This window comes from Coffea arabica, chromosome 7e, assembly GCF_036785885.1.
Source record: "Coffea arabica cultivar ET-39 chromosome 7e, Coffea Arabica ET-39 HiFi, whole genome shotgun sequence".
NCBI lineage: Eukaryota > Viridiplantae > Streptophyta > Magnoliopsida > Gentianales > Rubiaceae > Coffea > Coffea arabica.
In genome coordinates, this window is record NC_092323.1 from 45,295,955 (window position 1) to 45,368,043 (window position 72,089).

The window sequence follows — 72,089 nt, forward strand, 5'->3', positions numbered from 1 at the left end:
GCACAACATATTTGGGCAGTTTACTATATGATTCTGAATGTGTGCCTTCAATCTCTTCTCTTGCCTTTTGTTTGGCTCTATACATTTGTTGTTTGCTAGGATGCACACCATATTTTAGCATCTCAACTTCTATGCCCTTTCTTGACAAGTTAGGATAGGTTCTTATCACAGCTATCAGTTTTTTGGCCATCCAGTCAGAGGTGGCCTCACGATTTTTATTATCCATCACACATGTGTGTTCAGGTATGTATGTCTTAATCATAAATGTTATTGAATCAGCTATAGGGGATGCATGAATCCTTCATGTACATCCAGAAACATCACAGATTGCAGTACACCTGGTTTTCTCATTCTTCAGCCTTTTGATGGGAAATCCTTTTTGGATCACATAATCCTTCAGTGCTGCTCTAAAGGCATCAACATTAGTGAATAGCTGTCCCTCCTTGAATTCTATGTCCTCTCTTGGATTGTAAGTCCACATCTTGTTTCTTAACACTTCTCTTAAAGGGTACATTTCTTGCTCAGATTCAGAATCTGGTACAATTAGCTCACTAGTTTCATTATCATCCAAGTTTTGAAAATTTTCATCACTGCTAGAATTCTCAGACAGAACCATTAGCTCATCACCTATATCATCTTCATTGTCATCATCAAATCCTTGCTTCCATGATTCATCAGAGCTCGATTCACCCCCATACCCCTCATCCTGAGAATCAATAACATGAACATTCTGCTCATCAGCAGCCAAGGCAGAATGTTTGTTCTGAATTTCAATGTGCTTACTCTCACCATCAATCTTTCTGTTCAACAACATGGCAGGTTGTTCAGCTGGGATAATGTCTATGTTGAACACCTCTATATTTATGACTGGTTGACCTTCATACACACTGAACATATCATGGACAGCTTCATCATCATTCATATCAATGTAAGCTTCTGTTCCAGGTATTGCACATCTCATATGTACAAGAAGATTAATATTTCCAGGCAGTTCATGTAATGCCTTCTCAGCAACATCATTCAGCAGATTAATGAAAGAGTATTTTCAGGATTTATATTGGAAATTCGAACTTTTGTCCCTCCACAATGGAGTACAATGTCATTCACCAGTCACCATCCTACAACATCAGATATCACCATTTATGAACTTCAATGTATACAAACATATGATACTATGACAGAGTAACTCCCTAGACCTCATGCAAACCACTTTGTATGATTCATATAAACAACACCATCACATATGCGTGAATACACATTCTAGTTTATAACTATTATAACCAGAAATAATGAAAACATTGTCAGGTGATCATATTAATAACAAAAGCAGAAACGCAGAGCTAATATAGGAAAATAAGAAGACATGCTCAGTTTCCACACAGTCAGTAACCTTCATCAGTCATAAGCTACGTAGTATCTAACCTTGCTTTGCTTCAGATGCTCTCAGAATATCAACAATTCACCCTTTGCAGCAATACTTCAGCTCAATTTCCAGAACTCAATTTCTTCAACTCTCCCATTTCTCCTTGGAGCTCTCAAATGCTCTTCTCACGATCAGTATGGCTCAAGAAGGTCTATTCCTCACCAAAATTAACGTTCAGTTAGCTACCATTGTCACATCAACAACCAAATGGGCGCCCATTTTTGGCGCCTTTTCTCTTAGCCGAAATTAGCAATTCATTTTATTATCAAATTCCAGTTAAGTTACTTAATTCTTTCTATTACTCATTTCACTAATTAATTGATGTTATTATCAGAATATATTATTTCAATAGCAGGGATATTTGTGTCAATTCAACGTCTTTCAAGTCATTTTGGGACCCAACAATTTGACAGGGGAGGTATAAGGGATTTTCGAAACTTCAGGGGAGGTCCCTGAGACTGTTAGAAACCTTAGGGGAGGTTTCTGAAATTATTCCTATATTATATAATTATAATCATTCCTATTACTTATACGTATACTAATATATACAAAACATCATAATAAATATATACTATACTTCGTACCATATAATATATTAGCATAATTATATAATGCATTATATGAATATATATAATAATTAATTAATTAAATTGACAAAATCATTCTAAATTTTCTTTGGATAATTTCATAAATCAAATCATGGTCACATTCTGTATAGTATCACTTTCTCTTAAAAGACCAGTTCTTTATGACTTTTCTCCATTATAAGAACAGAGTACCCTTTTTCCATAAATAAATTTTTTTGCAATATCTAATCTAGCACCATTTCGTATGTAGTTAGTAAACTTCTCACTTCAGTACAGTATCCGTCACGTAGATCACTGCTGAGGAGTTCTCTCTTTACCTTCTAACTATCATCCTTTATTGTTACATTTCATACACTTTTCTCTACAACGGCGTTTTGTTAAGTTTGCATATGTATGTAGTTTTGTACTGAAGGTACTTTTACGTGTATATGTACATTGCTAAATATAGAGCGTAATGAGCCTTGCAGACTACCGCCCAAATTGGATCCGACGACCCTGAAAAACCAATCGTATTTCAGTTTGCTAATCCTTTGTTAACGTACCGGATTTTTAGAAAATCCTCGTTCTAACTTCATGAATGATTCGATCAAATACAGAACATATAAGGGCCAAGATAAGCTATTTAGCTTTCCATACCAGTAATATTAAGAGAGTAAGAAGTAGCGGTCAATTCAGTTGCCAAACATAATTAATTTGTACACGATGGTGACAAATTTGTGCAGTCAAAGGAGTTCTCAACATTCAATCTTATACACTAACGATAAGGTAGGGCAGCACAAATTGCTCCAATTTCTTCATCGCAAGCGCAGCCTTCACATGTACTCTCCTCCACGTCATCGGCATCCATAGGCCATGAAGATGTTTTCCTCTCATGTGTCACAGCACAACAAATGGGCGTTGGGTTTAGAAACACAGGATTCTTGACCCATATCATTCTCAGCAGCGCTCGCAACTTGTCACGGCAAAGTTTCACTCTGCCTTTCAGAATTTTGGATTTCTTCATCCCACTCAGCAGTCTCATACCTTTGCGTTTTAACTCGTCCCCACCAACAAAGATGTAAATTATTCCCAACGCATATGCAGCATCAGCATGGCCTGAATTAGCAGCTTCTTCGACGCATTCCAATGCTGAGTCCTCATGCTTGTCCGTAAAATAATCAACCTAAGCAGTGCAAGGTTGATATTACAGTCTTGCGTAAAACTGAGTAACGAAAAAGTTAAAAAGTCCAGGCGGAACAGTGGCGGCGGGAAAAGAATTATTTACTAGAGCCCAAAGCTGCATTAACCTGTTGTAGGCCTATGTTTTGGGGGTGAAGTGTGCTGACCAAAATCACAATGAAGTTCAAATGAAAGAGATGATGTGAGCTTAGTCTATAAATTTTGTAACTCAAGTATGCTTATGGAATATTAGTTCATTACTATTCCATTTAAAACATTACCGAATTTTTCCATTACTATTGCGTCTTACGTTCCATAGCAACCCAACTTGTCGTAACGTTAACCAGGAGTTATATTGTACATGACTAAATTGTTCATTACCAACTTCAAATGAAAAGGCAGAATATTCAAGCAACGGGAGATCGGCTCGATGCTTACCACTCCTTTTCGATACAAGGCTTCTGGATTTTTGCTTCTCTCTACACTTCTTCAAGAACCTCGACACTTTGTCATTTTTTTGCCACGGAACGATTTCAAACTTGTCCAGTGACACCCGCTGGTAAATGTTGTCTGCCTCCGAAACTTCGTAAAACAACTTACAGCTGCAAAATAAGAGAAATGATCCATTAAACTGAAACGAAAAGCACAGAATGGAACAAGAATACGCCTCTTCCTCTTTGTATCATCAATAGCAGAACGAACCACAGTTTTGCCCGGAAAAGATCAGTGGATGAAGAAGATGCGACATGTGCAAGCATCTCGGATAGCACCTCGGTCGGAAGGGAGAGGATGGAGGTTCTTGAACTCCCTTTTTATTCGTTGGTCATGACCGGTTAACTCCTTTTACTGGGCACAATTGAGTGAATCCCTGAAAGCCCCAAGAATGGAGTAAACTTCAAACAACAACTACTTCCTAATAAAATCCAATAAAGATTGATCAGGTGTAATATCTCGAATTTCTGGGAGACCGACTAACCGTAGCGATAAACGAACAGAAATGGGAAAGTGGCGACTTCTCCTACAAACGACGCAACATTTTGTCGTCAAAAAACTGTCATCCGAAACAATTTTACAAACCGACCAACGTATCTGTGAATACGGTTAATTTATCCGAGCCGTAACAATACACCGATAGCAAGGGAACATGAACAGTCATGAATTACACGTATATCATAAATTAACGGACGTTCATCGCAGAGCACAGGAGGTGAGCTATATGATAAACAGGGAGGGTTAGTTCATACCTGTAATGGGTCATCAACCAGCTTCTAGAAGTTGGTAGCATAGATTTGGCAGACAGGTCCGGCGGGGTAAATGGCAACCAAAAGGTCGCGTCCGATGCATATACTCCCGCCAGACTGACTCCTCGTATGCTGCCACGGACGTCCTAACTGGAACCCATTAATTAATAAGAGGCATAAAGAACTGGTGTTTATTCGCCAAGTGGGGTAAATGGCATAAAGAGCTGGTGTTTAGCCTCTATAAGGCTTTTCTCTATTATAAGAACTGAGTATTATTTTTTGTTATAAAACTAATAAAATGAAATACTATAATTGAATTGAAAACATACTAGGTTTCCTTTTGGCCGCTATTAAACTCTTTTTCCCTATAAAGAGCTGGTATGTTTCCAAAAAAAATCTGATACAAAACATACTACAAAACATGCCAGTTTTCCATTAAGAGCTGGTATAATATGCGTTGTTTGTTCTATTTTTCCTAAACCGTCATATATTTAATTTATGTTAAATAAAAATCATACTAGTTCTGTCTTGGCCGGTACAATACACACTACAAAATCTGTCAATTTTTCATAAAGAGCTGGTATGTTATGCGCTATTTCGTTTTCTTTTTTAAAGTTTCACATATTAAATTTATGTTAAATACATAAATTTAACTTTCAAAAATTGGCGACAAATTACTTCTTCTATTGCCGCCTAGGAGTAATAATTTTCTAATCACCTTCATTAGATATTAAATTTCTGTTATTCTAGTTAAATGTAATTACCAACCAGCAGATACATTTGTCAATTAGTTAACGTAAGTAAAATTTAAAAGGTGATATACTAATATTTTTACGAAAGGAAAACTAATAGGTTTTGCATTTAATATAAATTAAATACGTGAAAGTAAAAAAAAAGGGTAACTGCCCATAATATATCCGTTTTGTATAGGTTTCCTCTTTTACGACTTTCTTCCATTTAATTAGTTTAATTAGTTACTTATTTTATATTAGATACGTAACCTACTAGTTGACTTAAAATTTGTGAAAATCAGCATTTTTCCTGGCACATCTGGTGCTTACAATTTTTTGTATTGTACTTATAACCCCTCAACTTTAGTAATCATTCTAATAATTTATTCTTCTTTCAATCTTTTACCAATACAAGCACCAAAGGGGCATCCATGGAATAAAAATACCTTCTCAGGGGACGTTTGTGAGATTATTCATATTTATTGTATTCGTTCCGAAACATCAACTACACATGATGGGAGACTCCAAGTACTTAACCAAGCAATAACCTCATTCCAAACCCAAATAAGCAAACAAATGTGTTGACTACTGTTGGGGAAAACCTATTCCCTCCAACCCCCAAATTCTTGTTAAAGGCGTTGTCCGTCGACACCGTGGGAGCGCCGTGTCCTTGTGTTTGGCAGAGATAAAGTTAGGCGGTGTAGCGGAGGAGATTAACCTTTGCGAATGGCTTCTTCGTCTTCAGCCGGGTCGGTCAATAGCACGGTCTGGCCTATATTATATTGCAATTGTGGTCGAAACTGTGCAGTTCGTGTTGTCTGGAAGTCTGAAGCAAACAGGGGACGCCACTACTATCGCTGCGCTAATGCCTTGGTAAGTTCTTCGGTAGAACTGTTCCAAACAAAAAATTCGGATTGCTAACGTACTTGTATTGTAGAGGCCCTATCGAACGTTCATTGGCTGGTGTGATGAGTTTGCACGAGCAACGGGGTTTGAAGTTCCCGATCTCGCCCTATCAAGTACTGCCTCCGTCACCAATACACCCGCGACGGAGGTGTCTGCCATCATAGCTGAACTGAGAAGCATGCAAACGAACGTGACGATCCTTAACATTGCTGTGGTAGCTGTGGTGGCGGTAGTCCTTGTTCTGGTTCTGAAACCGTGAATTAATGTGTTGGCGTTGATTGCATTCCCTCCAAACCCCCCCCCCCCCCCGCGTACAGTACTGGACTATGGTGTCCGTAAGGATAGAATGGCCATTTAGCCTCATTTACAGCCGCTTGTTTTTTTGGTTGCTACTGTTGTGGCATTGTCTTTTGTCCATTCCTTGTCATCAGGTGGTTGCCGCATGTGCCACTGAGTTGGCCCAACCGGCGGACTGTTACTGTTTAAATGGTGATTTTGCGTTATATAACATACTAGGTTTCCATAATTGATTTTTGTTTACATTGTGCATTATGTGATTTTTTGAAATGCATGTTCCCTTTGTCCTCCGAAATGTGTGTGCGGATGAGGTACTAGGGATCGTTGATTGATCGATGAACGTCATTAGTCACTGGGATGGCAATCGCTGCGTTGTTAAATATGAACTTCAGCTTAGCCAGGCAACTGAACAAGCTGAAGCTCACATACAACCAATTGGGATGTGGCACAGCATTGTTAGGTTTATCACAGCGAAATTTGTGGAGTTGAACGACGAAACAAGTTCTTACTTATATATTTGGATTTAAGTACCTCCGCTTACATATCCGACAAATGGTGCACTCCTAATTTTCAGGCCTTGCATATTATCATCCCCTAACCCCTACCCTTCATACGCTAACAATCAAAACCATGCATGGTACGCCCAACAACAGCAAGGGGCATGAACAAAAAACCACCCACCATCCAAATATGATGTTGAACAAAAAAAATTAAAAGCACACCGCTGTACTTGCGAACGTTCACTCGAAACGCTCCACAATAAGACCAAACATAGGGTTTAAGGAGGCAACCGCGGTAGCTATCCTGAGAAAGCTGCGATATTTTTTGCGCCGCACAGTGAGGAGAAGGCTGTCAATAGCATCTCTGTCTTCAAACGTGATCTCTACAGCTGATGGATTCCAGCAAATGGTTGCAGTGTGAAGGTTGTCCGCAATGGCAACGTTGCGCGTCATACTGGCGGGATACCCCTGTTCAGCCAGAAACCTTGTTACAGATCAGTCTGTAAAGTTGGCGCCGAAGAGGATCCACACGTCGGTATGGAGTAGTGGTTTTAGACCGAGGAAATGTGCAACAAATTCCTCCTTGCCCACAAACCAGGCATTGTAGGTCATGATGTAAAACGCCTTCAGGTTCTGCATAAGGGGGAGTGGACGACGGCGCCACTTGACCAGCGACCGGAATACTTTCTCGTTCGCAATGGGGTTGCGAATGGGGATGCAAGACACCAGCATCGACTGCGGAAACTCCGCTCCGGAAAACCTATCTAACTGAACCAGCGCTTCCTCAACTATCCACTTCACTCCAATGTGGTGAATTGGTAAGACCTCATCTTGAAAGTAGCCGACTATGCCTCTGTTGTTGAGGACATGTATTTCAGGAAGTCGTCCAAGTGCCATGAGTCAGTCTGGAAAAGGGTTTTGTTACGAGGAGGCTGGTCGGTTCAGGGGGTGGACATGCAGAACCAAGCGAAACTTTTGTCTAGTTACGTGTTACAGGTGGTAAAGAAAGATGCGAAACTTATAGATGGTGGTTGTATGAAGCTGAAGCGGCATGCAATAGCGAAGGCTGTTGTGCGAAACCAATGCGGGGGTGAATGGGCATGCAAGGAAGAAGTTTAGTTGTGTGAAACTCTTATAGGAGGAGAGATATGGATGACGGACCTGAGTTTAAATGGAGGAGCTTGCAGTGCATCGACTGAGTTGTTAAGAGCAGTTTGACCTCTTTCAGGCTTCCTTTTGCAGACCACGGTTAACGAACCTAAGTTAGGTTAGTGCGATAATAAGTCACAGTTGGCACTGCATCTAAATTTTTATTTGGGAAAATTAGAAGAACCAAATCGTATGCATATTTCTGAATTCCACTACTCCGCTGTAGAAGACCAGTTGTGGACGGGTTCGGCAGGAATATGAGAACAGAGTACCCATTTCCGTAGACAGACATGTTTTTCCGAATACAATAATAACAATGATTTTTCCAATAAAATACCAGCCTTTTATGTGTTTCCGCCATTACAACAACAGGGTACTCATTTTCCCTTCTACAAATCCATTTAGTTGTGGGTCGAATAACAATGCAACCGTTTTCGAAGAAAATACCAGCTGTTTACGGCATTCGTCCATTACAACAAAAGAGTACCCATTGTTCCATACACAACTTAATTTAAGGGATAAAATACAGATAAAAATATTTCTGAATAAAACACCAGCTATTTTCTGCCTATCCTCCGTTATAAGATGACGGTACTCATTTTCCCATTAACGGCTTCAGTTCCTCCTTTGGCTGAAACAATAATAAATCCATTTTGGTAGACAAGAACAACTCTTTATGCCTTTCCTACCCCTATTTGCTTGGAACAAGTTTGTAGCTTGCTTATTACAATAAACGAATTGAAGACGGCTAAACAAAACGGACTTTATGGCTGTCATGTTGCACAATTAATACCACAGTGCACATTTAAGCAGAGTACCACTAACCAAATTATGTATTTGAGTTATAAAGTAACCCTTGTCCATTTCAACATACGCTTTTCTTGGGTTTGCTCCATTGTAATCGGAGTACCCATTTTTAGGTATCAAAGCGAATTTGCTTGAATTCGGAGTATCGTCCCCTGAAAATAATTTGAGAAGGTTAAAACACCAGCTCTTTAAGTCTTTCCTCCTTCATGACCTTTGACTACCAGTTTTCCCAAAACACGTTATGAAGTTGGGATGACAAAAAATGCCAGGCAGTTCTCGCATAAAACATCGGCCATACTTGGCTTTCCTCCATTCAAGTAAACAAATACGTTTCCTAATCTAGGTTGAATGGGGCATGCAGGAGAGATTTTTTATCATCAGTAAGAATACATTTGTATCACTTACTGTATCTTAATCTATGTTGGATGGGAGCCTACGGAAACGGTTGTATGAGTTAGTGGGTTAATAAGACTCAACTAGGTTCAACACTGGTGTAAGGCACACCAGTTATATTTTTTAAGGCGGCAGAAAATTTGCCTCCGGTCATCACACGAGTCACATGGGTTACAGGGAGCTTATGTTAGAGAGCAAATTTAGCTCGGTTGGGATGTAATTCCCCAAGATGACAAGACTGGCGCCAGTCTTGCTTATAGGAGAATAATCACAAAGGTGTACGGTTGGACAGATAATGAACGGTCATACGTCAATGGTGGCCCACCTTTCACTGTGAATTCCATTGTGAGATTAGAAGGCAACGTTTTTTAATTACTACTGCAGCGTGCCCCTTCACATTTGCTTAGGGGCGCCAACACTGGCGGTCCAATTGCGTATGGCGAAAGGACGAAAGCATGTTCCCGCCTTGAAATTTAGTCCAATCTTTACAGGCCATATGCACTGTGCAGCCGCAGATATTAGTCATGACACATTAGTAAATTCACAGTTTTCTTTACATTTGATAAACTTAAGTGTTAGTAATTCACAATTCGCGACTTGTGAACATTAGCGAAAGAATTAAAGAGTTGGGTTCAGCAAATGGGTTGTTCATTTTATTTGTTTGCAAGGGTAGAATAAGCGATGTTGTTCATTTTATTTGGTCATGGTCCCCTACGAGTTGATTGCGTAAATTGAAATTTACAAATTCGGCTGCTGAATCATCCAAAAAAAAGTTTCATTATGCTCCTTAATTATCCAACAATTATTCCATAATTTTTTCCCAAACTTATACGTAGTTCGACACAATAGTATTTTGACACGTCCTAGGCCCGAGATTGTATTGAAAATGAAAATAATATTTTTACATCTTTTTATATTGTGGTACAGAATAATAAATAAAATATATATACAAATGTATATATGTATATATATACAGAAAATTTGAAATAAGTGATGCATGACATGCTAAAAAAATTGTAATGTATAATGATTTACATAACAGAAGGATTGTTAAATACAGTGAATGAGAGGGTTAGGTTGGTTGGGAAGATTAGAAATAGTTTTTAAAAAATGTATCGATATCCGACAAATTATATTAAGAAATACCCATCTACCAGTACTTGCACTCTTATAAAAATTTATAACTAATTTGATGATTGCATTTCTTGACAAACAAGTGTAAGTGGTATGTCGTGGCCATAAAATTATTGACTGTGAATATTTACGGTAGCAGTTCCGATAAATCTGAACACAAATTTAAAAAAAAAAAAGTTGTTTACTGATATGTTCGGGTGAGTTTTCAAAAATGTTAAAACGCATCTTCATTTCTTTCTTTTTTTATCTGTCCCCTATCCATCAGACGCCTCCTAGTACTTTCATATCTTATATCATGGAAAGAATATAAAAAAAGGTACGATTAGAGAACATTATAGACCAGTACAGAGAGATTATACACTCCACATTCAAAAAAGTAACATTATACTTTAAGAGAAAGATATAGAACATGTTAACCCTAAAATACAACTTAATTTTTATATATCTGACCCAAATTTGATATTACATTGTAATAAGAGTGGAAAACCCAAGTGGTACAAGCTTAATTTTGGTAGCAGTGATTATTTTATGTATTGTTATATCTGTCTTCATGTGTAAAAATGTGGATTGCTACATTATATACATAACAATAAAGCCATGTATATATATATATTGTAGTACTTGAGGATATTATACCGTGTTATTAGTTTTTCATTTTCATTCTGACATACTAATAATTCATGACATTGTAATAATTTTTTAATTTTTTTATGCTACATAAAGTTAAATGTACGAGGTCGCAGCGACATGAATTTCCTTTTACGTATAAGCGGAGGAGGGAGGGAACAAAATGCTGAGAAGCTGAAGAGTGATAGGAAAGATTGCCAAAAGAGTATGGGTTACAGGGATGGATGGAAACGGGAATAGAAAATAAAGGGGATTGAAGGGATACGATATAGATGATTGTGATTGTGAATATTTGTAAGAAGTCTAAAAACACATATTGCAGAGATTTTTTTAAAAATACGACGTTAAAATTTGTAAAAAATGGTAAAGTAAATGCATTCAACAATTTTAGGGGCACAAGATAGGAGAATGATTTTTTTTTTAAAAGGGAACAGAATGAATTGGTTGAGAACTTGAGATCCTTGTTTTTTATTATAGGTTTTTTATATATGGACCTTAACATAATATGTTCTATCCAATATTGATGCATTGAATTATTTAAGAAACGTTTTTCATCTTACCACCCATGCTAACTGTCTCTTTAAATGCATTAAAAATTCTGTTACCTTGTACATGATTCTAGGTTACTTTTTTTTCGAAATATTAAGCATCTCTCTTCAAAAAGTGTTAGTATAGATATGTTTATTATTTTGTATCACAATATCTACCTATTATATAAGAAGAAAGTGGAGTTACTATAGCAACTCCAATGATTGCCAAGTGGATCTCTCTCATTTTGACACGTGGCCCATTCATTTTCTTTTGTTCATTTTGCTTTGTTTTTTCTTTTGTTCACTTTATTTCCTTTCTCTTTTTTGATTGAAGATAAAGATAATTAAACAAATCCTCATGTGCACTACATCTTTCTTATATAGTTTCTACTTTGTACTCCGTTTTTTCCCCTATCATCCTAATCATTTATTCTATTTTTTTCTCTATTGGATTAGTTGATGCATTTTCTTTCATTTTTCCCCATAATTAACTAAACGAATGATTTCATTATCGGAGATCAAGAATGGGTTTGATATTTCCTTTCTTCCATAGTCCAATAATTATGATTCATAGTCTTCTACGTTTAATGTCTCTTTTTAGTATATACTATTTGATATTTTTTTGTCATTTTTTGCGTTTTGATCAGCAACCTTTGGTTATTGCTTTTCTCACCTATTTCTTCTTCATCTGACTTTCTTTTCTGCCCAAAAGAGGTATGTGATGCTGTGAATATTTTTCCCCAAATCTAAAGAAACATTTTTTTAGTTTTTTTTTATAATTTATTTATTCTGAAACTACTTTTTGATATTTTTATTTTTGGAAAAAAATAAACTAAGGTTTACAACAAGACGAGTGGTGATTACGTGAAAAATTTTTAGGCTAACAATGAAAGAATTGTAACTACTTTTCCCTCATAAAACAAATAACACCATTATGCAGATTCATTATATTTTTCATTTTTTATTTATTAAAATTGTTATTTGATAATAGGGTGACAGTACTACAATAGAGGACAAAAAAATATAATAAATGAAAATCCAAGGTAAACGATGATCAGGAAGAAAAAAATGATGCTTATTAAATTAAAAATTAATCAGAATCTCTTAAATGATGGATAGGTAATTATATTGTAATTTATATAAAGTTTATTAATTGTGAAAAATGCTTAGAAACTGGATAAGGTGGATGACGTGTAAAATAATTGTTGGGGCTAGCAATTTAGAATGTGAAGATAATATTTTATATCTCTTCATTCAACATTTTGAATGACTAACTTGTATCTATGATAGGTAGTTTATTTTCATGGTTTTAATTTTAGCAATGATAGCTTGGAAATAAAAGAAGTGCAAAATTAAATTTCATAATCTTTTACTTAAACTAGTTCTATATGACTTACTCTTATCCTTCTTTATTGCCCAAAATGATAGATAATGTAATTAGAATTTGAGATGATTGTTAGGCATAGAAATGGACGCGTCATTACTATTTGGCTAAAGAAGTTAATAATATTTTGTTGATTTGACTAGTTAAAACAATTGCAGTTTTCAAAGGAATGCATTTGGTGGTGGAAGTTAGTATTGAGGCTTTTAGCTTACAGTTTCACTCTACAAAATATTATTAGAAAATTCTATTTTCATTAAGAAGACATATTTGCAATCAAACAAATTGTTGAATTTGAATTTGCATATGTAGATTTACTTATATGACAATTCATATTTTTATTTAAACTTCCTATACATATTCTATAACTATTTGGTTAGATAATGTTTTCATCTATTTGTAATGCTATTAGACATGATTTAAATGGATGGATTAACTCGCTATTTCTCTCAAAAAAGAAAGAAAAATATGCAAGTTTGTATTTTTTTTTTATTGATGTTGAAGATAGTCACAGGTTTTTGTGGCTTTCTATATTTTTTCTAATTATTAAAATGTTAGAAACATTATGACTACTGTTTATTTAATTACAACTAAAACTATGCTGCTATTAAATTGATAATGCACTCATAATGGATTTGCTTTATTTTCTTTTTTGGTACCATTACGTACACATAATATTGGTTAAAAATTCTTTTTCCAAATCACAATAAATTGGGGTTAACTTTATATATGAAATTTCTTTTCACAGCAAATTTTAATTGTTTTTATACTTAATATTTTTCTTATATTTCTATTCATTATGTACTAAAACATTTGTTGCTATGTATTTAACTAATGTTCTAGAGGGCCCTGGCTGTGCGTTGCACAGCCGAGTACCTTTAGTATGAATATATATGGAATGTTATTTTGATTTGAAATATTAACCCCTGTCAACATAGTAGTGTCATTGGAGTTGTGACAACCCGTATTCGTTTATCGTCTAGACCATCCATTACAGGTGCTTTTCAATTTTAGCTGTTAATGTCCCGAAATTGCGGTTTGTGTTTTAAATTCAAATTTTTTCATCTTTTCTAATCCAATTTCCCCCTTGCTATAATCAAACGTTCGGAGACATTTCATTGCTTATGACGCGCAGGTTGGCCACAATACTGTTTCCTTAGTCGTCCAAGTAAAACTGAAAAGGGTATGTATGTAAAGGCCAATGAAAACATGCATAGCACACGCGCCGACCGTCACTGTAACACATATTTCCCAATTTGCAACCCTACTGAGAAGGTACAAGGGCATTGCACGTCCAACCTGGCCACAACCGTCCAAAATGTCTAACTATTCAAATTTCTTGCGAAGAAAGACGCCTACGCACCTACAAGGCCGCAACACTTAACGGCAAAGCTGTTCATAATCGCGGGTGGGGCGACAGGAATTTTGTGATAGGCTGCGCCATCACAATATTCGTCCAAAATCCAACTCCAACAGCCGTGCGATGGGCAGGCTCCATCGCTACCGGGCACCGCGTGATGAAAAACACTCGCAAGAACTGCTGGTTGATCGGAAAACCCACATATCACACATTTTCCTTGCACAGGAGGTAAATGTTGCAGAATCAATGTCGACAATTACTTGTGCCTATTTTGCCCTAAGTCCTCATTTGGTTTATACATATATATAACTGGCTGAATTGGTTCTACATTAATGCACAGGAAGTCTATTCAATTTATCCTAGAGGGTCGTCAGTCGAAATTATGGAGTGGTGGAAGAGGCTGCCTCGTAAGGTGGCCGCGAAAGTTGTTAGTGCTGGGTTTGGGGATTTTCTAAACCACTTGCCCGTGGCCGATAGAGATAGGAAGTTGCCTGTCGCACTTGCGGAGCGATGGTGGGACTCAACAAACTCCTTCCACTTGCTTTTCGGAGAGATGACACTGACACCCTTGGACTTCACCTGTATAACCGGTGTTGCAGTGGGCGGCTTGCCCATTCCATGGGATTACAATGTTAGGAAAAATGCCAATTACATCAAGGAGCAATTGGGTTGGGTGCCAGCTTTTGCTTCGGCCGGTGCTATCAGAATTACCGATATATTGTCATTCTACAAAGACAAGGCGATTGACGAGAATGACGACGTCCAGCTAGCACATCTGACTAGAGTTTTCTTTCTATACATGCTTGACTGCACTTTACTTAGCAACACGGCCGAAACAATTCACTTGTGCTGTCTGCCTGCGCTGGAGGACGTAGATCGTATAGGGGATTATAACTGGGGAGGGGTGGGGATGGCAACCTTGTACAGATTTATGTCCGCCGTCTCCCGACGCCTGACGAAAAGCCTTGGCGGCTACAGCTTCGTTTGGGAGGTAAGTCCAGAATTCCCTTCACTCTGTGTCAATTCGACGTTTCCATGTTCCGTTTCATAAACTTTTCTGGCAGTTAGTGTTCATCTCGAACGCCGAACATAATTTGTACAACCACGTGTAGGTGTGGGCATATGAAATTCTTCAGTTAAGTCCGTATAAACTGAAACAGGATGAGAGGGACGTATTGCCCAGAATGTGGCAATGGCGCTCATGTAATAGAGCCAGCCGACAATCACCGTCTACGGTCGAACATTTTCGCCGCGCAATTGACACCATTAACCCGAAAAACGTTAGTTCCCGTACTTAGGACATCCAATAGTTTCTACCACCTAAGTCTTAACAGTTGTTATGAATTTGTTCCGCCTGTTGAACAAACCAATGTTACATCGCTTGTTAATTGTGTGTCATAGGTCAATTGGCTGCCCTTCCCTGCAAGGGCATTGCCGAGTCGGTATCTCAAATCCAAGGAACTAACTGCAACGAGATTGCTTTTGGATGGCCCCATGGGAAGATTTTACTACCTGGGCGAGAGGGTTATTAGGCAGGTGTATGCAGGTGTATGTGCAAAGCAACCTCCCCATCGCCCATCAGATATGTACAGTACTGATACAATTTCAGGAAACAGGCTACATGATGTGCTTCATGGACTGCCCATTGCAAGCCTATACCCAGATCTCCCTCCATATGCTACGTATGACGAGTTTGTGCGCAGCAGACTAATGAAACCAATGACTTCCTCCACGTTGCCACCCAGTGTGAAGAACTGCGTAATTCATATATGTGACCAGTTGCCACTAAGTGAGGCTACAACACCGTCACTGAAACATCCAATTAATTACCCTCCCTGGTCAGTGTTGTGCATACAAACTGATGGATCACTGGAGCAAGAGGGCATTCACAGAGTTGGTGGCGATGTAATAGGGTTGCCTCTTCCATGTGCTGTTAGTGATGTGGTATGGCATTCTTCGCCCTGTACTTCACCCGCCATTTAATTTTACCAATTTGTGTAAAATTAATACAGCCATCTGTGTTGTTTCCGCTTAGGTGCCTAGACACTGGTACGAGGACCTGCTTGTTCAGTGCATGGGCCTGAGAAAGAAAGCCTTAGACAAAAGTGCAGAAATATTTCGTTTGGCATCCAATGTGTCAGACAACTAACAAGTGGTGGACCAAAGGCTACATCAAATACAGGTAATTTTGGAAAGTGCATTGAAACTCCAAAAGGGGGCAGGGAAACGCTGCCTTCGCGGTGGAATTGGTGGCCGGGAATCCTGTGTTTCTAAGCGTCCGAACACAAGAGCCGAGACGCAGACATTTACGGATGAACTTGGTAGAGGCAATCCTCACGAATGTCAGGGAATTCATAATGCCAAAGACTGAGCACCCATGGCCCATAACCGCAAACAAGGTTGTGTAGCCGGAGGAATGAGCATGCAAACTAGTTGGGAGTCCCCACCAACAAAGCCAAGCTGTGAGCAATCGCCACGTCTGTTGTGTAATTCTGATACAATTTTAAACTTGAACACGGAAAATGTTAACAGTTGACAGATAATTGGTAACGTTGAACTTGTTTGTCTAAATTTGTACCTTTTAACTGCTTTGATAGAAAAATTGTCATCGTAAATTTCCTACAACTAATTTATAGTTCTGTTCTTATTTTTTGTCTGTCCCAAATTGTTCTTCACCTGCAATTAAAGTTTGCAGTGAAATTAAATATTTACAACAAAAAAATTTAAATGAAAGTTGTTGTTACTATAAATCTATCACATTTAACGCATTACATTTTTCGAACTTATTTATATCATGACAGAAAAGCCTTTTATATGAATGCAACTCCAACACAAGAATATGAGTTCAATGTATTAGTAAAGTTACTCGAACTAATTAATAATTTCTATTAGTAAATATGTATAATTATTAGTATAATTTATAATATTAATTATATTACATAAATTAATATACATATATATAATACATATAACTAATAATACCATTGTTATTGGTGCACTGAAGAGACGCATAAGCATTGTGAGCAATGAAAATAGATGGGGACAAACAGAAGTTACTGTTCCTACACCTGAATGGAACGATGGGCAAAAGAAAAGGTGTTGGGCTTTACGGTCATTGGTTAGGATAGCAAGGAGAGGAACAAACAGCCCATATCGTAAAAGCAGTTTATAGCAGCAGCGTAAGGCACCAGTTTACAAAAGCTGGGCAACTGAAGCTGATTCCCAAGTAGCCACTTCGAAAAACGTCTATCCCACGAAGAGTTTTTGCGCAACATACGCTTCCACTTAATTTCCTATTTACAAAAAAGGACCGTAACAAGTTTGCTTCGTCTAATAAACAATTTGTCAACTACTTACTCTCCTATTAACCAAGTGCAGTAGCACTATTTGCTACAGCAGTGCTTATGACGCAACCATGACAGTCATGCATCTGGTGATCCTTCTGTGCATGACCTCTTCGATGGAACTACAATGACATACCCATTTAGACCTAGCAACCTTGAATACTCTTCACCCCACCGATACATAACAAAAGACAATCCCTCAAGCCGGTGTTGCTCTGTAACCTGTCTGTGGTCACGGCTGCTACTTCCATGCACAACCATACCATCTCTTTCAACCTCTGCATTTCACACCTAAAAGAATATATAATAGGATTTACACACGTAACAACTGTGAAATAAGAACAACAAAGCCATTTACCAACAGGTACTGCATCAGTACAATGACTATTTACTACCTTTGAGTGGATGTGGTCATAACAGCTTACAATGGCTCATGACACATTCAAACTTACATTATTTATACTTCAATGGTAACGGAATCAAATTTTTTTAAACACCACCACAACCTGTAACCAGCATTCCCCGCATTCACGAATACCTTGTAGCCTTCTCATGCTCAAAACAAATTAATGCGAAGGAAAGATACAAACCGTTCCCCTTCTACAATTTCGTACTTGTTTCATGGAAAGACTACTCTTGCACCTCTACTTACCAAAACCTGCCTTATTTATTGCGTAACTGCAAACCGAAGCATCACAACAGTAGCGCCTCATCTTTCTCCTGGACTTCTTTGTTGGCCACCTGTGTCCCTTCCACCGCTACCGAATGGTTGTGGTACAAATGCTTGTCTTCTCCATTCGCCTGAATCGCTCCAGCCCGTACCAATTTCAAATGATTTTTCCAACGAGTCATCCAAACAATTTTCCATATAATCATCATGAACTGCTGTGTTGTGCGAATTCTTTTTGTATGGGCATGTTCGTTGGTTGTGGGCTGCCTGCAATTTTCAACCCATATATCACATATCAAACCATTTCTGACTGCAAGTAATCACGTCAACTAAGCACAATGCTAACATTACACCACTTCAACTTTCTTGCATTACTAATAACTTTGTATGCTTTGTATGCACTTTTAATTATGTGTTTATTTGCTACTATTGATAATAAGAACGAAAAATACCCACTTCTTCATTATTACTTTCACTATCCACTTCATGTATTTTATCAATTAACTACTGTATAACTACGTATGCAATTCTGATAGTACCTGCAATGACCACACTTTCTTTTTTTCTTTGCTTCTACATGCTTGTGCTCACCTTTAGACCGGGACACCCTGGGATCTAACAGTCCGAATGTTCTTCTACTTCTATCGTTCCTCACTCTTGAATCTATTGCAAATCCGTCTCCCCCATATCCCCTGTCAATCCACTTCTCCTTTAGGTCCACAGAATGCTTGTCAAACATCTGCTGCAGGTCATTAAACGCATCATCCATATACGACGCATAGTAACACATAGTATTACAGCTGGACTTTAAAGTGCCATATCTGGCCATTTGTGTCAGCTGTTCATCTGCAACAAATGCTTTCATTCCATTATTAGTACAGTAAACTCCCTTTGTCCACCGCTTCGAAATGCATGCTTCTGGGACCCTGTTCATTCTTTCTACCACCATCACGCGAAACATGTGAGCACAAGGAATCCCCTTTGACTCGAATTTCATGCAAGAGCAGATTAGTTTCTCCATTGACCTATCATAATCCACCCTCCAACTTATTTTGTGTCCACCATATTTCGAGTAATAATATGTACGACTCCCTCCATCCTCGCTCCAGCCCTCAGAAATTAGAAGTCCTTGCCGGTTCAAATGCTTCATCACCATGAAGAACACATTCTTTGTAAACATCTCCGCTGCGCTCCCCTCTAATTCGAGCAGGATTGTGGTTAAGACTGGTTTTGTGTTTTCGCTTGTGTGAACTGCTTTGCTCTCAGTATGTCGAACCATGCTATTGTCAAATCAAAACTTCTAACGAATTCATATAGTCGCACTTTTTCATTCAAGTACTCATTCAAAAAAGCATTCATTTTCTCACACCTTTGAGTATTTCTCATACCTGCAAAAAAATGACCGCGTAAATAGGCCTCTGCCCATAACCTTCTCCTACGGTACAACTTCTTCACCCATTCATTCTCTACCACCCCACATTCATTAACTAACCTAGCCCACCGATCCTCAAACTCAAGAGTGCTACACTTTCTCGCCATCAGGTTATACAACCTGTTATTAAACTCCTCGCAGCGAATATTACTCCATGCATTTCTATGCAAGTGCCACGAAATAGCCTGTGACAAGCATCCGGGAGAAGATTTTTTATCGCTCTTCGCATTGCACTGTTCCCATCTGTCATCACTGCTACTGGTTTTCTAACTTTCATAGCCTCTACAAATGCACTTAGCACCCATTCATATATTTCAATCCTCTCATCTGATAGCAGTGCACAGCCAAAAACAGTACTGTTCAAATGGTTGTTTACCCCTGCAAGTACAACTAGTGGCTTGCGGTATTTATTTGTTTTTTATATTGTATCAAACACCAATACATCTCCAAATACACTGAAGTCCGCACGAGATTTAGAATCTGCCCAAAACAACCTTGCCAATCTTCCTTCGTTATCTACATGATATTTATAAAAGAACATGTCATCGGCATCCTTCTTCACTGCCAAGAACCCAAGTGCCCCTTCTGCATCGCCATTAAAAATATCTTTTCTACGTTCCTCGTTCATTCGGTTATACAGATCCTTAATGCAAAATCTCACGTTACTATACCCTCCGGCTTTGATAACAAAATGTTTCATTATCTAGCATATTCTGGCCCCAACCAACTTTAGACTTTTTGCCTGCGCATATTCTGCATCGCTCACTTTTCTATACGACCTAATGTGTTGCACACTTGCCTCTGATGCCAGCGGGTGATTGTGCTCCATAATGAAATGTGTCACCACATACTTTACCGATTCTATGTCATATTTCACGCGAAAGCAAGCCCCACACCCGGTTCTTGTGATTGGTTTTGCTTCTCTTTTCCGGTCTTCATAATTAAACCACTTTTCATTCCTATAACCTTCATAGCAACATACCCATTTTCTAAATCTTGAAATGCCATCTGCATCTCGTTTGGTATTACTTTTACGAATCCTAAATCCGCTTAGTTTTGCATACAAATTATAGAATTCCCCAGCTTCTTCTTCCGTGTCAAATGTTAATTTCATTACGTCATCCACGCCTATTGCGCCCACCAATTCATCTGCCTCCTCATTTTCGTGTCCTCCTATTGAACCACCGCTTTCTTCAATGAATGTGTCTCGGTCACACTCAAGTTCTTGGTTAAGGTCAAATGACCTTAACCTGCCGCAACCATCCATCCCCATTTTTTCGTTCTCTGTTTCCTGCACCATGTCATGAGTTTTAAGCGCCCTATCCTGCCCCATAGTTACAACCCCTGTGTGGTTGTTCAATGTTTTCTCTAACCACTTAACATTTTTTTTCAGCCTCCCCATATGCTTTCGTTTGTAACATAAATACTGATCGTCTACTAATGGAACAAAACATATATACAGGATCATTTCAGTTAACAAATCATACTTTACCTCACAACTTTCACAAAATGCAGACGATAAACATTACTCTAACATTGATATACACAGTTTTTATAAGTGTGGCTGATGCAATTATATTCTTTACCACAAAATACCACTATCGACATGCATTTTCAAAGTTATGGACAAAAGTACTCACCTTTGATTTCTCTGCTTCTGTTCCACGCCGCTGCATTCTGTCACCACAGTTTCGGAAGGCCCTTCCTCAGATATATCTACCGTCACCGCCTGCGCCTGAATTTACGCCACTAGACACCACCTCTGTCTATTCCGCCTTGACTTCTTCTTTACCAAATTTTTGCCTTCGATTCCGACCTCACCACCTGTCTTCAAACACACGCATCACTGCAGGCCCCAACATGGCTGTGTGTTTAGTATCTAATACGCTTCCTCTTCGGTGGCCCCAGCATGGCTTTGTTTATTACTACTTACGCTTTGTCTTCGATGTTTTATACAACAGAAAAATGGACGAAATTGGATTAATTTTTATGCTTTCCGATAAATAATTTTGTATTCAAGGAAATTGGGTTCTCCTGACTGTCTGATGGACGAAAGCCGTAAAGAGCTGGTCTTTTATAAGACAACCGTTTTAACTAAATTTTATCCCATAACCCAACATTTGTATTTAAGGCACGTTGGGTACTCTGTCACTGTAATGGTTGAAAGGCACAAAGAGCTGGTCTTTTACTCACCAACGGGTTTAATTTCATTTTAGTCGATAAATCAGTCTGTCTTTATGCCACCTTCAGTATTATGTTGTTATAATGGAAGAAAGCCAATGGGAGCTGAAACTTTTAAACTGAGACACCCGTTTGAATATAATAATGGTCCTCAAATGGATTTAATCTTTAGTTGTAGTGCAGGAAAGCCATAAAGAGTTGGCTCTTTATTCAAAAATGCATTTGAATATGATATTGTGCGATCACTAACATTTGTATTCAAGGAAAATGGGTACTCCGTTGTTATTATGGATGAAAGAGTTGAAAATTAGGGTTGTTTTAATAAAGTTAACGGGTTTATTTTTACTCCTTACCCCATTATATTTATGTTAATTCCGTTTCACCCCAATGCATTTCCAGCTTGTGCAGTACGCTACATTTCCAATGTCCAAACCGCGGTTATAGGTCATCATTTCCTTTTCTAGAATTATTCCCTTTCGTCGTCCGTACTTGTCAGGTTGCAATGTGGAGGCTTCTTTGCCATATTATTTGCTTTCCACACCTGTCTTCCAACTTTGTGAATACACTACAGAAATTACCTGAATTTTTGTTGCTTTTACTCGTATCCAGCCCAAGACACACGAGAGAGTCTGATTGCTCTCTTCAATTTTGTCAAAGAGCCACTAGTCAACAATGGTGGCTTCCTCTGTTCGTTTCTTCCTAATTGTTTACAAAAGCCGAACAAAGTCAAAGACAAGCTCCCCCGAAAAGTACAATTTTTTTCCACGTTTGTAGCCACCCAAAAGGTGAAGGAAAATCCTCTCCAATTTTGGCCAGGCCCCACCAGAGACAGAAAACGTATATCTCCTCCTAGTTTTTTCCCTAAGAAGTCGGTAACCAAGAACTTCCTAATTAACAAATCCTATTACAGATAACTTTCTTCAGTTTGGGAGTGACCCCGTCACTTTCCAAAGTTGTAATCCGCTACCTTGCTCAGTATTCTGGAGCTTCCCACGTGCGACTGAGTACGACTTTTTTGGATTGGGGTTAGGCGTGGGCATGCCTAAATGTCAAAAAGTCCTCTGAAATTTGATATTTTAACACGTTTCAGCATTACTTCATGCAATTAACACAAACCACCAAACTTGAGTAGAATCCATCCTATAGAACGACATTTAGTCCCAACAATTATGAAATAGCAGTGAAATAATCCACTAAAACGCACCCTATCAGAATGTATTCATTACGATGTGTTAGAAGCCAAACGCTTTCCTTATTTAGCTGTCAGACCTATAAGTGTATAAATTAAGTTCTTTTCTACCATCCGAGCATAGGAAATACGCTCTTTTTTTTTTGTCTTTCACTCCCTTTTGTACCATTGTAATGAATGAGATGCATCATTTTCTCCTCGTCTGACCTTTTCCAGCAACCACTTGATGCTGCTAGAATGGAGTAAATAGCTAGCTTGGATATATAATCTAATTAATGGCCGAATGAATGTAGCATAGCTAGTGTAGATCAGCTTTATTATTGTGATTATAACATACACTTTTTTGCTAGAAAATAAATTTTAACTTTACTCGAAAAAAAATGTAGCATCTTTACTAGTAGATGCAAGTCACATCATCCCTTCCCCCTTTACCTCCGAACAAGAAACCATAGGCCCAGTATATGGATCCATATCATAGAAATTGTATCCCTCGTAATAGTTTCATCATAGGTAACTTGACGCATATAACATGTTATCTGTCTTTGTCCATTTCTGAATTGACCACTTCCCATTTGTGAACGAGTATCATTTGATGATGGAGTAAAAGCTCCTCCCCATCGAATTGTATCTGCACCACTTACCAAATTAGGCAATATAGATTTTGCCCAATATCCAATTACCATATTGATTTCATACACAAGAAACCACTCTCTTGTGGTATTCCCCTGCATAGTATCAATTGAATTCCGACCAATTGTGATGAGAATAAAATTTACAGGCCCTTCCAAATTAAATACATATGAGGAGGGTAGATACACATCATGCATTGTTTTAAGAGAAATGATTAACTGACTAAAGTATAAATGGATAAAACGAAAGCCCAGTCCTTGCTTCCTTATACCCTTGTTTAGTTTTTCATATGGAGTTGCATTTTCATGATCTTTAATTTTTATGGAAACTGGCAATTTATTAGTTCAACCATCTGTATATTTTACTTATTACTTCAACTATCTATAAAGTGGTTGGACTTGGACGCATTAAGATCATTTTATCACACAACAAAACTAGAGTGTATGTGTGCACGCGTGCACGCGTGTCAATATTACCCAGAACATTATTTTTCAGTTATTGCCAAGTGCATTTTTCAATTTGAGACCCAAATTATATCAGCTGAATTCAGTTATCATCTAGAATAGAAAATGATGATAAACCAAGATACCAAGATGCATATTGATGACCCCATACAGAAAATTTATAAAGTAAATTGAATTAGCCAAATCGGGAAAGAGGGGCATGGAAGCTTGTTGGTGTATTTTAATAAAATCTTAATTTTTGGCCAAATTTTTTCAAGGAGTTACAATAATATTCATTGGTGAGTTATGGGAATTATAATTGTGGGAGTTACATTGCATTTTGAATGGAGTTATAATTGTGAGTTTTTTTTTTTTTTGAATAAGAGTTACAAAAGAATTATTTGGTCAAATGTATAATTGTGGGAGTTACAAAAAGGATTATTGTGGGAGTTACAAAAGGATTATTATGGGAGTTACAAAAGAATTATTTGAATAAGTCTTTATAACCCACAAAAGGATTATTATGGGAGTTACAAAAGAATTATTTGAATAAGTCTTTATAACCCATTCAAATGTGAATTAACTCTTTAGGTTACAAATTCTATCTATTAACTACATTTTAATATGAAAAACTGTTACACATTGGATTTTCTTTTACTTAAGGTTTTGTAGCCTATAAATAGTGGAATTCTCTAAAGAATTTGACACACACTTCTCTCAACAAAGACAATTCTAAAATACTATCCTCCCTACACTTTTTTCTTTCTTCTTCATTTTGTTTTCTTTGGGCAAAGAAAGATATAGGGAAGCTTCTACTTCTCTTGGTTGTGTAGATCAAAGGGAAGTAACAACTATAGAGTTTGGCTGTTGTATCCCGGAGGCGGCGCGCTAGATCTTCTGTATCGATTTGAAAAGTACCGTAGGGGCGCGTATCGTCTTAAAGAGAGCGTTCTACGCGTCTTAGCCCTACCGAACTTCTTAGTAGCTGTCAATTCCAAGGTGGTTTTTTTTGAAGATCAAAGATTGTTCGTGTACTCTCCTCCAACAATTTTAAGACGATACGTAAATGGAGAGCAACACTAACTCTACTATCCCTACACCCGTCGGAAGTTCTACAGATCTCAACAAGCCTTTCAAGTTCAATGGCGAACACCTCAAAAGATGGGCTAAAAAAGTACTTTTATACCTAAAACTCATGAAGGTAGCTTGGGTACTTACGGCCAAAAACCCAACCAAAATCCGTGTTGATGACATGGATGAGCAACAGAAGCAAGAGCACGAACAAAGTGTTCAAAAATGGAGAAGTCATGAAGAAGATTGCAAAAACTATCTTCTTAATTGCTTATCTGATGAGTTTTATGATTACTATTCCACTTCTTATTCCACAGTTAAAAAGATTTGGAAGGCTTTGCAAAAGAAATATGATACTGAAGAAGCTGGAGCCAAGAAATACGCTTGTAGCCGCTACTTCAAGTATCAAATAGCAGAAAATAAATCTGTCCTTGTTCAAATTCATGAACTACAAAATATAGTTCATGAAATTCAATCTGAAGCATCAAGGTGGATGAACAAATGCAAGTGGCCGCTATAATTGACAAATTACCAAACTCTTGGAAGGATATTCAAAAGAGACTACACCACAAGCAGTCGGAGATCAGTTGTGACGCCCCGAAAGAATGAGTGTGAGAACCCGAAAATTTTTATATATTTACTAGACATTATTTTGTTTCCTTGTCTACAATTTTATGCCTTTCTTCAATATATTCATTTCTTATACATTTTTATTAGGGAATATAGTTTTCAAATCATTTCTTTGATACAAGTTAGTCCACGTTGAGTTTGAAGTGTATTATGGACGTGGGACCCGCTAGTGCGATAAATGTGATATATTTTTGACAACTTGTTGGAGTTTTGTGTTAAATGATATTATTTTACAAGATGCTAAGAGATAATTAGATGTTACCTATATGGATTAGTATTGGAGAGACAAAAAGATAAGTTTTAAACCAAAAGGTGACAAGTGTCACCATCCTATTCACTCTTGGACTTTTGACCATCTTACCTTAACTTTACTAAAACCAAAATTTGACCAAAAATCAAGTCATTTCTTCCTTCTCATGGCTGAAACTCGGAGAGCAAGAGAGAGAGGAAAACCTTCATCTTTCACTCCAATTTCTTACTTCAATCTTGAGTTTTAACCGATGGAATTGCAAATCACTCCATAGAAGTTGGTTACTAAGGAGATTCCAAGGTCTTGGTGGAGTTATTTTGGAGAAGGAACCACTAAGCTACTATCTTTTGTGAGGTATCAAGGTACGGTGTGTAAAGATTCATTGTTTGTTTCCAATAATGGTGAATTCATGACTTGTGGTGGCTAGATATGTGATTTTATGGAAGATTTTATGGATTAGAGTGAAGTTAGCTAAATTTCTGATTTTATGGAGATTTTTCTCATTTTATATGACGATCATAGTTTAATCATGGTATGATGGCTTGTAATGGTGTAAAATGAAACTTGTATATGTTAGTTGAAGTTGGTTGCGAAAAATTTCTAGTTTGATACGAAATTCCAAGTTTAGGGTTTACATTTGCCCTGTTCTGACCGGATTTATTCGAGCATGTTAGAGGCCGAATCAGGCTTAGGTTAAAACATGAAAGTTGTAGAAAATGGTGTTAAATAGCTCCCTGTAAAATTTCAGCTCGATCCGAGCACTGTATCCTGTAAAATGACCGAAATACCCTTGACTGTCCATAAACCCTATTTCGCGCCCAGATTTCTGTTTTCATGGAGTTTTCCATTTTTGGCCATGAAATTGCATGATTTGACTTTGGAGGTCTTCATAAGAAATGTAGGTTTATGTTTTGGCTTCGAAACACCATAAGATTTGTTTCAATCCGATAAGGGTAACTTCAGTTATGGATATTGTGCCGAAAGGTGTATTTGATAGTTTATGATGTGTATGTGGTTGATTTGAGATGAATTGGTGTTGCTTGTAGGTTGGAAATGAAGCATTTATGGGGAAATGCTGTCCGAACTTTGGGAATGTATGATTGTTTTGAGTTTGTGATTTAGGGCTTGGACTCGGGCAAGGTAATGATATATGATTGATGGTTTCTGAGCCGTGGAGGTGAGTGACCCTAAACTGTTTCCAAAGTTACTTACGAAGTGTTTCTTGCATTATTTACTCATTTGCATATCATGTGTTCCCACATGTGAGTCCATGAAATGATTTGGCTTAAATGAGTTCTTGGGGAGTCTTGTGCTGAACACCAACGTCTCCTCTACTATTTACCTGGAGCCAACGTCTCCACCACTTTCGTGAGTTCGTGACATGATCTGGAGCACCAACGTTGCTCCCCCTTATTGTTTAACATTAAGTAATTTATTTGAGCATTGGGTGTTTAAGTGCCATGATTTCACTGGCTTACGAGAGCAATAAACGTACATTTGATCTCTGAATCATGACATCATTGAAATGCTTTATTTTGAAATATATTTGAGTACTGATTTTGCTGGTTACTCACTGAGCTTTTAGCTCACCCCAAAAATGTTTTATTCTCCTCCATAGGGCTCGTGGCGAAGGAAGGCTTGTAGTACTTATTCACGTGACTGGATGGCATATATCTTGTACAGTTTGGATTTGGAATCATTTGATGTATAGTTGGGAATTGTTTCCGCTTCGCTTATGACATGTAATTTGTGGAACATCTTATGTATATTTGAGACTTATATTGTATTTTATTTGAGGACTGTAGTGAGCGACTGAGTCCCGGCGAGAGTTGGGCAGGCGGTCCGCCGAACCCTTTGGTTCGCCTTAGGGGGAGGTGGGGCTGTCACATCAGTCTAGTCAATCTCATGGCTCGACTTAGAATTGAAGAGGAGGCAAGGAAGCAAGATAAATCTGAGGAGACAAATGGCAATGGTGACACTAATAAGGTACACTTTATTACGCCAACTGATAATGTCTCTAGAGGTCAGAATTTTAAGAATAATGCATACTTGAGACCTAGAGGAAAAAGTATGAAAAATAAGAATAGGCCACAATATCAATATAAATGACCTAGAAAGAACCAAGAAATCCCTTCTACCAATAATAAAACTCCTAGGGGTCCATGTTTTGTATGTGGAAAACCTGGCCACCAAGCCAAGGATTGTTATTATTTTAGAAAACGTGGACCACCTAAAAAGCATGGTGATAAACCTCAAGCTCATGTAGCTGAAGAGCCTTTAGTGGCTATGATAACTGAGGTGAACATGCTAGAGAATCATGAAGGGTGGTGGGCAGATTCAGGTGCTTCTAGGCACATTTGCCATGATAGAGATTGGTTCAAAAGCTACACTCATACTGAAGAAGGTAAAATGGTCCTACTTGGTGACTCACATACCACTAAGGTGGTGGGTGTTGGTGATGTGGATCTAAAATTCACCTCTGGCCGTACTTTAACCTTGAAAGATGTTCTTCATACTCCTCAAATCAGAAAGAACTTGGTTTCAAGCTATCTTCTCAACAAAGCTGGGGTCAAGCAAATTATAGATTCTGATCAATATGTGATTACAAAAAATAATGCATTTGTTGGAAAAGGTTATGCATATGATGGTATGTTCAAATTGAATGTTGAAATGAATAAAGTATCTCCTAGTTCTGTTTATATTGCTTCTAGTACTAATTTATGGCATGCTCGACTTTGTCATGTTAATTCTAAATACTTAAAGAATATGAGTTATATTGGATTGTTACCTAAACTTCAAAATGATTTTGAAAAATGTGAGTATTGTAGCTTGACAAAAATCACAAAACAGCCACATGTAAAAGTAGAAAGGAGTAGTGATTTACTTGAATTAATACATACTGATATATGTGAATTTGAAGGCACTCTTACACGTGGTGGTAAAAGATATTTTATAACTTTTATAGATGATTTTTCTAGATATACTTATGTATATCTTATGAAACATAAAAGTGAAACACATGAAAAACTTGTAACATATGTACAAGAAATTGAAAATTGTTTTGACAAGAAAATTAAAAAGTTTAGAAGTGATAAAGGAAAAGAATATGAAACTTTGGGACTAATTGATTATATTAAATCTTTAGGAATTGTTCATGAAACTACTCCACCTTATTCACCTGCATCTAATGGTGTAGCAGAACGTAAAAATAGAACTTTAATAAATTTAACAAATGTAATAATGGTGAATGCAAGTGCACCAAAGAATTTTTGGGGAGAAGCAATTCTGACAGCTAATTACATAATGAATAGAGTGCCTAGAAAACAAACTCTTTTAACACCTTATGAGTTATGGAATAAAAGGAAACCAAATTTAAACTATTTTCGTGTGTGGGGTTGTTTGGCATTTGTTAGATTAGCTGATCCAAAAATTCCTAAACTAGGAGTTAGAGCTAAAAAGTGTGCATTTGTTGGATATGCCTTAACCAGTAAAGCTTATAGATTTTATGACATAGAAAGTTACATTATAATAGAATCACTTGACGCAATTTTTCATGAAGATAAATTTCCATTTAAATTAAGAATAGTGGGGGTGAAAAGGAAAAAATAATAGCTCTACACATTTAAAAAATTTTGGAACTAATGAAAATTTGAGAAGAAGTGAAAGAGCTAGAGTAGAAAAGGACTTTGGACCAGATCATTTAGTTTACTCTGTAGATGGTGATCCAAAAACTATAGAAGAAGCCTTAAACTCACCTGATTCTATTTTTTGGAAAGAAACTATAAATGAAGAGATGGAATCTTTATTGTCAAATAAAACTTGGAAGTTAGTTGATTTGCCTATTGGTTGTAAAACTATTGGATGCAAATGGGTACTTAGGAGAAAATTAAAACTAGATGGCACAATAGATAAATATAAAGCAAGACTTGTAGCTAAAGGCTTTAAGCAAAAAGAAAATGTAGACTTTTTTGATACATATTCACCAGTAACAAGAGTTACATCAATAAGATTGCTTATAGCTATTGCTGCCATTCATAATCTTAAAATTCATCAAATGGATGTAGAAACAGCTTTTTTGAATGGAGATTTAGAAGAAGAAATATATATGGATCAATCACAAGGTTTTGTACAACCTGGTCATGAAAACAAAGTGTGTAAGTTAACAAAATCTTTATATGGTTTGAAACAAGCTCCTAAGCAATGGCACGAAAAATTTGATAGGAGCATGATAACAAATAATTTTAAAATAAATGAAAGTGATAAATGTATTTACTATAAATCTATTGCAGATACTCATGTTATCCTATGCTTGTATGTTGATGACCTTTTAATTTTTGGGACTAATTTGAATATTATTGAAAATACCAAGGGGTTACTAAAAAATAATTTTGATATGAAAGATTTGGGTGAAGCCAATGTAATACTTGGAATGAAAATTACTAGAACCCCTAGAGGAATTATGTTAGATCAAGCACATTATATTGAAAAAATACTTAAAAAATATAAGTATTATGATTGTAAACCAGTTTCCTCTCCTTTTGATTCTAGTGTGCATTTATATCCAACTGAGAATGATGCATTTGTGTTAAATCAGCATGAATATGCAAGTATAATTGGAAGTTTGAGATATGCCACTGATTGTACTCGACCAGATATTGCTTATGTTGTAAATATTTTGAGTAGATTTACAAGTAAACCTAGTTATGATCATTGGAATGCTATTACTCATGTTATGAAATATCTTAAAGGTACTATAAATTATAGTTTACTTTATAAAAATTACCCTGCTGTTCTAGAAGGGTTTAGTGATGCAGATTGGAATTCTCAATCTGGTGACTCATTATCTACCACTGGCTATATTTTTATTTTGGGTGGTGCAGCTGTGTGTTGGAGATCTAAAAAACAACACATTATTGCTAATCTACTATGTAAGCAGAGCTTATAGCTTTAGCTTCTGCCGGTGAAGAGGCCAGTTGGTTAAGAGATTTATTATCTGAAATTCCCGTTTGGGATAAACCGAAACCACCCATACTTTTACATTGTGATAGTACTGCTGCAATTGGTAGAGTACATAACAAATTTTATAATGGAAAATCCAGAGCTATTAGAAGAAAACACAGTACTGTGAGATCATATTTATATGATGGTGCTATAAATATAGACCATGTGAGATCAAAAGAAAATCTCGCTGATCCATTAACGAAAGCTCTAGCTAGAGAACAAATTTCTCAAACATCAAAGGGAATGGGACTTGAGGCTAAAAAATTTTAAATTAGAATCATCTATGAGGATACAACTACCTAGGGATTGGAGATCCCAAGAACTAGGTCAAGGATAAGCGAATCATGGAATGGTTTGGGTGAAACGCATGCATATATATTAAATCCCTTCCCATGGTGTAAAGCATGCTCGTGATTCTATGACGAAGAAAAGGTTAAGATTTGATATAAATCTTTTAATGAGTTCTATAGCCCTTTATGGGTGGGATGCTTTAGTCATAGAGGCATTCTTGATAGACTCACCTATATGAATGTGGAAGTAAAGGCCGCTTCCTATGAGAATTTGGCTAATTTTCTAAAGCATTCATGAATCTGGGATAAAGCACAAGGCCGAAATGTGCTGGCTTAAGAAGCATATTAATTAATATCTTGAATATCATGTGTGTGACATAATCTTACATATCTTAAAGTAGTCTTAGTTTCAAGGCTTTAGTCCACTTTGACTCTAATATGAGGATTATGGAAACACTAAGTGAAGGTTTCAAGGCAATGCCACTTTCACTATGCATGATATTCTCACTTTGCCCAAATTTTCTTTTATCTCTTTCAGATTTTATTAAAATAAGTGGGGGAATGTTGGTGTATTTTAATAAAATCTTAATTTTTGGCCAAATTTTTCAAGGAGTTACAATAGTATTCATTGGTGAGTTACGGGAATTATAATTGTGGGAGTTACATTGCATTTTGAATGGAGTTATAATTGTGAGTTATTTTTTTTTTTGAATAAGAGTTACAAAAGAATTATTTGGTCAAATGTATAATTGTGGGAGTTACAAAAGGATTATTTGAATAAGTCATTATAACCCATTCAAATGTGAATTAACTCTTTAGGTTACAAATTCTACCTATTAACTACATTTTAATATGAAAAACTGTTACACATTGGATTTTCTTTTACTTAAGATTTTGTAGCCTATAAATAGTGGAATTCTCTAAAGAATTTGACACACACTTCTCTCAACAAAGACAATTCTAAAATACTATCCTCCCTACACTTTTTTCTTTCTTCTTCATTCTGTTTTCTTTGGGCAAAGAAAGATATAGGGAAGCTTCTGCTTCTCTTGGTTGTGCAGATCAAAGCGAAGTAACAACTATAGAGTTGGGCTGTTGTATCCTGGAGGCGGCGCGCTAGACCTTCTGTATCGGTTTGAAAAGTACCGTAGGGGCGCGTATCGTCTTAAAGAGAGCGTTCTACGCGCCTCAGCCCTACCGAACTTCTTAGTAGCTGTCAATTCCAAGGTGGTTTTTTTTGAAGATCAGAGATTGTTCGTGTACTCTCCTCCAACAAAGCTTACCAAAGCCAGCCCTATCAATAAGTCGTATTGTTGTCCTTCGGATTGAGAAATAGCTCGAAATCCATAATCTAGAGGTATATCAATACTGAATGATACAAATCCAGGGCAACCGTGGTTAAATCAACCCGTTGATCTGTAGTTGTATGCCTGTTAATGAATTAGCATGTGAGAGATAATATGCTATTTAAGTAACTGATAATATTTGATAAGGAAATTGTAACTAGAAGTAAATAAATATTAGGGTAAATTACATGTAACCTCCCTGTGGTTTCATTTGTTACCACATGACCCCCCTTATGTTTCAAAATCTCCACTTCAATCCCCTATGATTTTATTTATTTATCTATTTATTGACAAACCCCATACACGGGGGAGGGATGCCAGCCCTAAGTTTATTAATTTAAACCGGAATCAATGAATTGAGAGGACATAAACCTTACCTCAACCAACAAAGAATGAAATCTGTAAATAAGAAATACTACTCCCATACAACAATAAAATGAATGTTGGGAAATCCATAACTCTCTAGTCTCACTATTGCTTGAATATGTTGCGGCAATTGTGTCATGCTTTGTAAAACGAACTTACCTACAAAGTTCGTCCCTACTAATGCATCTGTCCCGGCATTAGCCTCCCTATAAACATGACTCAATGACCCTGATAAATGTTTTAGCTAATCCTGAATTTTCTGAATTACATCACACAATGGCCATTTTTGAGGATTTGTTTGATGAAACCAGAAGACGTAATATTTTTGAATCCACCTCCGCTATAATACCTTTTAATCCTCGAGTTATACAAAATGAAAGCCCCAAACATAAAGCCCTTGCCTCAGCCTCCAAAACCTCTATCCCCTCTATGCTTTTATGTAAAATACAAACTTAACAGAAAATAGCCATGTAACATTGTTAGTTGAAATACTAATAGCGCCCTTATTTAAATGTTAAATTAATCAATGGCTTAACCACCTTGTACAAAAGTATAGGGAGATTACGTGGATAAATGCAAAATTACAATAGGTAAAATGGATATTTATACAAATCATAATGGGGTTATATAGATATTAAAATTTTATCACAATCACTTTTAAAGCGCATTTGGTATAAATGCAGTAACTGATTGTGCATTTTGTCCATTTTTCACTTTACATAAAATGTCAGGGAGGTTATGTGGCTATTTAAAACCTTAGGGGTGTCATCTAGCATTCTATAAAATCACAGGGGGTAATAAGTAATTTACCCTAAATATTAATAGAATCTTACTGTCCAAGAGCTATACAATCTGGTGTGATGATCACCATACAACTGTGGATGTACCTGTGAAAATAATTTTGATGGAAACTAGTTAATAGCTTTAAAAACCAATATTCACAATGGCAAATATACACTTAGCAAGGAAGCATTATCCTTTAACTAGATACACAAATATAGAGGGGGAGAGAGAGAAGCATAATTAGTTCCAAATTTTACTTACAATCCATCCCACTCGTATTTGGTTCTCTCCACTTTCAACAGCAATTGTTGCTGAACTCTAATGTCCAGTTCCCACCACCTTCGGACTATAAATGTTTATTACGGCCTGGGCTGCTCTATATTTCTTGCCAGCATCTGCTTTTGCAATGATCCCTTCGAACTGAAAGATTAAGGTTAATATTAGAATTCGAGTTTAATCTCTCAACAATTTTTTAAACTTCTCAAATCAAGATTATATTTGGACTAAAAAGGGAGCATCTGCTTTTGCAATCCATCCCACTATATAAAAAAGATTGAATAGGGGTTTGGTGTTAACAAAAATATGTTAACATTTACCCTTTCAAAAATACTCTTATAACATTTACTAATATCTATCCACGTCTTATTTGGAAAACTTCATACTATTACATAACTATCGCTACACTTCCTCTAATAACTAATTAATTAATCCACTAATGAACATTGCATCACTTCCCAAAAATCTCTCTAACTAATTTTTTATTCTATATTTTTTATTATTTGCTTGTTTATTATTTTTTAAAGATTCAGTTAAACTTTTCATTTTTACATAACTAGTTACTATAACTTGCCAACAAGATCTTAATCTAGTGATTAATTAAGGTTAAGAATTTAGAGATTTTGGCTTCAAATTTCCCTGTTTTCTTTCTACTTCTTAAGCCCCCACCCCTTCCCAACTGGCAAATTTTTTTTAATTTATAAAATTAAAATTTTGATTTATGGCAAAATAATTTGCCACCGTGAAAACTTGGAGAATTCTTCAATGTTGTGATAAAAGACTTTTGGAAGAATATAGAAACATATTAATCTAAAATTGACGACAATCTTTACATACACAAAACATGTCTTACATCAAGGATGTCGCCAGAACCAAGTGAGTGGTATTTTAGCGCTTGATCCGCATGTAGAGCTCTCTTTTGTTGTTCTTTTGTCATTCATCGAATAGGTACAATTCCTTGTGGACAACCTCGTCCTTCCAACCGTAAGTCTTTTGGGTTAAATTTCGTAGTAGTATGATTCTAGGGTATGAGTTTTCTCTTTTCCTCCATCTCTTCACAAAAGATCAACAATAAATAACTATAGGAAAAGAGAAACAAAAACGAAAAGAGAGATTTTTTTTATGTTTTGGTCTAACAATCTCAATTGCAAATAAAATATGAGTAAATCTTATATAAACTGATAGTGTATATATTATCACAATTTAATTCATGACATGTGTATAAAAATTGAATTTCAAATTCAAATTTTGCATAGTTGTCATTCATCCAACGCTAACAGTATATATACACTTTCAGTATAAGAAAGCTTAATCCATGAAATATTAAAACTTCTACTGTTACCTGTATTTTGTGATTGGATAATGTTGGATGGTTGAAAGCGGGCTGTTTGTAGATATCGATGCAATTGTGAGTTTCACCATAGATAGCCTGCACAGCGTCAAAATTCTTAAAACACATTTAGACAAAAACTTTATTCAAATGTTGCTTTCAAATATAAATTGCTAAATAGATGACTATATAAGTTAAATAGATCACCAGTATTGGGGACTAAAGATTCCTTGTTAAAGGCTGAAACTGATCTTGATCAGAATTTGGACTTCATTAAATTTCACAAAATCATGTCGTTTTAAATGTGCATGTCAAATTTCCAAACTCAATCCGATTAAATACCATCTACAATTTGTTACTTTGTGAAAGATGAAGAAAGTGGAATTCCGAAATATATTTGAACTACCGGAAAAAAACAAGTCAATCTTCATAGAAGATTGAGGTACAAGAAAAAAGTGAATAACTGCTGTTTTTTCTTTTTTTTTGATACTTATTTACAGCAGAACATAGTATAACATGGATAAACAAAAATCATACTCCTCTAAGTACAGGTAACCACTAGACAAATAATTCCGAGAGGCAAGTATACCATTTAGGCCAAATGTAGGCACCTTGATGTAGAATTCTATTTCTTTTTTTGATCCAAGAAAACACTTCAGACTTTACCAGGAGTGGGGAAGGGAAAGCCTTGAAATACAACTCTATTTCAAGCGTACCAGAAGACTTGTGTGTGTGTGATATATAAGACGAATTGTAAAAATAAGTTTGCAATTGAGATTGCTTCATTGTTGTTATTTATCAATTCACCACTTCCTCCCAACTTTTTGCACTCCAACCTATCAAAATTCAAGACAGAAATTAGAAAGGTAATGAAGATTATTAGGTGCGTTTGATAAAATTAAAGTTTAAAAATTGAAATCTGTAATCTAAAATTTGAAGTTGAATCCATTAAATTATTGAATTATCAAATACTAAATTTGATACATTTGAGTGTATATTACATTAAATGATAAGTGAATAGTTTATCACTTATTTTTAGGATAAGTTTTGCCCAGAAAATTTAGTATCACTTAATTAATTCAGATGTTCAAATTTTTGTTATCAAATGCATCTGAACATATTAAGATATGAATCCATTAAATTTAAGTGCTGAATTAGGATTATCAAATAGCGCCTAACACCATAGCTTCCATCAGCATATGTTGTTTTTCTATATAGTACCAGGGGGTTGTCCCGCGCAATGCGCGGGCACTAGGTAGGAGAGTATAATTCTGCTGAAGTTTGGTTTTCGGTTTGTAAATGTGTGTTAAAATTATTTGAATAAAATGGTTTGGGAATGAGATTTCTGATGGATAATTTTAAAAAGTTAGTTAAGAAAAAAAGAGGTTTTGGTTTAGATGGATGAATAATTAATAGTTAATTATTTGTACGTGTAGGGGAATTATTAATGCTTAATTTGTATGTGTATATATTGGTATTAGTATATATTATAAATTAATATTGTGTATATGTAAATTTATTAAATTATATGTAAATTAGTATTAGTATATATTATTATTATATATATTAGTATATAGGTTTATTAAATTATATATAGATTAGTATTGGTATATATTAGTATTACTATATATTACTATTTATATTATATATGTTTATAATATGTTTGAGTTCCAATTATTATATCTTTATTACGTTTATTAAATTTATTAAGGGATATTAGTCTATTAAGTTTTATTACCGTACAAAGGCATAGATGTACCAGAATCTTCATCTCTATTCAAGGTGTTAGAATATATCTAGTGTTGACATTTGCATAGCAGCTAGTTGTTTCCGTGTGCAGGTCGTATGAGACGTGCAATTTGCGGGGTGGAAGCAAGGTAAAAAGTACAGAAAATTCACGGGTCTGTAGTATTGTTTCTTGGTTACGTAGTTCGAGCTCATATAATGAGAAGTAGTATATATTTGGTACTTGTCTGTAGATAGTTAGTGTCTGCAGATGGTGAGTGGAAGCGCAAGATTTCCTACTGTTCAATTATATTATCCAGAGATGGATGAAGAGGTCAATCAGCTGGCTGTTGTTCGTGGAGCAGCTTATCCTATGGGAAATGGGTGTTGAAATCGTCCGGCAGAACCAGTTGCGCAAGCTCAAGTGGCAAACATTTTGCTGAAAAATGAAATATGTGATTTGTTTAAAGAGCTTTACAGGCATTGTGGCGGGCCCACTACTCCCTAAGGCGAACCAAAGGGTTGGCGGGTCGCCTGCCTAGCTCTCGCTAGGACTCATGCACTCTAGTAACTAATTTCACCAAATATAAATCGAAAATAAACCTTACTTCTCGAGCAAGTCACGTACTTAAATAATTCATACAATTCAACTTATACAGCCCAAAACACAATTCCAAGTACCAACGAAAACGTCAAGATTAGTATACTTAAATTCAACTTAATTTACAATTTAAAGTTCCTAATCCAGGGCACAGAAGCACCACAGGATTCACATTTTCCCAAAAACACAAAAATCATCCAAAAGATACTAACGTTTCCAAAAGTACAATTACAAAAGTGGGCATTCAAAATATAACATTTCTGTTCTAGTTCTCCAAGACTTCATGCATTTCAGAACCTATCAAGGAAAACAATTTGGAAGGGATGAGCCAATAGCTCAGTGGTGCCTCGAAACATGCAATTCACATAAGGCAATTTAACAAGTACAAATAGACAAGTAAGCACTTAACAATTTAAGAAAGCGAAATAACATGACAAGAAAAGGATACGGGGCTCTCAGGAGCCAAAGTCCACGCACTTGATCAGAAAATTTATAGTAGTTGACACTCCGTCAACTTTCACTACCTAAACTCCATGTAGACATTTTCCCTAATCTACACATCTCCTAGCAACGTCTTCCCCCTTATTTTCGGGCCCGACTCCAACACGAATATTGCAAGCACTTTTACCAAGACGGCAGAGAGGTACCTCCCACTCTAATAGAGCGTGGTACGTGCATCCGTTTGGTTTATTTAGTCGACGAGACCACGCTCCAATCGACATTGCAACACTTGTACTTGTGGCATTTCACGCAATCACATAGCATATAACATTTCATGATATCTCTAGCAAGTACTTTTAACAAGTAGTTCAACTAGCAGTTAAACACGATTCATGCAAGAGACACTCACCTCAAGTGAAGTGTCTAGAATTCCAAACTTTGATCGAGATTGTGCTCTTCACCAACTCCTAAAATCATACAAATAATTCACATAAATTTCCACTTTTGAGTTGGCGAATTTAACTCGAGTCAACTAGCATTTAATTTCACTCAAAAATCCCAAACTAGTATTAATCGTTTTCTCAAAGGATTTAAAGTGAAATCCACAAATCGAGTGAAATTAAATTTTGAGGTTTCTTTAAAACCCAAAAACTTGCTAAATTCGTCAAATATTCCAACATCCAAGTTCTAGAATCATATAAGCCATTTAACACCAATTTGGTGTCACAAGTTGAGAAAAATCACATTTAAACCATTTCGAGGAATTTTCCCCTCAAATTTTTCCCAAACATATCTTGGGAAATTCCTTTAAGAGGCAATCATATAAACCAAGTAAAACTAGTCGTTAGAATTTCTATAAAATAGAAACTCCTTAAATTTGCCAAATTCCACGACCAACTTAGTCCAATGATTTTCATGAAGGCAAAAACTTGAGTTTTTAGAAAAATTTCCAGATTTGACAAATTCCTCAAAATAGGGCATTTGGTCTAATAAAATTCAAGGTTATCAACTCAAAGTGGACCTAGTAACAACGGTTAATGCTAGAAAACATTTTCGGGACAACTTTGGTCCACATTTACCCACAATGAAATCCAAACATCAAACCATTTCTAATTTCAAACAAAAATTCTGTTTTGGTATCTTCTTGAAGAATAAGATTTTGGTCCACTTTTTGGATGTAACCTCTACTAGATTTTTGTCCCAAATTGAGCTATACAAACCCCTTAATTAATACACAAATCATTTGAGCTCAAGTTATCGTGAAAACAGTTCACAATTATCATTCAAAGCTGGAAAAATTTCAGGTGCATTCGGTAGCAAGTAGTCCATTTCCCCTTCAATTTATCCAAAATTTTTCAACTACCCAAAAGCTACATTTTCACCCAAATAATACTACCCATATAGGTTAACATGTGTACAGCCCAAGTAGTTCAAAAATTTGTCAAAATTGACCCCCAAAATTCGACTAAAATCTGGAAAATTTCCAGAATTTTTTGGACAGCATATACCTTCCTTTTCCTTCAATTCCTCAACATCATTTCAACTACGAAAGTGGTGCATTTTCCCTCAAATGACCACAGACATTCAGCTTAACATTTACACAATCCATGAAGCTCAATTTCTTGTCAAGAATCAGATCAAAAACTCGAACACAAACTGGGAAAATTTGGACAGTTTGGTTCAACAGCAGAGCAGTTTTCGTATTTTGGTCACATCTCATTCAATTTAACTTAGATTTGAGCATCGTTGGTACCGTTGGAAACTACACTCATAGGGATACAATTTTTCAGAAGAAATCGTTTTAAAATTCTACCCATAACTAGCTCGAAATCTGGCAACAAAACGCAGCTCATATCCTGGATTCCAGTGAACCAGTGGAGCAGGACAGGTGAATTTAAAAGACTGCCACGGTTCACTCAGGTGGAACCAGGACGTGAATTTTACACCGTTGGAAATCTGGAAGAGTCTAATTTCTAATGGCGCTAACGGCACTCAATTTTGATGTCGGAGGGCAGAGTTATGATCGAAACAAAATGGCTGCCTGAGCCATACGGGAAAAATTTCCAGATTTTGCTGGTTTTGGAATTCATCACCTTTGGTCAACCAAACCTCAATATCTTTCAATGAAACTTTACACACAACTCCAACAACACATAAACATCAAATACAAGCCGTTAAAACCTCAGAATTTCGCATGAAAAAGGTCAGTCTTGGCAGGGGCAGAATCGGAACTTTTTGCTTCAAGAGCTCAATGAAGTTTCTAGCAATAATGCACCTTTAATCTACTTCCTTAAGCACTAATTCAACAATAAAACCATCATCAAACATCATCACAGCCATCAACTCAAAGTGGGAGTTCATAGAGCCCACATTTAACAATTTCCAACAATAATAAGCTACCCATAAGCATAATCAAGCTCTTAAGTGTGAGTTGGCCTTCATTGAACAATAATTGAAGAGTGGATCATGGTTACCTTACTTGTGTGCTAAAAGGTCAGATTTTGGTGTCCCAAAAGCCCCAAGAAAATCTGTGAATGTGCAGCTCCTTCTTTGTCCAAGTGATTGTCCAAGTTGTCTTGAGCTTGTGTGGTGAATTTGGTGTGAATTGGAGCAAGAAAATGGTGGAGGAAAAATTGTGAAATTTGGAGTGTGAGAGAGAGTAGAGACCGGCGGTTATGGTGAGGGGAAAGGGAGGGAAAAATCTGAAATGGAAAGCTTCCTTGAGAAGCTTGAGTGTGGTACAACTTTTGTGTTCCCAAGTCAACCGTGAACAGTGTATCGCGCGCGCGTTTCGCGCCCGTTTCCTCTGAGGTTTGTTTTAACTGTGCACTAAACCTCTAATGCACATATATTCATGTAATTATCATTCACTCTTAATGACCTCAAAATAAGGTTCTAAAGTCCTTCAAATAAATCACGCGCGTAATACGCGTATTTCCCACTTATGCGCGATAAGGTGAAATTTTTTTTTTTTTTGAGAAATTCTTATAACGATGGCATTTCTAACTAATACATGGATATTTAGGCATAAAAATACCTATTTTAAGACTAGGGTATAAATCTCCCATTATTCGGGCTCATGAACTCTCAAATCAGTTACTATTCCTGAGCCTACGGGCACTATTCACACTTAACAACTTTCAAGACTTGAATCGCGAACTAATTGCCTTAAAATTACTCATGAGCTATAATGCTATAGAATTGGGTCCAATAGGGCTAGAAAATAATATTCAAAATAATTGAACAATTAACTAATTAAATAACCTCAGAATGGGAATTTAAAAGAAATAAATTGCGAGTCCTCACATTCCTCATCTAACATTTCTCCAACTTAATTATACCTTTTTATAGCCTCTACATATACTACATTTCAACTTAGGACTAATTCGCGCGTCAGTGCGCGAAAATTCAACTTAGGGCTTTGCCGAACGCGAACCGTCAATTAAATCTTAAAAATTCAAATAAATTGAAATGTAACATTTGAATGATTGAAAACAATATTATTTAAATATAAATACATATTATTGGATAATTTTAATATTTTCAATAATATTTTGATTTAATTTTCCAGAGGATAATGAAATTTTTGAGGTCCTCACAGGCATGATGATTGGGCTTCAGTTTTGGAAGCTGCGTTTAGGACTGGAAGAGGCTATCCAATCTTGGGGTTGATTGTCAATAGAATGAGGCTGGAGGTGTTAGAAGAAAGGTATTACTTTCCCAGTCCGCCATCTTCTAGTGACTTGGTTGGCGAAACTGATTAAAGAGTTGGAGTTTGCGAAGATGTGTTTGTTAGTTTGCATATTGTTGGTTTTTGGCGTATGTTTTTTAGCGATTAAGATGTGTTTGTCAGTTTGTGAAGGATATGATAATCTTGTATTTGCTACATAAAGTAGCATCATATGTATTTGTATCTGTTGTATAAAGTACTAAAGTTATTATTTGTATGAGTGTGTTACGATGGTATGCAATGAAAATTTGTAAAAAATTTAAAATATGGGATGTATTAGTTTTCGATTGGGGAAAATTCATGGGAATGTAGGCTGCAGTTTTTGCCAAGAATATAATGCTTTTAGCAAAGAAGATCAGAAGTTACAAAAGCAATGAAGTGAGAAACAAAACTTGTGAACTGAACGTGTTTACAGATTTGTATCTTTAAACTCATGAATGTGTTTAAAAATTTAAATGTGGATTAAATGCGTAATAAAATGAAGGATATTTATGCGATATGTTCATATGTTCCATGCCATGTATAAGATTTGGAACCAGTGAATGATGAATAATTGTAGGAGATTCGAGTAGATATGATAAACTTGATAGAGGCGTGTGTTTGAAGATAATACAGAGTAGGAAGTTTTTTATGAATGTTGGGACAATGTAATGGGAGAAGTTCATGTTTGGGAGGTTGACATGTGTTTTTACGATTGATTGCTTTTGTTTTGGTTTGTAGAAAGAGTAGGGAATTCACGTGTGTATAGTGTTTTTTTGTCTGGTATATATCTCTTTGTTATTATTGTTTGGTTCACATGTGTATAGTATCATTTTGTTTTTTGTATTTGTTTGTTTTTGGTTTATGATGTACTTGTTGTGTATAAATTCCTTAGTTCTGTGATTTCATCATTTAGTTGGTATATTGTGATTGATGTTTCTAGTTTTTTGTCAGTTTAACATGAATTACACTCACAATCGTATTGGAGTATTGCGTGATTTGCATCCAGATGTTGAGGTTATGCTAAATCGGTTATCACTAATTGGTGGGCGGGGAAATTTGGCTGGGCATACTGAAGATAATGGAATGTTGAGTGGTGCAGATCGGCTTTTAGCAAATAATATTCTACTTAGGAATGAGATATATGACTTGTTCAAATCTTTTTATCGACATCTGGAGAAGGCTTGTGTGCTGGAAAGTACATTAGGAAATATTGGAGAACTGCCATTTCTATAGATTATTGCTGGTCGTATGGAAGTAGAAATTGAAGAACAGGGAAAAGTAACTCAAAGTGCTATGGGTGGATTTTCTGATGCGGCTGGCAGAAATTTGTAGGGGATAGCTATGGATGTTTCCATGAGTTTTTATAATTTGTAGTATGGAATTGTTTGCTGTTGTACTCTAGTGTATTGTATGTGTAAGTTCGTGCTTAGATATTGTGTTTAGCAACTTCAGTTGCATGAAATTTGTACTTGGTGTAGCTGTTTTTGTATTTGGTCAGTTGTTAATCAGTTTCATTGTAGTGTGGTGTGTGGCTTTTTTGGGAATGAAGGTGGTATGAATAAATGATTGTAAACTTCGAATCAGTTTTGAATGGTAGCAGAAAGCAAAACAGAGGCAATGAAGGGAGATTAGTTGCTATGGTGCAAGTTTTGGTTATGCGATTGGTTCTCAATAACTATAAATGAAATTTTGGTACGTTTGGACTTTGAAAAAGCTCACGTAACTATGCTTAAGTAAGAATGCAGGGAAAGTTGATGAACTGTACAAAACCTCCTGAAATATTTGCAAATCACAAACTGTACTAAAGCTTGACGAACCAAAAGTTAAGGGATAGAAAGTTGAGTAGCCAAGTTCTAGGGATCAAAAGTTGTACATGAAACTGTGGTACGTTTCCACTTTTAAAAAGCTCAGCTAACTATCCTTAAGCAAAAGTGCAGGGAAAGTTGAGAACTATACAAAAGCTGCTAAAATATTTGGAGACCACAAAATACAGGAAAGCTTCAGCAATCAAAAGTTAAGGTAGCAGAGCTTCAAAAATATGTAATAGCAAAAACAAGTATATGGCATTTTCAATCTTCCTTTTGATACTTGTCGCTGCGTTGATTTTTAGTTGGGCTCTCAGTGATCTTAAGGGTAGAGAGGCAACTGGAATTCACATTTGTGTCTTTTGGAGTAGTATTGACCACATTTTCATCAGTACTGGTGGAAGGAAGTTCTAGATTTGGTTTTGAATAGGCAATGGTCGAAGGAACTTCTGATATAACCTCTGCTAGGAGGGTTTTGTGCAGAATAATGGCAGAGTATTTTTCAGTACTGCCAGATGCATGGCTGTTTACCATTTTCTTCACAAAGCATGTTATCAGAGTGTTGTTAATGGCCTCTTCAATAGCTTCATAGTTCAGTTCATGCTGTGCAATTAAAATCAACAGCTTGACATCAAATACACTATACTTACCTGTTAATCACAGTATTCTATATGCATATGGAAATTGTATTTCTTACCTTGTTTTCTAACTCTTGCATCTGCGAAAGTGAGTAACTGAAAAACATCGTTATCATAAAGATCAAGCGTTAAAACTCCAGAATAATCAGCAAGTTCCATAGTTAATCGACACCTTGCAGCTATGTTGACATGTTTGTTGCATGAGGTGCAAACAATCTTCCAGATAGGCTTTGCTCTGAATGATTTATGGCATTGTGGACAAGCATTATACCATAATCGCTGGCTTTTGTCTAGCAATCTTGGAGTACCACACAACCAATAAGCTTTTTTCTGTATTGAATTATAGTTAGAAATCTGAAAATATTATTGGCAATAAATGATGAGATGTAGAATTGACCGTAGGAAATACAAGGAAGTCTTGAATAGTGGTCAGCTCGTCATCCCTTGGCTGTGGTAGAAGCTTAACTCGGTTGTGGTATGCTTTTTCTGCTATTAGTTTTTTGATTTCTGCTTCATTCTCAACAGCCCTTGTGAGTGAAGAGAGAAGTTTTATTTGTAAGGTTTACAATATATATTTAATACAAAATATTTTGGAATGATATTTTCTAAGAAGGATTGTCACCAGTGTTTCAGATCAACAACTTGTTGTATTGGAGGATTAAGGAGAATGCTTGATCCAAATTTCGTTGATAGGTTCAGTGCTGCAATATTTACGCCCCATAATGTACATAGTATTATCAGTATGTTCTACGTCAGAAAATATGTGAAGGATAATGAATTTCTTATGTGCTCACTGTGATATGATGATACTTTAATCCGAAGTGCAACAATCAGCGGCATTGTGTCAATCATATTTGCAAGTGTTTGGCCTTCATCTATTTCATGCTCGCCCCAAAGTGTCAGAATGACTGGCATCATGTTGCAGTGTGTTTGATTGATAGGTGAAACATTTGTTAGAACAGAGTATTTGTATCAATATGTGGTGGTTCAGAACTCATATAGAATAAATGGATAGTTTTACATACCTTTTATCTATAAGTACCACTTCTCTAGTAGCTATAATGGCCCTTTCTATCCGAGGATGGACTTCAGCGACAATGCCTAGGACATCTGATTTTGAATTCTGCTGAGTCATAACTCTAATGAAAATTAAAGGTAGTACCAAGTTAGCAGTCAGATTTCTTAGTTACCTATATCTGTGTTATCATCCATATGTTGGTGGAATCTTCTAAAGGCCGAGAATGTGAACACAGCTGGAATCTGAGGTGGCTCGACTTCATCTACTGCTTGAACAACAGTAGAATTGTCTATGTACCATGTACACTGATTTGGATGAGTGGAATACTCTGATGGTGTGTACTCAACTCTAGCGTTGCAGAGAATGTATCGTTTGTAGAGTTGGAAATGATTTCGGAAAAAGTTTATGTCTGATTTATAAATCATTGCTTCAACCGTTGTCCCCTGAGAACAATCATGATTGTCTTGATGTCAATGTGAAAATTGAGTAATAAAGGACATGAGCTGGAATTGAGAATTTGGATTACCTGCTGATCAATTAATATCATCTTCCGATATCGATTTCCTGCCTTTGAGAGTAATGGCTTTTGCTTGTTTAGAACCTGAACCATAGTTGTCCAGTTTTGTATTCCAGGAATTATTTCAGCAAATGAGAGGATTTTTTTTTCCTCCTGCAACTCATAATAAGAATAGGTAAGTACTGAATGAAGGGGAAAAGAGTCATAAAATCATGAATATAGATAAATAACTGATATGCACACGGTTAGGGGAGTTATTGATAAGCTAAATCTAGTACTTCTGTATATACTATATTTTCAGTAATTGAGTCTTCTTGGTCATCAAATATGGATGGTTTAATCAGAATTTTAATAGAACTACTATTCTTTGCTCTTGACATTGCTACGTATAGCTGTCCATGGGAAAAAACCGGCTCACACAAATGTATGCCAACAAAATCAAGTGTTTGCCCCTGAGCTTTGTTTATTGTCATTGCAAAACAGGGTCGAACAGGAAACTAAATTCGTTCGAATGATACTGGTGAGTCTGAATTATTCTCTGCTCTGAAACAAATTCTTTGAATGAAGACCTCTTTTCCAGCAAATTCTCCACATGTTATGACTGCATGTATAATATTGGAGCTCAAGGATTTGCATATCAGTCTGGTGCCGTTACATAATCCCTGAGGTGGATCAATGTTTCTCCGTAACATGACAGGGCAGTATGGTTTCAGAAGCAGCTTATGAGGGGGAAAACCATTTGGGGTCAAACTGTTTAGCAAATCTTCCATGATTGTCTGCTCAGAGCTATCTATACACTTGTTTCGGCTGATATATTCTTGCAGTTGTCCTTCTAAGTGTACAATGAGCCTTTGATTAATTTCATCGACAAAGTCATTTTTTGTTGTCAGAATAGCATGATTAATTGCAGAGAAATTGTCCTAGGAAAAAGCATTCAAATCTGGGAACACTGTTCGGATCAATGTGTTCATTGATTCTTCCTCATTGGTATATCTTATCAGCATTGATACAGGTATCTGGTTAGAATTCTTGGAGATAAGTGGCTCTGTTCCATTTCCGATGCGGAGTAGATATTCAGTAAACTATGCATCATATCTTACTCTTATATTTTGAGTGAGATGTAACTTATGTAACTGTGGCCATATATATGAGTTCACTATGCTTGCATCAATAAATTCAGATTTTGATCCCTTTGTTACTATTGGCAAGACTTGACGAAAATCGCCTCCAAAAACAATAACCTTTGATCCAAACAAATTGTTGCAGTCCATTATGTCCCTCAGAACTTTGTCAACACTCTCAATTGAAGTCTTATGTGTCATTGGAGCTTCATCCCAGATTATCAGAATTGCAGACTGGAGAAGTTTTGCTAATGAGCTTTGTTTACTAATTCTGCATTGCTTATCTCGTGTTCCACCAATTGGTATCTTGAATCTTGAGTAAGCTGTCCTTCCACCTGGGAGAATCGACGCCGCAACTCCACAAGATGCTGTAGCAAGAGCTATGTATCCTTTTGACCTGATTTCTGCTAGTAGTGCTTGATAAAGGAATGTTTTTCCCGTTCCACCTAGTCCATCGATGAAGAAGGCCCTTTTTTTCTCAACAAATACTGCATTCATGATAATATCAAAACTTTTTTCTGATCAGCATTTAATTGCTCAATTGCTAATAGGTCGTGCTCTGGTACACAGATTCTTGTTTCAGCTATTGTATCATGAGTGTTCTTGTTCAAGTTATCAAAATTCATGATATTTGGAACTAAAGCATACTGATTGATGTCTTTTCCCATTGATTGTAGGAACTCATTTATCTGGTATAGTACCTAGAAGCGGATTTGATCAACCGATATTTGTGGAGTTCTGCTGATATCTTCAAATAATGGCTCTTCAAATTGTTCCCAAATATATCTGGCATTTGAAGGAGGAAAATGAACAAGTAGTGTGGCAAATAATCTTCTCAAACTATATGGCATGTGATACATAATTGCTTCTTCAAGGCACTGTTGTTGTGACTTATCAGACTCAAAGTAAACCCTAAGAATTGCTGCCTCACGAAAAGTACGTACATATGCTCCATTTATTGTTCTTAAGTCATCGAATGAAGTTGGACTTTTGACATGTGTGAGGAGCAATCTAAGAAAGTAGCGTTCTCCTTCCATTGGGCTGGCTGTCACTATCCTACCTATACAATCTTTCTGTTTTCTTGGCTCCCATTTTCTCCTTCCTGGATACCAAACAAAGTGCTCAGGGAACTGTCTGTAAGTGCATTTGAGGTTCTGAGCTAGAGAATCAGTAGAATTCATGTAGAAAAATTCTGTCAACATGGTTCTCTTAGCAAATCTATTTCTTACTATATCACGTAGGTCTTGGTCTTCTCTGAAATTCAATGGTTGACAATTTTCTAAGTGAAGTTGTAAGTGAATAACTGCAGGATGTATTTGAAATAGCAGGAATCTGTATATTCTCCATATACCTTCCATAGCACATACCCACCTAGCTGACTGATAGTCTTTGATTTCATCGATTGCAGAGACATGACCATTAGAATTTGGGCCATTAGAATTCTGTGAATTGAGTTGAAAATGAATCTTGTCATGACCTTTGTAGATGTACTTGTCTATGTACTTCACTGCCTTGACTGTAGAGCAGATTTCAACGTTCAGATGGCAGTTGAATTTTCCAAGAAGGTAAGGACTGTATGGAACAACCCATCTGTTATCAACCTCATGTCCACGGACCATCATTTTGTATCCATTGTTTCTTCTTTGATAAGTGGGGTATGTATTATCTCCATGAAAAGTTTTATCGGCAAATGGCTTTGGATAATTGTTCCTGCATTTTCTCTGATGTCCTCCTTGCATACAAACATTGGTTGGATTTCTTTTTCCACAGGGGCTATGAATCATGTGTTTACGAACCATGTTGAAAAGATATGGATTTTTGCTTTGATCTGGAATCTCTACACTAACTATCTTGTCATAAGAATCTATGGAGTAAAGTTTTGAACATGGCTTTAAAATTATGAGGAAATGAGCATGAGGTAGACCGCGTTTCTGGAACTCTATGACATAGGTGTAAGCAGCAACAGATCCAAATATTTCTTTCTTGAATAACTCCTGTTTTAAAACATCAAGTTTTGCGTGGAAGATTCGACTGAGCAAGTCTGGCCTGTTATGTGCTTCATCTGTTGGAAGCATGAGATTCTTTATTTCTGGCCACGAAGGATTGCAAGTCATTGTAATGAATAAATCCGGTTTGCCAAATTTTTGCACCAAAGCCATAGCATCAACATATCTGCTTTTCATGTCACAAGGGCCTCCTATGAATGAAGCTGGAAGCACCACTCGCTGGCTTATTTTTGAAGCTTGGCATTGACCTGTTATAACGCTATCCATTACGCCTTGTAGCTGCTCTCTTCTTATAAATTCCTGTTTGCTCTTATAGTAATCCAATCTTTGGCTTTCAATTTTGATGTACATATCCACAACATATTGTTGAAGTAATCTGCCAGTGTTAAGTATGTTTGGAGAATATTTGTCTCTCATCTGCAATTTATAAGCATAATATTCTCGCATTGACACAAATTCACCGTTGTTTTCAGGATCATTAGAGACTGAAAGTTACAAAAATAAGGTATCAGTTACTGGTTTCAGCATATGAAGCTGCATGCATTCATAAGATATAGGATGATCTGAGGTTGATGGAAAATAATGGAAGTACTATGTTCTGGAAACAAGTAATTGGACACCAGTAATTATATAAGTAACATCTGAGCAATGTATATAAGTAATGTACAAGTCATTTGCATATAGATAATGTGTTAGCCATTCCTGTTAGGAATACCTTGTTCTTCAGCAGATATCATGTCTTCAGCAGATTTGTAATTGGTCAGAATAGCAGTAGATTTGTTCCTCTGAATACATCTTTTTCTCTTTTTGGGATTTTCTCTGACCAATCTTCTGATCCCAGGATGCCAGCCTGTTTCACCAAGTGCAAATAATAGTGGATACTGCAGAGGATCGTAACACCCATAATAGTACTGCACGAGGTGATCCCTTCCTTCTTTTGTATAAATTTTGATGTGTCTGGCATAACTTGTTCTTGAATTTTCTATTTCTGTCCAAAGAGCTGCAACTTGAGAAGCTGTTGGGTGATTGAATACTCGTTGATCATTTTGTGAATGTGATTTCAAGACTATCTGATATGAATCTAAATTTGGAACGTTTCTTAGACTGCGGAGAAAACATGCGTATGGATTAGACTTCATGACTTCCATGACCTTCATTACTATAGTCTCTGTTAATCTTTCTAAAACTACCATTCTGTTTTCGAGCTCATGGTCTGTATCATGAAAATACAGTTGTAGATATAATCCAGATCCTCCATGTGGAATAAGGTCTTTGATAAAGTGATAGGTTTGTCCCTGAACTTTGAAGGTATAAATGCCATTTGTTCTCTTGCAGAGCGATTTATCATAGTGTACACCAAAAGAGGTAAAGGCAAACATATTATTATATGTTCTGACATATGTGCGGAAGGATAAAGTTTCATCAGAGTGACCAGTGAACAATTCCACAAGAATATCTGGCAATTTATTTTCATGTAGAACTACTTGTCCGTCAGAGCAACAGAAATTAGGTGTCTCAGAGTGCAGTTTTATTGCTCCACAATATTGACAATCAGTTTTTGGAGGTAATCTATCTGCCTGATCATTAATAAATTGGAGTGCATGAACTCCATCAATAGGCTGGTTACCTATGGAATTACCAATTAGTTCAGGTAAACTAAAGGTTGGAAGTGAAAATAAGGAGCTAGAAGAGGAACAACCAGTGGTTTGTAACGTATATCTCTGTTTTTTTTCTTTTGTTATTAATAGTTTTCAATTGTTTTGCTGATGAATGGCTTTTGCTGAATGATTCATGTATATATAATTAGAAGCAGAAGCCATAACCTTTATGTACGTAGTGGTACCAATATGATCAAGCTATTTGCATGAACAGAAGTGGTTTGAGGTTATATAATGCAAGTATTACTTAGACATGTGAGGCTGATGTTATCAACTAGTCAGAGAACGTGATATTGGAGGTTTGAAAGCTTGAGAAATACTGAAGCATTTTGATCAACATCAGAAGCAATTAAAGAGTTTAATATATTTTAATGAGATGATTATTTGATGAATTGTTTATCTCAAATTAGTTTACAAATAGTTTACTGAAATATGAGATTGAAATAGACTGTATGAGGATGGAAGAAGAAGATTTAAAATGGTTGGGATTTCTGCTTATGATCTGATAAAACAACCATGGTCAGAAATAAGAAATTTGTAGGTACACAACAAAATTGAGAATAAAATGACAATCTTATGACAATTGTCAAGTAGTTGATATGCTAATTTGAGTTCTTCTATACACAAGGTAATATATTCACATCAAAGCTAGTAACCTGCACTTCTCCTTGTTCTAGTAGAACGATTATGAGGAACTTCATACACCTCGTATGTTGGGTGGATAGCTGACAAATCTATTGAAGACAAAGTTCATGAAATTGTTAGACACAATCGCATCAGGAGTTTTTTGAAAAAGTTGAAAGAAGATTTATGACCTGACGTTTGTTCAGCTATTTCTGTCAAGAATTTGTAGCAGTTCATACATATGAATGATTTATCTGAGAAGCAAAGAAGAATACTAATATAGCTGATGATCATGATATTGATGGTTATATATAATGAACAACAATCAATGATCAATTTTGAAGCTTAAATCACCTGCATTGTGTATCATGTCAGTAGGTACACATGTATGTTGTGTAGCAGAGTTAGAAGTAGATCCTGCGTATAAAAATTGGAGGTAGACCATTGTATCAATAGAATAGTGTTTATAATCTGAGTAGGAGGGATATATTAAAAACAAAGTACACCATGTACCTTTCTCATAGCTTGAGAAGGAAGAAATCTGTTGCTTTAATTTTTTACCCAACTCAGCAGAAGATAGTTCACCACTATTGTTTGGAGAGGGAGAAATTCGAATACCAGATTTTGAAGCACCTATTACAGTAAATACAGTTGAGACTGGTGGCATGAATATTATAAAAAAGGAAATGGAATTGTAATAGGATAAGAAACAGTGGACAGTCTAAATGACTACAATGTAGCAGGAAACACAGATACATATACAACTAAGTTTAGGTGAATTTATTGATTCATGGTACATAGAACATAGAAATGGTACCTGTAAAGTGTTCTGTAAAATGAGAGCATGAGACATCACTGCGTGAATGAGCTGAAGGTCATGCAGAAAAATTTCCAGTTCAGTATACGTAAAGCCAGTGGTTAAAATTGTAAGAAAAGTTGGTAAAGAAGAATAAATACTACCACTAACCTTGATTACAACCAATAATTCCATGAACATTTTCATTGTGTTTGGAAGTTTGAGATGCAATGGGTCCGGTAACTTTATGATTCAAAGCTAACCATGAACGAAGTAAGGGAAATAGACAGGTTATCATGAACATACTATGGACAGACAGATTATCAGAATATAATAAGAGTTTTTGAATCACTAAGTACCATGAGAATATTGTTGAGCAGGAAGGCTACATATAACAGATGCAGAAAATGGTGATTTACAAGCCTTTTCAAATTGTTGTGGCAAGGACATGGAATGCATTTTTTCCAATTTTTTCCTCTGGTAGGCTTCTCTGTTCTTTTTCCGCTGAGCTTCTTTCTCTTCGACAGATAGAGCAGTAAATTTTTCTCTCTTTTTACGATTTCGCTTATCTCTTTTCTCACGAAATTTATCAGGATCATCCCTTAAGCATAGCTTGGAGCAGCTCATGTTTTTTTATAGGCGCACACGAAGGAAGAAACAAAGGCAGACATAGAAAAATCTAGGCGTATGCACAGATATATATTGTTTGTACATATATCCATAGATAGGTATATGTGGTGATGCGTAAGGAACAAACTATTCAGCTAAAAAGCATGGAGGGTATCAGTACAGATGGAGTGTGTAACATCCCGAATATTAGGAGGTTGTTTGTGAAGAAAATATTAAAGTGTATTTCTTTGGGTTGATTTAAAACCTTATTTTGGTTTAAAAGACTAGAAACCCTAATATTGTAGCCAAAAACCCTAGTTTACTTGTGACTAACCGGTTTTCCTAAATCTCTCATATTTTAATTGAAACCCTAATTTTAATTACTGGAATTGGAAAATTCCTCACGTTTTCTTAAAAATTTCTTTTTATTTGAAGATTATCATTTATTAAAGCCCTACTATCCAATTATCCCATGATAAGTGTAAATAAACCTAGAAAATAAGGTTTTACGCTTTGGTTTCAAGTTTGGAGTAAAATTAGGGTTTTCGCGATTTTTCGCCGGATGAATTTTCGGTACAGAGTAAGGATTAAATTTGGAGATTAAAAGTGACTTTTAAGTGAAAAATAATATGTGAGTAGTAGCAGTAAAATAAGGTTAGTGAATGGGAAGTAAAAACCCTAGTACGTGAGTTTTTAAGAAAAACGGCGCGAACCGGCGGGTCCCGCGCACTACCGTTTGAACGCACCACTGGACCACCACTTTCTTGCACCACAAGCTTATTGATATTTGAGCCAAAATATCTTCTTATATTACAGCTAAGGGGACCGAAATTTGTGGCTTATAAGTAAGGGGAAGAAAGAGAAAAATTAGTGGCTAAGAATTGTCCAAGTGTTAGCCAAATTGTGGTCTTAATTAACTCTAACCTTCTTACTCCTTATAAGACAAAAATCAGCTTCATTTCTCTTCATTTTCTGCTGCTAAGAGCCGAGAGAGAGAGAGAGTAAGAACAAGAGAGGAAAAACAAAACTCTTCTCCATTTCTTCTTCAATCCACCAACAAAGTGAGAAATCAAACAAAAGAAACCGATTAATCTTGTCTTTGAGTGGTTAGTTAGTGTTTGGTGGTGAAAGTTTGGAAAAGGAAAGCTTGGGGCTGCTTTTAGAGACTTCTAACCAAGGTAAGAGAACTCATCTCTCTAAGTTTTGCTTTTGATTTTGTTAAATTAAGTTAGTAGTTTGATTATAGTGGTGGAATCATGGATGATTAGCATGATTTAGAGGTTTTCCCCAATTTATTTGATGAACTAGGGGTTCTGATTTTCTGCTCAATGTGATGTATGATGTGTAAATGTTGCAATTAAGGTTATATAAGGTTGTTTAGTGGTGATTAGAACCAGAAATTTGAGGAAATTACACTTAGAGCTAAAAATTCCAGATTTCTGGAAAATTTCCCAAGCATTCTGTCCGAAATTGTACCTATATGTTAGAGGCCGAATTGGCCTTTTGTCAAAGAAGGAAAGTTGTAGAGAATGGCATTTTATAGGTGCCTGTAAAATTTCAGCTCAATCGGAGCAACGGAGGTCGTGAAAAGTCCAAAATACCCTTGCTGTTTTAAGAATTTCCCAGCAGTCCGTTTCTTCAGTTCAGTCCAGTTTATCACGATTTTTGATCAGGATCCATTCTGATTTAGCTCTGGGCCAAAACATAAAAGTTGTAGTGTTCTGAAGTAGCTTTAAAATGCCTCAAAGAAAACCTGATTCGGACTTGTGTACACTGAGTTAGGTCCGCTACAGCATAATGCGTTTAAACAGCCGATGAATTGGTTTCTGGTTTAGTAGTCTGAGATTTTGACTAAGTTACATTAGGAAATGGACTAAGTGACCTTCATGAATGTTGTAGCTTTGTGTCTTAGCTTCGAAACGGCATAGGTTTCGCCTTAATCCGATAAGCGTAGCCTCGGACAAGTTATTTCCGCTTGTATACGTCAAATCTGTCTTGTGCCACATTGAATTTCTGCACTTGTACTTAATGCGGTTCTTGTTGTTATGATATTGTGAGCCTATGGAACGGCTCTTGACATAAATTGCTGATATGTATGTTGTTGGGCTGTTGTTGAAGAAAAATAATGAAGCCTAAATGGCTGGAAAATTAGGTAAACACAAAGGGCATGCTGCCCAAATTTACGCTCGAGGACTATATAAATACACTTGCGACTTGGGTCGAGTTGATATGAATAGTACTTGAACCATCTAGGGTACTTGAGTCTTCTTGTTCGAGGTATATAAGTAAGGATTTGGCCGAACTTGTACCCTTGAGAAATGAAATAATGATTGCTCAAAGTACGTTTTCCCTTGTACTTTCGACTCGCATGACCATTTCAAGTATAAATGTTACAAAGTTTTATCATTTAAAAAGTGAGCGAGTATCTCACGAGTATTCTCCAAGTGAATTTCAATTTCTTGATTCTTATTGAACGAAACGTCTAAGTTTCGAACTCTAGTCATGTTTCAAAGTTCTCAAATTGAGTTTTATCGCAGATTTGGACTCCGAACTCGGAGTATAACCTGAAAGTGACCAGTAGCACTATATCTTTTGGGTGAGTGCTTTCAAATACCGAATTGAACTTGATACTTGAACTTGATACGTGACCAATCTGATTACATGTTATATACGTGAATTGTAAGGGCAAGAGTGTACTTTATCGAACTTGCCCTTACATGATATACTTGTTTATTGTTGCAATTGACTTGATATACTTGTTTATGATGCGCGCACTTCCTGGAATTCCAGAAACCCTGTGGCGAGTTACTCTAGTCGAGTCGGCAAGGGCTTGGTCGATTGGGTAACGAACCCTGGGTCTCTTGTATCGTCGAGTGGAGTGATATCTCCTCGACTAATCGGTATACTCGAGTATTACCACCCGTGTTCTTGAGGATTTTGGGCCCAGCTGGGGGTTGAACGGTGGACGGAGAGTCGTTTAAGTGGTGTTCTACTGGATTGGTTACTTACTTGAAAGTTGACGGAGTGTCAACTACTACGGGATCAAGCTTCTGGTAATGCAATGGGAATTTGACTCCTGAGAGTCATCCGTATCCTTATACTTTGGAATGATTATTGTTTATTGGATTATTGTTTCTTTTGAAAAATTTTCTACATGCGCTCATTTTAAGATTGCTACTTGACGTGCTACTGTTCACATTTATGAACACTTTATGAACACTTTATGCTCGTTACTTTGCTATATCGAAAACTCGTACTTATAAATAATGGTCAATTTGCTATTTGGAACCTCACTGGGCTCTTAGCTCATTCCACTCCATTTGTTTTCCTTTCAGGGGTACGAGTGATGCGTGAGACTTGTAAAAGACTAGCGTAGCCTTTTGTTTGACTTTTGACTTTTTGGTCTTGTACTCGCGCTATTCCTCGAATGAAACATGTTGTACTTGGATTGTATACGTTCTGAACTAGTTTGGTGTATTGAGACTTTGTACTTCGATTTCTTAAATTATAAGCTTGAATTGGGAATGTTATTTATGGTTCATGGATGTGTGTACGTGACTCGATTGAGATAGTGAGTGAGTCCTGGCGAGAGCTGGGCAGGCGGTCCGTCGAACCCTTTGGTACGCCTTAGGGGGAGGTGGGGTCGTCACAGATGGTATCAGAGCTCCTATCGAGCTCGTGCCGGGAGAAGGTTCTTGGACTGTGGGGATTGACTTGTTAAGTGTGGAACAATTGTCTATTGTTGGGGACCTTAGATATGTATGCTGGGTAGGAATCTCTAATATGGGTAATTTACTCTTGGGACCGGCCGGCTCGAGTTGTGAATTACCTTATTGTGGATTCTTGTACCTGAACACCCAGGAGTGTTTTCATGGACGAATCGAGTAATAGTTTGGCTAGGGTTCCTATAGAGGATGATTAGGTTGTAGTATATGTCGAGAAAGTCTCGCCAAAGACCGATTTCTTTCTTCTTCCCTTGGTTATGCTTCCTTGATGTCATTTTAAGATATTGCCCCGATTATGTTCTACCCTCTCGTCCGTCTCATTCGATTTTTCAACCAACCGGTATATGGTTAGATTATTACTTGTGTTTAGTTACTTACCCTGATCTGTTGATCTGCCTGACAGGCTATCACTTGAGTTCCAGTGAATCTGTGAGATTGCACAATTGGATGATATATATAAGGAAAATACCCTATGTTATTCGAAGTGCATGTATGAATTTCGAGGACGAAATTCTTTTAAGGAGGGGAGATTGTAACATCCCGAATATTAGGAGGTTGTTTGTGAAGAAAATATTAAAGTGTATTTCTTTGGGTTGATTTAAAACCTTATTTTGGTTTAAAAGACTAGAAACCCTAATATTGTAGCCAAAAACCCTAGTTTACTTGTGACTAACCGGTTTTCCTAAATCTCTCATATTTTAATTGAAACCCTAATTTTAATTACTGGAATTGGAAAATTCCTCACGTTTTCTTAAAAATTTCTTTTTATTTGAAGATTATCATTTATTAAAGCCCTACTATCCAATTATCCCATGATAAGTGTAAATAAACCTAGAAAATAAGGTTTTACGCTTTGGTTTCAAGTTTGGAGTAAAATTAGGGTTTTCGCGATTTTTCGCCGGATGAATTTTCGGTACAGAGTAAGGATTAAATTTGGAGATTAAAAGTGACTTTTAAGTGAAAAATAATATGTGAGTAGTAGCAGTAAAATAAGGTTAGTGAATGGGAAGTAAAAACCCTAGTACGTGAGTTTTTAAGAAAAACGGCGCGAACCGGCGGGTCCCGCGCACTACCGTTTGAACGCACCACTGGACCACCACTTTCTTGCACCACAAGCTTATTGATATTTGAGCCAAAATATCTTCTTATATTACAGCTAAGGGGACCGAAATTTGTGGCTTATAAGTAAGGGGAAGAAAGAGAAAAATTAGTGGCTAAGAATTGTCCAAGTGTTAGCCAAATTGTGGTCTTAATTAACTCTAACCTTCTTACTCCTTATAAGACAAAAATCAGCTTCATTTCTCTTCATTTTCTGCTGCTAAGAGCCGAGAGAGAGAGAGAGTAAGAACAAGAGAGGAAAAACAAAACTCTTCTCCATTTCTTCTTCAATCCACCAACAAAGTGAGAAATCAAACAAAAGAAACCGATTAATCTTGTCTTTGAGTGGTTAGTTAGTGTTTGGTGGTGAAAGTTTGGAAAAGGAAAGCTTGGGGCTGCTTTTAGAGACTTCTAACCAAGGTAAGAGAACTCATCTCTCTAAGTTTTGCTTTTGATTTTGTTAAATTAAGTTAGTAGTTTGATTATAGTGGTGGAATCATGGATGATTAGTATGATTTAGAGGTTTTCCCCAATTTATTTGATGAACTAGGGGTTCTGATTTTCTGCTCAATGTGATGTATGATGTGTAAATGTTGCAATTAAGGTTATATAAGGTTGTTTAGTGGTGATTAGAACCAGAAATTTGAGGAAATTACACTTAGAGCTAAAAATTCCAGATTTCTGGAAAATTTCCCAAGCATTCTGTCCGAAATTGTACCTATATGTTAGAGGCCGAATTGGCCTTTTGTCAAAGAAGGAAAGTTGTAGAGAATGGCATTTTATAGGTGCCTGTAAAATTTCAGCTCAATCGGAGCAACGGAGGTCATGAAAAGTCCAAAATACCCTTGCTGTTTTAAGAATTTCCCAGCAGTCCGTTTCTTCAGTTCAGTCCAGTTTATCACGATTTTTGATCAGGATCCATTCTGATTTAGCTCTGGGCCAAAACATAAAAGTTGTAGTGTTCTGAAGTAGCTTTAAAATGCCTCAAAGAAAACCTGATTCGGACTTGTGTACACTGAGTTAGGTCCGCTACAGCATAATGCGTTTAAACAGCCGATGAATTGGTTTCTGGTTTAGTAGTCTGAGATTTTGACTAAGTTACATTAGGAAATGGACTAAGTGACCTTCATGAATGTTGTAGCTTTGTGTCTTAGCTTCGAAACGGCATAGGTTTCGCCTTAATCCGATAAGCGTAGCCTCGGACAAGTTATTTCCGCTTGTATACGTCAAATCTGTCTTGTGCCACATTGAATTTCTGCACTTGTACTTAATGCGGTTCTTGTTGTTATGATATTGTGAGCCTATGGAACGGCTCTTGACATAAATTGCTGATATGTATGTTGTTGGGCTGTTGTTGAAGAAAAATAATGAAGCCTAAATGGCTGGAAAATTAGGTAAACACAAAGGGCATGCTGCCCAAATTTACGCTCGAGGACTATATAAATACACTTGCGACTTGGGTCGAGTTGATATGAATAGTACTTGAACCATCTAGGGTACTTGAGTCTTCTTGTTCGAGGTATATAAGTAAGGATTTGGCCGAACTTGTACCCTTGAGAAATGAAATAATGATTGCTCAAAGTACGTTTTCCCTTGTACTTTCGACTCGCATGACCATTTCAAGTATAAATGTTACAAAGTTTTATCATTTAAAAAGTGAGCGAGTATCTCACGAGTATTCTCCAAGTGAATTTCAATTTCTTGATTCTTATTGAACGAAACGTCTAAGTTTCGAACTCTAGTCATGTTTCAAAGTTCTCAAATTGAGTTTTATCGCAGATTTGGACTCCGAACTCGGAGTATAACCTGAAAGTGACCAGTAGCACTATATCTTTTGGGTGAGTGCTTTCAAATACCGAATTGAACTTGATACTTGAACTTGATACGTGACCAATCTGATTACATGTTATATACGTGAATTGTAAGGGCAAGAGTGTACTTTATCGCACTTGCCCTTACGTGATATACTTGTTTATTGTTGCAATTGACTTGATATACTTGTTTATGATGCGCGCACTTCCTGGAATTCCAGAAACCCTGTGGCGAGTTACTCTAGTCGAGTCGGCAAGGGCTTGGTCGATTGGGTAACGAACCCTGGGTCTCTTGTATCGTCGAGTGGAGTGATATCTCCTCGACTAATCGGTATACTCGAGTATTACCACCCGTGTTCTTGAGGATTTTGGGCCCAGCTGGGGGTTGAACGGTGGACGGAGAGTCGTTTAAGTGGTGTTCTACTGGATTGGTTACTTACTTGAAAGTTGACGGAGTGTCAACTACTACGGGATCAAGCTTCTGGTAATGCAATGGGAATTTGACTCCTGAGAGTCATCCGTATCCTTATACTTTGGAATGATTATTGTTTATTGGATTATTGTTTCTTTTGAAAAATTTTCTACATGCGCTCATTTTAAGATTGCTACTTGACGTGCTACTGTTCACATTTATGAACACTTTATGAACACTTTATGCTCGTTACTTTGCTATATCGAAAACTCGTACTTATAAATAATGGTCAATTTGCTATTTGGAACCTCACTGGGCTCTTAGCTCATTCCACTCCATTTGTTTTCCTTTCAGGGGTACGAGTGATGCGTGAGACTTGTAAAAGACTAGCGTAGCCTTTTGTTTGACTTTTGACTTTTTGGTCTTGTACTCGCGCTATTCCTCGAATGAAACATGTTGTACTTGGATTGTATACGTTCTGAACTAGTTTGGTGTATTGAGACTTTGTACTTCGATTTCTTAAATTATAAGCTTGAATTGGGAATGTTATTTATGGTTCATGGATGTGTGTACGTGACTCGATTGAGATAGTGAGTGAGTCCTGGCGAGAGCTGGGCAGGCGGTCCGTCGAACCCTTTGGTACGCCTTAGGGGGAGGTGGGGTCGTCACAGAGTGAGCTATGAACTAAATATATTAAAAGAGAACAGAAAAGCAGTTAAACGAAGCAGAAAGAGTACAAGACCTCCATGGAGACAGCAGACAAAGCTGATCAAAGTACCTCTACTACTGTGTATTATAAGAAACTTTGAGCACCTGAGTAGAGATTGGGATAAAAGAAATTTCCAGTAGCATGAAACAACTGAATAGCTCATCTGAAGTAAGTTTGGCTGAGCATAAGAGAATACCTGATCTCAAGCAAGCCGTATGAAGCAAGTTGTAAGATGTAAGATGCACTGTAAACTGGTTCTGTGAATGTAGGAAACTGTTTGCATGAAATCTCTGGTAGCTATGTATTCATCGTTCATTAATAAAAAACAAGAAATATGGAAAACCGAGACAAAGGAACTGGAAATGACAAATATAGCCAACCTTAGTAAGAAACCGATCCACAAAATAAGCATCTAAATGGCCAAAACAGTAAAAAATAGAAGGTAGTGGGAGACAAGTGATTTAACTCCTATGACACATGATTGAACTCTTTGGTCAAAATTAAAGAGTAAAGTATATCTCATGTTTATCACATATCTATATAAATATATATATATCTATCTAAATCTATATATTATCACTTAATAAATATACATGGTTATATTAAATATATATATATATATATATATATATATATATACATCCTTATATTTAGAATTATATTACAAACTACAAACTACATGAAGGCAATTGATGAATCTTTTTTTCAGATTTGAATTCAGAAATTTGAAAATATATCTAAATGTATATAGTATGACTTACATACATTTATATATATCAAAAATTTATCTAGTAGTTCTCTAAATCTATGAATTCCAATTATTATATCCACCATAATTCTTGATTTTTTTCATGATTATTAGGTATATCAATTTAATAAATATATACATCCTTATCCTTATATTAGAAACCACATGAAGGCAATTAGTGAATTTTTTTTTGAGATTTGAATTTGGTAATTTGATTAAATTCTTGGTTGAATAAATATACATCATTATCCTTATATTGGAAATCACATAAACGCAATTGATGGTTTTTTATATTAGAAACCAATACATGAACGCCATTGGTGGTTTTTTTTTTTATAGATTTCAATTAAAAATTTTGATTAAATTCTTGATTTTTTTTCCGCATTTCAGATTTTATTTAAACATGGTATTTAATTTGTGGCACGAAGTTCAATTCCTGGTTTTTTTTTCACATTTGAATTAAGTATTTTGATTAAATTCTTGAATTTTTTTGGGCATTTTAGAAATTAAGTATTTTGATTAAATTGCTGAATTTTTTTCCACATCCACACAGCTGTGAAGTACAACAGAAAATTATTTCCACGTTTCAGATTCTAAACATTGATTATGATTTAAGTGAAGTTACTTTGAACGCTATAACACATCATCCAACTGCTTGCTCAAAATTCAAGAATAAAATATATCTCGTGTTTATCACAAATGTATATAAAATATATATCTAAATCTACACATTATCACTTACATACATATATATATATCAGAAATCTATCTAATATTTCTGTAAATCTATGGACTCCAATTATTATATTCATCATGATTCTTGAATTTTTTTGCGCATTTCAGAAATTAAGCATTTTGATTAAATTGCTGAATTTTTTTCCACATCCACACAACTGTGAAGTACAACAGGAATTTTTTTTTCACATTCCATATTCTAAACATTCATTATCATTTAAGTGAAGTTAATCATAATAATCATTTAAGTGAAGTTAATCATAATTTGAAGAGAAAAGACTTTTTTTTCTTCTCCATCCACACAGCTGTGAAGTACAACAGAAGCTATGAAAGCTAGCTGCACAGCCACCAGTCGAATGTACAAATCACTGCAAAAGCTCAAGCAGCAGTAGGACCAGTCAATGTACAAACCACCAGTGCAACGTATAGCCATGTAACTCGAAATTTTGTGCGGCTGAGATTACACCATGTAACTCGATTTCCACGCCAAGTGTGGGGCCCACCACTATCTGTTCTGAAAATACATCCTGTGAAAAAAAAGTTACATCGTGTTTAACCAATGTTACGCGCAGTGCAAAATGAGGACAACCTTCACAAACGGTTGCACCTGCAACCGTTTGTGCCCCGTATCCGTATAATAGGATGAAGCAGGCGCATTGAGTCCAGCAACAGTCGCAGCAACAGCGTACAAACGAGCAACACTCGCATCAAGTGGTTGGCTGCAACGTACCAGCAACACTCGCAGCACTCAACGTACAAACCAGCAACCCAACGTACAACAGCCTGAAGCAGGAGGATGCACTCGAAATCCCACCAATAGTAGAAGCACCAAGTGCTTCTTATAAATATAAAAGATGTGCCTTACATCGAGACTGTGAAACCTTTCTAATTAATTACCCCATCTTTTTTTATTTTTTGGGGATAAAGTACAAATTAATGACAGTTAACTGTCATTATATTTGTCAAATGGAGCGAGAGCAATACAATAGCTGTATACTCCATCTATTTGTGTCAGGTCTTTTCTTTCAGCTGTTCATTACATGTCACCAATATTGATGGTTATCCGTTAGAGGTTTAATAAATATTGGGTCCGTCTAACGTGGATTTTTTTTTGACAAAGTAATCTTCTTTTCGAAAAACATAGTCTTTTTTTTTATTTATTATGAATTTATACAGATATAAATAATTTAAACACAAAAATTAATAAAAATCTTAAATGTTCATTCATATTAACTTTAGAGAATTAATATATTCTAAATGTTCAATTATTTACTAATTTTTTAAAAAAAATTTACATGCTTTCACTATAATATGATGGTGTACATCAACTTATGTATCCATATAAAAAACTTGGTAGATATTCTTTTTTTTTTTTAAATATTCCTTTAGATAATTAACATTTTTATAATGACTTAAATCTAGTACTATAGATTCATATTCAATTAAGTAGAAAAGATTCAACAATTCATTTTTTTCATCAACAAATATTTAGTTTCCAACTATATTGATAAATCTATCAATGTAATAGTTAATTCTCTTTTTACACTAAGGCCTTGTTTGATAATTTAACTCAACACTTAAAGTTAGTGGATTCAGATCTTAATATATTTAGATATGTTTGATAATGAAAAATTAAATATCTGAATTAATTAAGTGACACTAAATTTCATAGATAAACCTTGCTTCCAAAAATAAGTAATAAACTATTTACTTATCACTTAATTTAATATATATTCAAAATATATCAGATTTAGTGCTTAACAAATTGATAACTTAATGTATTTAGAATTCAGATTTCAGATTTCATAAGATATTTCATAGCTAATCTTTTCCAGGTTAATTCGGACCTCGAATATGATTTGTCTTGGACAACTGTTGTCTGTGGATAATTTCTCGTACCGGCAGGGATGTCTCGTTGTCATGAATAATGAAAATTCAACCTTTACATGTGAATCAATCTTCTTAAATAGATGTACTATCCTTTGCATTTTCTACCTACGTACTGGAATAACTACAAGGTAATAAGCCAAAATCCATCTAACAGGATATCGCTTTTACGTTTGTTGATTGTTCTATTATCTTATAGTATATATGCAATCAAATGTTTTCTTCTGGTATTTTTCAATACCTAGCTAGTTGTTCCTTGATATTACCGTTGCATCATTTGATTTTTCGGAAGACTATATATCCATAGGCCTGTCAACGGGTCGGGTCTAGACCCGGATCCGGACCGGATCCGTGAAATTATTGCGGGTATGGGTAGGGATTTAATTCCGTTTTCCGGATCCGGATCCGGATCCGTTTTGTCAAACAAAAAAACGGGTCGGATACGGAATATAGTATTCCGACCCGTATTAGACCCGGATCCGGATATAAATGAATTAATAATTTAAAAAATATATATTTATCAATATAATTTGATTAGGGTGATGTATTTTAATAAAGTTAATTTTGATTTCTTTTCTTATTTGATTTTTTCTTTGCATTAGTTAGAAATTAGTTTACAAATATATTTTTTTCTCATTTTTATTAGAAATTATAAAATTTGGTAAATTTGTTCGGGTAGACCCGGATCCGGATCCGGGACTCGCCGGATCCGGATCCGGAACATAGAATAAAAGACCCGTCGGGTAAACGGGTCAGATCCGGATCCGCACAGTAATTCGGGTCCGGGTCCGGAATAATGAATTCCGGCCCGGACCCGGCCCGTTGACAGCCCTATATATCCACGAGGAATTTGAGCAATTTTTAAGTGTGACAAGGATAATTGTGATGGTCCAATGTGCATATTGATCGCCGATGGAATTTAATTTTTAATTTAAATTTGCCTAATTAACGAGGGCCTTAATTTGAGGATCCATGCATTTCTATTTGGATAAGATTATGAACATTTTGGACTCCTATGTATATTACTAAATGTTGAAGATATAAATTAGGGTTCTACATGGAAAAGAATGATTAATGAAGGATAGGGACAATAACAATTCTTCACTAAGAAATTCGAAAAAATATAGCAAAATAAGTTAGAACAGGGTAAAACTGGGAAAAAAAAAAAAACTTTCAATGGGGCCAGGCTAGCCGAAATTGTGACGACCCCACTTCTCCCAAGGGCGAACCCAAGGGTATCGGCGGGCCGCCTGCCTAGCTCGCGCCAGGACTCAAAACTTAAAACAATAAAAGCCAGAAAATTCAAAAGAGTTCTAGATACAAACCCAAAAGAGTTATAATTACATTCTCCAAAAGTACCTGCTCACACTATTACATCCTTATAATTACCACTAAAACCAAAATGTAGACCCTAAGGAGGGTCCTTGTACAAACCACCCAAAACTAAAACAAAAACAAACATACTATAAGTCCAACTATTACAATCAAACCTAACTATGCTAGTGTGTGTGACAAAAGTCCCCGCGTCGGCCCCTGCTAAGGAAAACAAAAGGAATGGGGTAAGCTATATGCTTAGTAAGTAAACAGGGGCAAAAGCGTAAATTCACGTAGCAACAATTACACAATAAGAGTAAAGCAAAAGCAGAAAAGAACAACATCATATAATAAGGATACGGGTGGCTCCAAAGCCAATTCATGTGCCATGTGTAATCTCCTGCCGACACTCCGTCGACCGCAAATAATAGTCCGTAGAACTTCACTTGTACACCCACCGACACCTTATCACCCTCACTGGCCAGTCACCTCACAAACTTGCCCGGGCGAACGAAATCACAAACTTGAGCTTGAGTCACAAGCTCGGGTCACAAACTTGGTCACCTTCTCGGTGAACCGGATTCACAAAATTGGTTCATAACATGAACCTACAAACTTGGTGACCTCAGACCAAGTTGGACTGACTTCGACCAAGCCCTAACCGGCTCGAATAGTCCAAACAGGTCTTAGATCGGGCCCACGAACTCACAAACTTCACAAAATTCACAAACTTTACTCGAAAGTCGCCCCGAGCCACAAGCTCAAGGGTTTTGGTTCCAAAAGGTTCATATACATATGCCAAGTACAATTATACATTCAAATTAGGGTTTAGGTCGAGTGCGATAAAGTACACCCTCGCCTAAGTACCCTTTTCACATATCTCAAATACATAGCAAAGAAAACACATCAAACTGGCCTGAATACTTACTCAAAATACCAAAAGTAGTACGAAAGCAAAATCGCTTCGCGCGTTCGCTAGTAGTGGGCCCCACCGGCTCCGCCTAGCTCACCGCTGTCTGAAATAGAAGATTTTATCACAAACGGCCACTAACATGCCCAAAACAAGCAAAACGGCAAAACGACACGCGCGCACGTAAATATGACGGACGGAAACGGAAACGGCAGATTTGATACTCATTTCTAGTTTACCCATAAGTTGAGCTACGAATATCGGATTAAGGCGTATGAGATGCCAAATCGAAGCTTAAAGGATGAACAACAATTGTTATGAAGACATCCAGAACTGAAACTGGAGGCTTCAGTCCCAAATGATCAAACACAATCACTTACAAAATCTGGCCAATGCACAAATGGCCAGTTTTGAGTGCAAACTGTTTTCTATGCTACACATGGTCAAAAGAGCTGAAAATTGGCAGTTAGATAGTTCATTCCAAATGGAACAACTTTCATGAAGGTTGGTAATCCAAATTCGGAACGGAAGTTGGTCGTCAGGACCAAAACAGATCTGACCAGAAAATGGTCATTTTCACGGGCAGGCCCTATTTGCTCGGCTATATCTCAGGTTTTATAAATCCGATTCATGAAATTCCAAGGGCGTTAGAAAGCTCTGATATAGGGCTATAAGTTTGGTGTTTTGGTCGCAAGCCCAAACAGCTTGTAACCTAGTCAAATGTGAAGCCAAAGTTCCAGTCATAAACTGTCCAAAAACGTAACAGAATTTGACGGTCAAAACAGGTCTGAGTATTTCGTTTATAGCTCAGGATATACTAATCCGTTTAACCTGAAAATTTACAGGGATATCCGGGACTTAAGGGGCTACAATGTTGAAGAAGGAAACTTTGTCCAATTTTGAATGTAACAAGGTCAAAAATGCAAGACACTATACCAGAATCACAAAGCGTATTTGACCTTAATATGCGGTAATGGCACCAAATTCACTACGGTTATCGGATGGGGGTGTAAGACCCACCGTTTCGAAGCTAAGAAATAGGGTTACAATATTGGAGAAGGCCACTCAATCCAGTTCCTAGCACAACTAGGTCAAATGTGCCAAATACTAAACCAGATTCACCAAAACAGGTTTGCAAAACGCAGAAAACTGTAATCGATATAACTCAGTCCATACAAGTCCAAATGCCGAAATTCCAAAGGCATAAGTTAGCTAAGACATCCAGATACATTTCCACAGAAGACACCAACTTCAAAATCCAAACCAATTCCAGTCAAAACAGGCAATTACTATCGCAGTTCGGACATTCTGTGCACCAAAAACAGCAACAGTAAAAATGGCATAACTCACTCTATACTAATCCAAATGACCTGAAATTTTGCAGGCAGTTCAAACTCATCAATACCTACAACTTTCATGTTTTGAGCAAAGTCCAATTCAGCTTCTATCTAGGAGCCAAAAAAACGGGCAGAATGTTCCAACCAAAAACCCTAACTTGCTGAAATTCTTCCAAACCAGAAATTGATTGCAATTTCCTATCAAACACACCTACTAGAGTCATAACCCCTCATTATCAATCATCATAAACAACCACAACACCATGACCACATTAAACCAGAAAATTCATCAATAAAATGAAAACTTCACCAAATCACTTCAAACCAAGAAATAAACCATATATATCATCACTTTAGCCACTACTAAGCATAACCTAAGCTTTATTAAGTGAAGGAGGAAGATACACACACCACTCACCTAGTAACAAGAGAGGTAGAGATGTTGGACACCTTAACTCTTCCAAAAAGCTTCAACAAATCAACCACTAACACCAACTAGAAAGATTTTATGGAATAGAAACTAATCTAGGCAATTGTTTTTGGAAGATTGAACCAAATGGAAGCTAAAATGGTGAAGTATTTCTTTCTTCTTAGCCCAAGGGAGAGCCGGCCATGGAGGGAAAAGAAAATGGTGAATTTTGGTGATTTTTGAAGATATTTAACAACTTGGTCAAAAGTCAAAAAAAATGAAATAGTAATTCATAAGTCTTCTCCAATGAAATGGTGACACTTGTCACCACCATTAATGCATTCCTATCCTTTCTTTTCTCTCTCACATCAATCATTTCTCACTCTCTACTTATCTCTTAACACCCGATAAATTTTACACAGTATCCGGAATTTAACCTAATTGGCCGAATTTTCCGAACTTTTCGCACTAGTGGGTCCCATATCCGATATACGTTCTTAATTTCTCAAAACTAACTAATACTAGAAAAATCATCTAAAAACTCTATTTACTCAATAAAAATTATCTGGGGAATTTTCTAATAAAGAAAATGTAGAAAAAACGGGTTTTCAATCTTAACCGGAACTTAGGGTTTAAATCTTAATCCCTACTTAGGATTTTCGAAATACTCCCAAACCAAACGTTACCGCCCAAATAATGAATATCTCAACGTAGAACGAACTGGGGCCTCACAGAAATCCAGCTCGTTCAGCCCATATAAAAAGTCCAATGAGTCTTATGTTTAATAGGGCCAAGCAAAAATTGGGTCTAAATAAAATAGTCGAATTAAATGTGAGTTGAATTTGAACTTTACAAGGCTTAACCTTGATTAAAGCCCAGTCCGTTCATATGTATAATTATAAATATTATTATTATATATAATTATATAGTTAATTATGAGATTAAGTCAAGCCTGATATGAGCCCGAAGCTCCGAAAGTCCCATTTATTTTTGAGTCGAGTTTGAACTTGCCAAAACCTTGCTCTGTAGTAAGAAATCAGAAAAATATAGCAAAAAAACATAGATTCTTTTTTTTTTTTTTTGGGTTTGTATCTCTTCTTAATATTTGTTGCAAAACTGTTATTGTATGTTTAAACACGCAAGGAATTGAGGAAGCATAAGAGCAAGTTACACTTTTCTATATTACCGTTACACAGAGTACACAAATGGGCAATAGAAAAGTGTATCTGGTTTTGAGTATCATATCAATACGTAGCCAAATGTTGAGATTATAAATCCTTACATGGAAGAAGATTTCACAAACTGAGATTATAAATCCTCATGTAAACATTATTCAACACTGAACCAGAAAAGAACAAGGAGAATATTTTAGGAACAGATTATGAATCAAGAAGAGACATGAATAATTTATGTCTAAGTGTGATGAGAGGAAATCTACTCTGCTTCTGAGGAATTCGACTCTTCTTCTGAGGGAATTGACTCTGCTTCTGAGGAACTCCAGTCTTCTTCGAAGGAAATGGATGTATCATCTCAATTTTCAATTACGACCTTTAGAATCTCATTTCCCATATCCATTTGTTCTTCCTGAATTTGCTTTACAGAACTTACAAGAGACTCACGATACCCTTTCACCTCAATCATTTCAAGAGTCTCGCACTCCCCTAAACAATAAGGGACTTCTTTCAGGTTCTTGCAACCAAGCAAAACCAATTTCTCAAGTCGGGAAAAATTATCAGAATTTGCAGTCCATTTGCAAATGTCCAAGTCCGACAATTCCAGGACTCGGAGGTTAGGGAACTCCCCTTCTTTCATTACCCATTTTTCCCCGACAAAGGAGTCCTCGAGTAATTTAAGTACTTCAAGATTGGGCAACTCTCCAACTGTTGAAATTTCACTCCACGGCTGTGTATTCCATGAGAGAGCCAATTTCTTCAAATTCAATGGGAATTTAAATCCATATCCATCAAAACCATTCAAATGAAGTGATTCTAGTTGACTCAAACAATCAAATGCAAGAATCTCATTGCAATTTCTGGTAGATTCTCCTAATACATCAGCTTCCCTGCATTTTAGCCAGCGGATGCTTGGCAATTTTGTCAGTATCTTTTGCAAGCTTTGAGAGGAGGGGTCAATTGCAAGGTCTAAAGTGTCTAAGCGATCTAAATTTGGGGATACTTCAAGATTTCCAGCTGGAAATATAAAACCACGACTCCCATGTAGATAACTCAATGTCTTGATGTTCCAAATAGTATTCGGCAGCATGACATTATTACACGCATCTTTTATGATAAGAGTTTCTAACCTTGAGAGGTTGGCTATTACAGATTTGATGGATGTTATTCCACTGAGCGCCAGGTACCTCAAGTGAACAAGTGATACCACTTCCATTGGAAATGATCTACGAAAGTTCAAATCCCCCAAATCTAACACTCTAAGAAGTTTAGGCAACAAAATCCCTGAATCCGCCTTCTCAAACATCAAATAATCATGTCCAGACAAGAGCAAACTGCGCAAATTGGGAAAAATTAGCACCAACTCCCACGTCTTCAATTCCCTGGTGTTGTGAGCATAAACTCGATGGTGGTTGCTTGGTCCAGTAAGGCTGAAAGGATCTTTCCAACTACGAATAACGTGTAGAAAACTTTCTTCTTTGGCTTTTTCCACAGAAAACTCGTGTACCAAATCATGAAGTTGGCAAGTTTTGGCACCACTCATAGTTCTTTGTTTGGTAACCATAACTAAACTTCTATTAATTAGGGCCATCAAGTGGTCGTAAGCCGCTTCCTCTAAGCTCTTTCCTTCAGTCTGTTGCACAAATCCTTCAGAGATCCAAAGCCATAATAACCTTCGAACATTAATAACCTCATCTTCTTGAAATGCACCAAAGTATAGAAGGCATGGCTTCAAATAATCTGGTAAATGACTATAACTTAGTTCAAGTGTCTTCATGCAATATTCATTGTCAAGGACACTAGAACTCAGACATTTTGCAACTTCTTCCCAGCAATCTTGTGCAGTAGTAGCAAGAATTCCAGCAACAAGGACAACTGTGAGGGGTAAACCCCGACAAGATTTTGCTATTTGAGATCCAACTTCACTTAGTGTTGGAGGACAGCTTTCTTTGTCAAATAGCTTTTTCTGGAGTAATGTCCAACTTTCTTCGTCAGTAAGTTGACAGAGATGGAAAGGTTTGATATCAGGTTTGGATTGCAAAGACAAGTTCTGAAATCTACTGGTGAAGAGAATCCTGCTTCCATTGACATCATTTGGCAATACTTTTTCCAACAAATTCCATGCCTCAACATCCCACAAGTCGTCCAAAACAAGGAGATACCTAGTTCTCAGCAAAACTTGTTTTAGCTTCACAGCCAAATCATTTTCATCCTTTTTAAGGTACTCATCAGGACTCTTAGAAAAAATAGTGCACAAAAGCTGAACTGACAAACTGTGCATGCTATATGTCTGAGAAACACAACACCAGCCACGAACATGGAAATGTGACATAACTGAAGGAGCAGTATAAACTTTATTAGCCAATGTGGTCTTACCAACCCCAGGCATACCTACAATGGGAATGACATCCAGCTGCTTTGATCCTCCCACAAGTCGATGAGTGATAGTTTCCACCTTGTCATCGAGACCCACCAGATCTCCATTGCATATGGTGGCAATAAGTTGTGATGGTATGTGAATGGAAGTCTGGTTAACTCTTTGGGCTTGACCATTATGGATCTCTGGGGCCTTAATCTTCAGATGATTGATTTCTCTAGCAACAGCATCCAAAGCATCCTCACATTTATCACCAACAAGTGTCGAGTCAATCAGTAACTCAGCCTTATATGCAGCCTCCATAACATGATGCCAGAATGCTTGGAGTTTTCCATTTTGACAGCGCTTGTCCTTGATATTCTCTAGGAAAGATCTTAAGAATATGAGATCTTTCTGGACCATTCGGATTCGATCCAATAGGAAAACAATTGAATCATCAGCCTCATCATACCTTGTTATTTCCTTGAGATTTTCTAGGAAAAAATCCATACACCCCAACTCATTAGATCTAGGATAACTAATTGATGAATATGGGGATGTTAGTCGATAGTTGTGTGCAATCTCTGCCATCATATACTTGAGAAATTTGTACAAATTAAACAGTCCAAGATCTATTTCCTTGGGCATGCCTTCTTTGATTTCATTGACAGAAAGGGAGAAGACCAGAATTGCTGCATCGCAGAGCACAACTCCAACAATATCCTTTATTTCATCACCT

At 36.5% G+C, this 72,089-nt stretch overlaps 4 protein-coding genes and 1 long non-coding RNA gene across 6 annotated transcripts in view; all 5 read right to left on the reverse strand.

Annotated features, from left to right (window-relative positions):
• Positions 1-226, reverse strand: part of LOC140011398 (uncharacterized) — a 931-nt gene extending 705 nt beyond the window's left edge. Inside the window, exon 1 of the mRNA XM_072060192.1 lies at positions 1-226. This exon is cut by the window's left edge and continues 356 nt beyond it. Within this exon, the coding sequence (XP_071916293.1) occupies positions 1-226 (226 nt within the window).
• Positions 227-2,764: 2,538 nt separating this feature from the next.
• Positions 2,765-3,926, reverse strand: LOC140011399 (uncharacterized). The gene is made up of 3 exons (XM_072060193.1): positions 3,871-3,926; positions 3,479-3,770; positions 2,765-3,172 (listed from the first exon to the last, which is right to left on the reverse strand). The coding sequence occupies exons 1-3, from the start codon at positions 3,924-3,926 to the stop codon at positions 2,765-2,767; spliced, it is 756 nt and encodes a 251-aa protein (XP_071916294.1).
• Positions 3,927-37,955: 34,029 nt separating this feature from the next.
• LOC113700954 (uncharacterized) lies at positions 37,956-40,904 on the reverse strand. Of its 2 annotated transcripts, none has more exons than XR_003450761.2 (3): positions 40,703-40,904; positions 38,633-38,690; positions 37,956-38,079 (listed from the first exon to the last, which is right to left on the reverse strand). It is a non-coding gene; the product is annotated as an uncharacterized lncRNA (long non-coding RNA). The 2 variants fall into 2 exon arrangements; XR_003450762.2 differs by having other exon boundaries at positions 40,698-40,904.
• A 6,831-nt stretch (positions 40,905-47,735) lies between these two features.
• LOC113700896 (uncharacterized) lies at positions 47,736-52,745 on the reverse strand. The gene is made up of 9 exons (XM_027221323.2): positions 52,478-52,745; positions 52,290-52,376; positions 52,140-52,190; positions 51,836-51,955; positions 51,677-51,739; positions 51,514-51,576; positions 51,355-51,432; positions 49,756-50,667; positions 47,736-49,525 (listed from the first exon to the last, which is right to left on the reverse strand). The coding sequence occupies exons 1-9, from the start codon at positions 52,743-52,745 to the stop codon at positions 47,736-47,738; spliced, it is 3,432 nt and encodes a 1,143-aa protein (XP_027077124.2).
• Positions 52,746-69,352: 16,607 nt separating this feature from the next.
• LOC113700955 (putative late blight resistance protein homolog R1A-3) overlaps positions 69,353-72,089 on the reverse strand; it is a 3,879-nt gene continuing 1,142 nt past the window's right edge. Inside the window, exon 1 of the mRNA XM_072060194.1 lies at positions 69,353-72,089. This exon is cut by the window's right edge and continues 1,142 nt beyond it. Within this exon, the coding sequence (XP_071916295.1) occupies positions 69,353-72,089 (2,737 nt within the window).

What these genes read in the sequence shown, in the direction of transcription:
- LOC140011399 (XM_072060193.1), bottom strand. Translation starts at nt 3,926, where the DNA reads ATGCTTGCACATGTCGCATCTTCTTCATCCACTGATCTTTTCCGGGCA. An exon ending in CTTTTCCGGGCAAAACTGTG is followed by an intron (nt 3,771 to 3,870) that starts GTTCGTTCTGCT and finishes CTTATTTTGCAG; the next exon opens with CTGTAAGTTGTTTTACGAAG. An exon ending in AAGTTGGGTTGCTATGGAAC is followed by an intron (nt 3,173 to 3,478) that starts GTAAGACGCAAT and finishes TGCACTGCTTAG; the next exon opens with GTTGATTATTTTACGGACAA.
- LOC113700896 (XM_027221323.2), bottom strand. Translation starts at nt 52,745, where the DNA reads ATGAGCTGCTCCAAGCTATGCTTAAGGGATGATCCTGATAAATTTCGT. An exon ending in TTTTACAGAACACTTTACAG is followed by an intron (nt 51,956 to 52,139) that starts GTACCATTTCTA and finishes TTACTGTAATAG; the next exon opens with GTGCTTCAAAATCTGGTATT. An exon ending in CTTCTCAAGCTATGAGAAAG is followed by an intron (nt 51,740 to 51,835) that starts GTACATGGTGTA and finishes TTTTATACGCAG; the next exon opens with GATCTACTTCTAACTCTGCT.